At 47.5% G+C, this 70308-nt stretch overlaps 3 protein-coding genes across 4 annotated transcripts; all 3 read left to right on the top strand.

Moving 5' to 3' along the window:
* Positions 1-25964: 25964 nt before the first annotated feature.
* Positions 25965-27640, top strand: HMX3 (H6 family homeobox 3). The gene is made up of 2 exons (XM_064269101.1): positions 25965-26349; positions 26947-27640. The coding sequence occupies exons 1-2, from the start codon at positions 25965-25967 to the stop codon at positions 27612-27614; spliced, it is 1053 nt and encodes a 350-aa protein (XP_064125171.1). The 3' UTR covers positions 27615-27640.
* A 9915-nt stretch (positions 27641-37555) lies between these two features.
* Positions 37556-39260, top strand: HMX2 (H6 family homeobox 2). Its single transcript, XM_003419683.3, has 2 exons — positions 37556-37823; positions 38695-39260. The coding sequence occupies exons 1-2, from the start codon at positions 37556-37558 to the stop codon at positions 39246-39248; spliced, it is 822 nt and encodes a 273-aa protein (XP_003419731.1). The 3' UTR covers positions 39249-39260.
* A 4350-nt stretch (positions 39261-43610) lies between these two features.
* Positions 43611-63406, top strand: BUB3 (BUB3 mitotic checkpoint protein). 2 transcript variants are annotated; one of them, XM_064269217.1, is made up of 8 exons: positions 43612-43738; positions 44129-44323; positions 44875-44944; positions 46739-46890; positions 49475-49633; positions 51329-51506; positions 51758-51974; positions 54162-63406. In XM_064269217.1, exons 2-8 carry the CDS (start codon positions 44129-44131, stop codon positions 54169-54171), a joined length of 981 nt encoding a protein of 326 aa, XP_064125287.1. In that variant the 5' UTR covers positions 43612-43738; the 3' UTR covers positions 54172-63406. The 2 variants fall into 2 exon arrangements, with proteins under 2 accessions (XP_010597524.1, XP_064125287.1); XM_010599222.3 differs by lacking the exon at positions 54162-63406 and having other exon boundaries at positions 43611-43738; positions 51758-51978.
* The last annotated feature ends 6902 nt before the right edge of the window (positions 63407-70308 follow it).

Raw genomic sequence — 70308 nt, 5'->3', positions numbered from 1 at the left:
ATTGGATGTAGGTCATCCCTAAAGGAAACTCCCCTTACTTCAAATACGTGAGTAAGGGTGTGACTCAAGTAAGGGTATGACTTGAGTAAGGTAGTGATTTGATGTGGTGTAGTGGATTGCTTTTTTGTGGGCTTTCTAGCCATGGTCTTGTAACTCCCACCCAAGGGACTGGTCGGAATTGGGCAGATATGGTAATTGTGGCCCATCCTGCCAGGCTTGAAATGAGCCATCCCAGAGGCAGGAAAGAGAAGATTCCACCACGACCAAGAAAGAACACCCAGGAGCTATCACATCCTTTGGAATCTGGATCCTTGCGCTGAGAAGCCCCTGTATCCAGGACACTGATTGCTAGAGAGCGAGTGAGCTATAACCCTGAAGACAGCAAGAAGCAGTGGCAGGCAACAGAGACCTGGCAGCAGAGACCCAGCAGCAGCAGATGGTGTGGTGGGCTTCCCAGCCCACTGAAAGAGAAAGCTGAGTGCCTCTGGGCAGAGACCTAGGGACAGGGAGAGGTGTGCCTGCAAGCATGCCTGGGAAGAGGCTGTCCTGATGGAAGCCCGAATTGTAACTGTTACTTCCTGAATAAGTTCCATGATTGTGAGTATGGTCTGTGAGTTCTGAGTGGCCATTGCAATGAATTATCAAACCCAGCAGAGAAGTAGAGAGTGCCATGAGAGAGACAGTTGGTGTCAGAATTGGTAAAGATGGTGGAGAGAGGAAGCTTGTCTGGCCTCCACCTCATGGAAGTCAGCCTTGCACTGTTGATCTTGGTTCTCCTTTCCCCTTGTGGGGTTAGAGGAGGTCAGACACCGCTCTCATGCCATTTTCACACTTGAGTAAGGTGGTGACTTGAGTAAGGCTGTGACTTCACTCATGCCCTTTAGTAAAGGTGTGATTCAAGATACACTCCACACTAATCCTGCCTCATTAACATATAGGGGTTTAGGATTTGCAACACATAAAATGGAGGATAATTATGCAATACTACAAAATGTAGGACAATTACATCAGCTCTCAAAATGGAGGACAGATGCACAATACTGGGAATGGTGGCCTAGCCACGTTGACATATTAACATTAACCATTACAAGCTCCAAGTAAGGCTGAGCGTCAGGGTACTAGTCTACCCGGTCATCTACAGCAGCTTTCCCAAGCCTCCTCAAGCGTGCCTAGTCACCACCCCTCCTCCCTTGGGTTGCTTTGGGGCCACTACAGACTCTGGACAGTCAACCTTACATGCAGAGCCTTTGTGGACTCCGCCACCTCCAGCCAGACCAGAAGGTTTTTGTTTTTGTTTTTAATTTTTATTGTGCTTTACGTGAAAGTTTACAAATCAAGTCAATCTCTCATACAAAAATTTATATACACCTTGCTATATACTCCCACTTGCTCTCCCCCTAATGAGACAGCCCACTCCTCCCCTCCACTCTTTCTTTTTGTGTCCATTCCACCAGCTTCTAACCACCCCCCCGCCCTGTCATCTCCCCTCCAGATAGGAGATGCCAACGTAGTCTCAAGTGTCTACTTGATCCAAGAAGCTCATTCTTCACCAGCATCTTTTTTCTATCCCATTGTCCAGTCCAATCCATCTGAAGAGTTGGCTTTGGGAATGGTTCCTGTCTTGGGCTAACAGAAGGTCTAGGGACTATGACCACCAGTGTCCTTCTAGTCTCATTCAGACCATTAAGTCTGGTCTTTTTCCGAGAATTTGGGGTCTGCACCTCACTGCTCTCCTGCTCCCTCAGGGGTTCTCTGTTGTGTTCCCTGCTAGGGCAGTCGACATTTGTAGCCAGGCACCATCTAGTTCTTCTGGTCTCAGGCTGATGTAGTTTGGTTTGTGTGGCCCTTTCTGTCTCTTGGGCTTGTAATTACCTTGTGACCTTGGTGTTCTTCATTCTCCTTTGGTCCGGGTGGGTTGAGACCAATTGATGCATCTTAGATGGCCGCTTGCTAGCGTTTAAGACCCCAGACGCCTCTCTCCAAAGTGGGATGCAGAATGTTTTCTTAATAGATTTTATTATGCCAATTGTAGGCCGGAAGGTTTTTACCAGGCTGTTTTGAGCCAACAGGCATGACTGCTCCCAATCAGGCCTATCCTAGCTCTAGTGTCAGCCCCAGATGCTGTCCCCAACCTCCAGTGCCACAGAAAGCATATGGTTACAGTCTGGTGGAGATATCACACCCTAACCTCACCAGCAGGAAGCTCAGGCAGTGGGTTCTCCCACCTGGCAGCGCTCACTCTGCCAGCATCCTCCTGCTTGGTTAAAAATATGCAGCATTAATGGTTATGATTTATGAAATCTGGAGGGATAAAATCTTACTGTGCTTCCCTCCCTGCCCCCACCACCACCAAAATGGAGTATCTTATTTTGCTAACTGCTTAGACATAAAACTCCAACTGAAAAAAATTGTCCCCACGGCTCATATTTTTCATCATTTGGTCATTAAATAGTGATGGATATAAACCTATAAAGAACCTAAACTGAACCTTTTAACAATCCATGAGCAATACTATCATTTCTTTAATAGAACCTGCTGACCGTGTCTTGCACAGACATCATTTGTCATTTTCAGCACACGATAATCAATAAGTGGGCTTGAGAATAAATAACATAACAGTCACAATATATTATCTTTCAGACTGGCCTTATACTAACCATAAAATGGGACCAAAACAAGGCGGAAACTTTTACATAAATGCTAAAAAGTTAGGAAGATCACAGTTCAGCTTACATGTGAATTAGACATGTACCAATGTCTCCCTCCTAACTGGCTTAGAGTTCTGTTGATCTGGGCCTTCCCTGCTGCTCACTGCCTGCCCGTATGATGAGAACAGTGAAGACGGCAACAGGGTCATAATCAGCATGATATGGTGGGGCCAAATGTGAGAGAGTTCTGCCACCAGCGTCCTGAGGGCCATGCCAGTACCCTGGAACATAGCTTCAAACAGAAAAGACCTGAGCAGTCAGGTACCCGATGCCAGGATGGGAAAGCAGTTTGCTTATATCCAAGAGGAGGGTCACAGCCCAATTCAGCTTCAGGGATTCTGTGGAAGACAGATGCCACAAAGAGTCCAGGCCACCAGGTGGCATTGATGGAGAGTGGGTTCCGGGGTCAACAATGCAGAGGCCCCCAATCACAAGGAGCTTAGCAGCCCCTGCACAGCCCAGCCTTGGCTTTGTTGGCCATCTGGTGCTGCTCTTCTATAGTAATGGAGAACACATCAGCCCAGTTCACTTGTTCATTTATTCATTCAGCAAAAAGCTATTGAGAGCTTAAATATCAGGCATTATGCTAGGTCCCAGGGATACAGCAGGGAAACAAACAAAAGCCCCTCCCTTCATGGAGCTTCCATTCCAGTGGGGGCAATACGACAGGCATGCCATGTTAATATATGTCACAGGGTGGTGGCGATAGGGAGATCACAAAGCAGGGTGAGGGGACAAGTCCAAGTTATGTTCCCTTCAGACCAACTCCCTGCTGTTTGTCTGGAGTCCTGACTTCCTTCAGAGTGTCCCACCCAGCCTCAGACCTGCCATTGATTACTCAGCTTCCCTTCAAGCCAGTCTGCCTAGGGTTTCCCGGTGACACCCTACCCTGACCCAGAGCCTCTCACCAGACACCACTCTATGGGAGGAACCTATACCCCCCTATAAGGCTGGCAGCACAGTCCACATTCACAGCCCAGAGCCCAGAGCTGAGAGGTGACATAGCTCTAGTAAGTGGGCTAACCAGCTGTCTGGGGTTGCCTGGGCCTTTCAGTGCTAAAACTGGGATAATCCCAGGCAAACCAGGATGGCTGATCATCCTCTGACAAACAGCAGAACTGGCTTAAAACTCATTTGGGTCTACTGCTTTCCACTGCCCCCAAGGGCACCATCTTCCCACCAAGGCCCTTGTAGAAACTGGAGACAGAACTGTCACTCGAATTTGAAGTATGACTAGGCTGACAAAGATGGACTAAGTCACCTAGTGCTGCTATAACAGAAATACCACAAGTGGGTGGTTCAATAAAAAGACAACATTCTCTCACAGTCTAGTGGATTCAGAGTGTCAGCTCCAGGGGAAGATTTCTCTCTTGGCTCTGGAGGAAGGTCCTTGTCATCAATCTTTCCCTGGACTAGGAGCTGCTCCATGCAGGAACCCTGGCTCCAAAGCATACTCTGCTCCCAGCACTGCTTTCTTGGTGGTATGAGATCCCCCATGTCTCTCTGCTTGCTTCTCACTTTTATATCTCAAAAGAGATTGGCTTAAGACACTATCTTATCTTGTAGATCTCATCAATATAACTACTGCTAATCCATCTTATTAACATCATAGCCTAGGATTTACAACACAGGGGGAAATCACATCAGATGATAAAATGGTAGACCATCGTACAATGCTGGGAATCATGACTTAGCCAAGTTGACAGTTATTTTGGGGGACACAATTCAATCCATGACACAGACTTAAATGAATTTGGCTTACAGGCCCAGAATTTGGAGTCAAGCAGACCTAAGATCCAGTGCTGGCCTGTCACTCACTAGTTGGGTGACTTGAGTCAAGCTACTTAACCTCCCTAAGCCTCCATGTCCTCATCTGAAAATTGAGGTAAAGATGCCTATTTCTGCAGGGTCTTTATGAGAACACGGTATCGTGCTCACACTAGGTGTTCAGTAAGTGGTGGGTGTTATTAATATGTAGAGTATTTTATCCCAGTGACTGAGGGGAAGAAGTCCTTCTCCTCCTGGGGGGGGGGGGGGCCTGGTAGGAACCAGCGCTGCCACATTTATTATGAATCAGCTTGCTATGTGGAGCCAAAAATACTCTCGGTGGGTAGCGTTTGTGTGACTGATATTAAAAATGACTGATTTAAGAGAATGAGCTTCACCCCTGTCGCAAACTAAGAAGGTAGGTCTGGAGTATTCTCAGCCTTAAATGCTGCAGTATTTCATCTTTGGATAGTCATAAAGTTAAAGGTTAATAGGCTGTACAAATGACAGAGTTTAAAGGGAAAAATGAGGAAGGGATGAGGTGTTCTCGGGCAGCTGCAGGCATGCGGGAGACAGGTGGCGGCTCACCTGCCCAGAGGAAATACGGAGGTGAAACCAGGCGAGCGTTCCTAGGCCCCTCTCATTTCTGGTCCCACATGGAAATTCCTTATTCTGAAAGCTCTTTCCCGTAGAGGGACTTCTTTCCTTGTAGGGCCTGACGACACAGGGTTCTGGAGAGACTAGGTCTGGGCAGGGTTTTAAAAGTTGGTGCGGAATTGAGTCCTGTGAACCGGCTGGGGCAGGGGGAGGCGGAGGCTCATGTGGTCTAGGGAGAAGGCAGGAGGGTCCAACAGAGCTGCGGTGAGCCCCGTCTGTGTCCATGCAGCTGACCTGTGGTCAGAGCTGGGGTTCTCAAATGTCAGAGCACGTCAGAATCGCTGCTTGTTCCAATGCAGATTCCTCGACTCCCGCCCACCTCTAAAGGTGACTCTGAGATGGGTGGTCCAGGGCACACTTTGAGAAACCCTGAGGCAGTGATAAATTACAGTCAAGTTCTAGATTCTAGTGCCTGGATCTTCAGTGGTGGCAGGAACTTGGGGGGTTACAGAGCCACAGCCTGCCCCCAAATCAGTCAGGTACTTGTAGAAACTAAACCCTCAGTGGCTTTGTCTTCCAAACAGAATCTTGGTGATGCTGATAAACATCCAAGGGTGGGGATACTACCCCTCCCCCATTGTGTTACCAAAGAGGAGGCCCAGGCGCAGCCCAGGGAAGGCTTGCCCGAGGTCAACCACAGAACGGCAGAGCTGGCCTTGGGCCTCAGCACCCAGTGACCCCACAGGCCTCTTCTTCCCATAAACAGGGGCATGTGCTTGCCTCACTAACCACTGCCATGGAGTCTTGGTTTCTCCGGTTCCTTCTTTCTACGTGGATGGAGCCAGGCCTGTCTTGGCTCTACCTGGAAACCAACTGGGCAAAGGGTTGTGTGACGACGTCCCAGCTACAGGACATTTTCACACAAATTCACAGTTTACCCCTAATTGGAGAATTTAGACAATTCAGGAACTGAGCCACCTGTAACTACAAACAGGTTTTGAGAGGGGAAAATGTTAGATTCAATTAAACGGAATCCGTGGCATAATTCAGCTGTGCGTGTTTTTCCTGGAGAAGACTTTTTAATTCAGTTTGTTTAAATGTACCAAAAATATCTTGTCTCTCTGAGAAATTTAACAGATTTCAAAGCACATTTACTGCTGTATTTCCCTAACCTACCCCTAACCTGTTGCCGTCAAGTCCATTCTGACTCATAGTAACCCTATAGGACAGAGTAGAACTGCCCCATATGGTTTCCAGGGAGCAGCTGGTGGATTCAGACTGCTGACCCTTTGGTTAGCAGCCAAGTTCTTAATCATTGCATCGCCAGCTCCTCACAAAAACGGCATGGGGTAGGTAGTATTGTTCCACTTTAAGAATAAAGAAACTGAGGCCGACAAAGGCCAAGTGACTTGTCCAAGTTCACTGTGTGGGCAGAATAATGACCACCTGCAAAAATGTCCATGTTGTAATCCCCAATGCCTGTGAGTGTTACCTTACATGGCAAAAGGGACTTCGCAGATGTGATTAAGCCAACAATCTCGAGAAGAGAACATTATCCTGGATTATCCTCGTGATTACAAGGGGAAAGGAGCTCTGGTGGCACAGTGGTTAAACACTCAGCTGCTAACCCAAGGTTGGTGGTTCAAACCTACCAGCTGCTCCACGGGAGAAAGATGTGGCAGTTGGTTTCCATAAAGATTTACAGCCTAGGAAACCCTATGGGACAGTTCTACTCTGCCCTACAGGGTCACTATGAGTTGGAATCAACTCCATTGCAACGAGTTTGTTTGTTTTATAGGGGCAATAGATAAGCAGGAGCGTCAGAATGATTTCATATGAGAAGGACTCAACTCTCCAATCCTGGCTTTGCAGATGGAGGAAGGGGCCATGAGACAAGGAATGCGAGCAGTTTCTAGAAGCTAGAAAAGGCGTGGGGATGGATTCTCCCCTAGAGCCTCCGGAAGAAACACAGCCCTGAGACACTTGATTCTGGGAGACACTTGATTTTAGTCCAGTGAGACCCGTTTGGGACTTCCGACCTGCAGAGCTGTAAGATAAGAAAATTTGTGTGGACTAAAGCCACTAACTTTGTGGCAATTTGTTATGGCAGCATTAGGAAACTAATACAGTCTCATAGAAAGAAGCAGAAACGAACCCAAAGTTTCTGACTTGGTCCAGGACCCATTGGTGGCAGAGGCCAGTCAGGAGGCAGAGACACAGGTGAGGGGAAATATTTTGAGATTCCCAGCTGCTTTGCCCCTCTGGGCGAGGTGATAGGGATGTGGCATACCACTGACAGAGTGGTAAATTATTCAAAGTTCAGCTGATCCCTGGGCAGGACACGTTACATCCTCCTCCTTCCTCTTCTCTGCCTGGCCTGAGCACCTCGCTTCACAAGCCAACTGCCACCCAACTCCTGCCTAGGAGATGTGACCTGGGAGGCTCAGACTTGTCCCCCAACAGAGGCGCTGGTCCTCCCCTTTCCCAAGGTAGTCTTGATGGGGACTCTGCCAGGCAGTGCAGGAATCCAGGGGACAATCTTGCCCAGGTCCCTGTCTAGGGCAGTGGGTGTCCCCTCTCAGGCCCCTGCTGGGTCTGGGGCCCTGGCTGAGCCCCCAGCCTAGCCTCAGCCTCAGCCTCAGCCTCTCACCTCCGGGCTCCAGGGTTGTCGCAGAAAGGAGCTTCTCGTGATCAATCTTGCCGCCACCGTCTCCATGAATTTTAAGTACTCGAGGCTTTGCTCTTTCTGGCTCGCTCCCTGGCTGCGTCAGACTGCAGCTTTTACAAGATCATATTTCTTCACATTTTCATACAATTATTTTAAATGGACAAGATAATGTTGAAATTCTTATTTAAAATGTATGCAGGTAGAGAATGAACCGTCCTGCTTTTTATATTTAACACCAGACAGAGCAATAGAAGGGAATTTTAACAACAGAAGTGAAGTGAAGTGTCTTAGGCGCTCATGATGGACGGTGGTTTTAAGCAGCTGGTTTTCTTTGATGAATAAATAATTACACCCAAAATAGATAGTTTGGCCATTATAAATCTCATTTTAGACTGTGCAAGTTTTATTGATTCTTAAGTACAAGAATTTTGCAATTTTCACCAAAGGGTGACTTTCTTAATTAAAATGTAGGTTAAAGAAAAAAAGTTTCAGCCGCTTGGCCAGAAGCAGGGGGGCAAAGGGCCTGATTTCTTCCGTAACTAATTCCTTCCTGACTAATGACCCCCAGAGGCACTTCATGCAGCCAGCCTATCTCCAGAGCAACCAGGGAGCCTAGGAGGCCCAGCCAAAGTCAGGCAGTGAGACAGTGTGACCAAGTGTTGTGGAACTGAATTGTGTCCCCCCAAAATTTATGTTGAAGTCCTAGACCCTGGTACCTGTGAACGTGACCTTGTTTGAAAATAGGGTCTTTGAGATGTTATCTGTTAACATTAGGTTGCAGTCCCTGGGTGGTGCAAAGGTTAACACACTCGGCTGCTAACCGAAATGTTGGCAGTTCAAGTCCATCCAGAAGCACCTTGGAAGAAAGGCCTGGTGATCTATTTCTGAAAAATCAGCCACTGAAAACCTTATGAGCACAGTTCTACTCTGACACACATGAGGTCGCCATGAGCCAGAATTGATTCAATGGCAACCATTTTTTTGGTTTTAATATGAGGTCATACTAGAGTATGGTGGGTTGTAATCCTACAATTAATATTCTTATAAAAGAGAAGACACACAGAGAGAGACACAACAGAGGGAAGAGGTGAAGATGCTTCTACACACCAGGGAGTGCCTGGGGCTGCCAGAAGCTGAGACACAAAGATCTTAACCTAGAGTCTTTGGGACAACACAGCCCTGCTGACACCCTGAAGTCAGGCTTGTAGCTTCCAGAACTGTCAGACAATAAACGTCTGTTGTTTAAAGCCACCCAGTTTGTGGGATTTTGTACAGCAGCCCTAGGAGACGAAGGCTCCTAGGGAGCCTGGGTAACCCATTCTGCTCCAGCTTGGTCTCTTGTCTGTGCGACCTCAGTAAACAGGGACATTTGCCTTGCCCCTCCTCCAATGTCCCCACTAGATACTACGGGTATCTCTTGTACAAATGCGAGGCGGTTGTGTTTTACTTTGTAAATGTTTATTAGGGCTTTATAAATAGAAAAAAATGTTAGGGAGAATATTTGACAACCTTATTGCACAGGTAACTCGTATTGGCCTTTTTTAAATAAAAGAAGTAGGTATACTCAGAAAGTTCAACTAGAAGTGAAAAGTATACGTATACAGTCCTCACTATGGCTCTAAGTATACAAAAACTGTGTAGGGGCGACCTTGTTACTATCCCTATTTTCTGGATAAGGAAACTGAGGCACAGGACCATGAAAACATGGCCAAGGTCACCCAGACAAGAAGGGACAGTGTGAGGATTCAAATCCAGCAGCAGGCCTCTAGTGCCCATGTGTGTAATCACTACACTCTTCTGCCTCTTAAATGAAGAGGTATAAAAATTAAAGAGTATTTTAAAAAATAAATAAAAACCCCACACTCCCCTAGCCCCTCTTACAAAGGGAATCACTGTCAACAGTTCCCTGTAATTCCCTCCAGAAAATGATATTTACAATTTCATTGCACTCTGATTAGAAACGTCAGGACCAGGCAGCCACAGGCACATTGTATCATCAGCAAAATGGTGGGTTTGTTTGAAACCCCAGCCCCACCTCCAGCCTCACTTAGAGCAGCTCCACCTTTACCCAAAATGATGCTTCTGTGTATGTGCTTATAAAAAGGGAACTAACCACTAAGGGAAGCTGCATTTGGGACAATTTATGAGGGCCATTCTGGTGGCTTAGTGGTAAGTGCTATGGCTGCCAATCAAAAGGTCGGCAGTTCAAATCCACCAGGCATTCCTCGGAAAGTCTATGGGGCAGTTCTACTATGTCCTATAGGGTCACTTTTAGTCGGAATCAACTCCATGGCAATGGGTTTTTTTTTTTTTTTAATTCCTGCTCCAAAGCTCACTTTCTAAGAACTTACCGGTTCCTTTTGGGTTGCCTCTGACTCATGGCAACTCCATGTGTGTCAGAGTAGAACTGTGCTCCATAGTGTATTCAGTGGCTGGTTTTTTGAAAGTAGATCTCCAGGTCTTTCTTCCCAGGCACCTCTGGCTGGACTCGAACCTCCAGCCTTCCGGTTAGCAGCCAAGTGCGCTAACTATTTGCACCATCCAGGAACTTCTCTAGGAAGTTACACCAGCCAAATACAGAGAAAGCCACTAGCCTGCCCCTCCAGGAGACGCCAGGGGCTGTGGTCTAGGGAGAGGCTCCCGTGGAAGGTGGGATTTACGCTGGGAATTACTGGGGCAGGAGAACACTGCAGCCATTCCAAACAGAGGAGCAAAGGCACAAGTCGGGAACATGTGTGGTGTGAAGTGACAAAATCACCCCGGCAAGTTCTTTGAATCAGCCTCAAGCGCATTATCCCACATTTACCTGCCACCTGGGCAACTGACAGGTCACCTCCCAACAAGCCTGGCTCAAGTAGAGGAGCGCCCTCAAACAGTTGGCTGGCATTTAGGGGCCAAGTGGTATGAAGAACACAGACTTGAAATCCTGAAGTGGCACTCAGCTTTGGTGTGATTCTTGCACTCCAAGGGGTGCTTGGGAACAAGACTTTGGGGGGAAGAGCAGGGTCAGGCCTTCTATCCCACACTCACCCCAGGGCACATGCTCACAGGGTGGTGTCGCTTGGAGACAGAATCAATTACTCACTCTCTGCTTATTAGTGACCACGCTCACTTGAAAGTGAGCGTGAAGCAATTTCTCTGTGATGGAAAAGGACCACAGGTCAGCCAGGACACCAGCCAGGGCTCCTCAGTTCAACTTTTAGAAAATCTAATGGGTCACCAAGTCCGCCATGGGTAACAGTGACAGCTCTTTGGCTATCCTTACTAATGCAAATGTGTTTCATCTAATTCTTTTGCTATACTGAGAGCCAGTGAGAAAGTGGGGCACATATTCAGAGATCCGTTTGACATAGAAAGGGGGGTTGTCTTAGCTTTGTAGCCATTTCTAGCCACTGAGTGTGCTTTCTCCAATGTCTGAGATTCACAACAAGTTCTGATAAAAAATGCCAGTGGAATTGGGATGCTTACAGCTGTTTGTCTTTGATGGAGAATCAAACATGTGGCTTGAGTGAGTACTTGTCTTTTATTACCCATCCCTCTCTGTGAAATACCTGGTTTATGTGCCAAGAAAAGTATAAACATATGGCACAGTATTGGTTTTTCAGTAACTTGGTTTAAGCCAAAGGAGGGGGAAAAAATACCATCTTGACACTATTTATGAAACAATTAATGCTGTCAACCACTTCCCCGCCTGCTGAGTTACGTGAGCTGTCTAGACCAGGATGGCTCCAAAGAGTGTCAGCAATTCCAATATGAGCTGTTGAAGCAAATCCATTGGAAAGGACTTACTTCTGCAACTTATAAAACATGATGACAGATGGCTCCTCAACTGTAGGTAGGGTACAAAAGATGCCTTATTCTCCAGTAAAATGCTCCCTCATCGTAAAGCTAACATCAAGATAACAAGCAACTACGATATGCCAGGTGTTTCAACAAATAGTATCTCACCTAATCCTAACAACAACTGTGTGGGGGTAGATACTATTACTCTCTTCCTTGTTATAGTTGAAGAAGTTAATGCCCATTGAGATTAAGTAAGTTGTTCAAGGTAACCTAAGTATTTAGGTCTGAACAAGGATTTCAAGTCTAATCTTTGGAATCTAAAGGGAAAGCATGTCCCACTCTACCATAGCAGGTCACCACCAGGGGGGCCTAAAGGAAACCTCATAAATAAACCTCACCTAAAAAAACCTCACCTAACTAAATTTGATATTTCACAATTAATTTTTTTAATCAGGTATTTCAAAATCAATTTAAATTTAAACATAACCCTGTCCTGTGGCCCAGTAATTCCGCTCCAAGAAAAATGAAAACACATGCTTGCACAAAAATATTCGTAACAGCTGTCCTCCAAACCAAGCCCATCACTGTCGAGGCAATTCCGACCCACAGTGACCCTAGAGGACACCCTGTAGGGTTTCCAAGGAGTTGCTGGTGGATTCGAACTGCTGACCTTTTGGTTAACAGCCAAGCTCCTAACCACTGTGCCACCAGGGCTCTGTAACCATCCTAAGAGCCCTAAAATGGGAACAATGTACCTCAGTAGGTGAATAGAAAAACAGTAGTATTCCCGCGCAATGGTATACAAAGGAATGAATTATTGATACCCTCAACAATCTGGATCAATCCCAAAACCATTATGCTAAACTAAAGAAGCCAGACACACAAAAATATGTGCATGTGAGTTCATTTATATGAAACTCTAGAACAGACAGAACTAATCTACAGTGACAGGAAGCAGTCGCCTGGGGCTGGAGGAGGGAGGAGGATTGCAGAGGAGCAGGAGGGAACTTTCTGGGGAAATGGAAATGCTTTTTGTATTGATTGTGGTGATGGTCCACGGTTGTAGGCATTTGACAAAGCATATCTAACTGTACACTTAAAATTGGTACATTTTATTGTGTGTAAATTATACCTCAATACTGTTAATTTTTTAGAAAGCAAGATGGTATCATATGTTGAAGACAGCATGGTTCTTGAGAGGAGCTGGTCTCAGCCCAGCAATTCCATTCTCTCGCTTTGTGACGTTCAAACAAGTCGCTTAACCTCCCTGAGCCCCAGCTTCCCCATCTTTCAAAAACAGATGAAAATACTAAGGCTGTGCTAAACCCATTGCTGTGGAGTCAATTCCAACTGATGGAGACCCTATAACACAAAGTAGAACTGCCCATAGTGCTTCCAATGAGCAGCTGGTGAATTTGAACTGCCGACCTTTTGGTTAGCAGCCATAGCTCTTAACCACTGTGCCACCAGGGCTCCTAAAAAAAAAAAATTTAGGTAGGATTAACTTTGGTTGCTTATGACAGAAACCTTAAGCAGTTTCCCAGAGGTGTTTGCGACACCTGTGCTTATACCTAATTGGTTAAAATCCAATGGCATGGCCACACCCAGCTTCAATGGAGGCTGGGTTGTGTAGTCCTTTATTCTAGGCAGCTGTGTGCTCTCCTAAAACCAGAGGGGAGAGAATGCTGGGGGAAGCATCCAGCAACCATTGTTCCAAATACCTCTTCTTCATGACTGACCTGAAGATCCAGAACATCCATACCACCATACTGTGGAACACAATGCACCTGGTTACTGGTACTGGCCATTGATTAGGTCTTTATTGATTACTTCTTGTTGGTTATTCCTCCTGAATGGAATGTTTTCAAAGGCTGCCACGTCAGAACTCCACGACATAGCACACTCGACTACTGCCTTTGCACAAAACTTGCATCATGCTCTCAAGAGTCCAAATCTCTGGCAGGATCATCCAGTTGGCCAGGTCTAGGTCTCGTGTGTAATAATGATCGAAATAACAATAAATATTATGATAATGATAATAGCAAGCATTTATGGGCCCATATTGTATTCCAAGCTCTGTGCTAAGTGCTTTCTATGGATTTTCTCACTAAATTCTCTCTACAGTGGATTTGCTGTGGTTTGGCCACCTGATCTAGGAACGTCAGGCTGACCTGGGTTCAAATCCTAGATCTGTTATGAACTTACCGTATGACGTGGAGCAAGGTCTCTGGGCCTCAGTTTCCTTGTCTGTAAAGCAGGGTTGCTGTAAGGTATAGGGTTCATGCAGGTCAAGCTCAGCACAGATCCTGGACAGTTCCTGCTATGATTTCGGCATCCCAAGTTCTGTTTGCATCTTATTTTAAAGATCAGTGTCTTACTTTTTAATGCTGCAGTAACAGAAATACCACAAGTGGACGTCTTTAACAAACAGAAATTTATTTTCTCACAGTTCAGGAGGCTACAAGTCTGAATTCAGGGTACCATCTCTAGAGGAAGTCTCTCTCTTTCAGCTCTGGGGGAAAATCCTTGTCTCAGCTTCTCTAGCGTTCTTCTCAGCGTTCCTTGGAGATCTCCATGTGGCATCTCTTTCCTCCATTTGTGCTTGCTTCTATCTGTGTCTAATCTGTTATTTTTATATCTCAAAAGTCATTAGGTTTAAGACACATCCTACACTGATATGGCCTCATTAACACATAAAGAAAACCCTATTCCCCAATGGAATAAGCTCCACAGGTATAGGGGTTAGAATACCAACACATCTTTTGGAGAAAACAATCCATCACAATTAGGGAAATACATCCATTCACTCCTCCCGGTTCCTCTGCCCCGCACTTGTTATTCACCAGATAAGTAACTCAACAGAGAACTTGTGGGTACCATTTTTACTCCACACTACTTAAAGTACAGTTTTCTTGTACTCTTTAATTATGATATATTTTTGCTATTTTTAAATAATGGAAAATGTGTGAACCGTGCCTCCCTCCCTTAGCACCAAGTGCTCTATGACTGTAAATTGTAAAATAACATTTTAGTGAGTAATATTCCTTCTTCAGGTCGTCCATCAAATATATGTCATCTTCATTGTTTAATTGATGCTTTATTCCCCCCATTAAGGTACAAGCAGAAATAAATTTCACTTCTTTCCCTATAGATGCAATTTCATTTCGATCACATGTGTCAGTGGGAGCAATAAAACATCAATTAAGCAATGAATTCCTGACAAATACGTGGCATTTGATACATAATTACCCCCTCCAATCTCATTTTCCCCAAGGCCAAGGTTTCCTGGACCATTTATGTTCCAGGTTCACCCACTGACATAGGGCTGGAGCTGCAGGTCCTTTCCCCAGGGATGGGTATCTGGGACTAACCGAGGAACCGGGCTGGAAAAAAAGGGACCTGGAAATCCCAAATTAGATCAGGATTCAGGTCAGGAACCACAGCCCTGAGAGGCAAAGGTCTTGCACGAGGTCCCTGATCAAGGATCGGAGCAGAGCAGGGCTGAAACCCAAGCCAGCTCACTTTCCCCCATACCAGTCCATCCCAGGGAAGGCTGTGAATGCAGGGGCGGGGGTGAGACATCGTTCTGTGTGAAGAGGGGAAGGGAGGAAGGAAGGGGTGGCCTAGGGAAAGCATGGGGTGTTTGGGGGTGTACTTCAGAGGAGGGAGGCTCTCTGGGAGACCCAGGGGCGGTGGGAACCTAGCTGAGGATGTTGTGCCTAGAAGCCATTCTCTCTACCCCAAGCTCTTCCCCTGCGCCCTGCCTTGGCTGGTGATCTTCTGGTGCACTCTGCAAACACTCTTGAAGGTCTCCTATGTGCTGGGCTCCATGCAGATCCTGGGGAGACTGGACGACCCCAGGCAGTTCCTGCCCTCAAGAGGCTCCCAGTCTGTGGTGGAGGCAGCTTGGGGACAGTCAAGGGGCCATGTGTTGAGCTCCATAAGAGAAAATAAACCCAGGGAGGTAGGAGGAAGGGGTGAGAGGCTCCACTTTGCCTAGGATGGCGGGGGGACCTGCACAATAACACAAAATGTGTGCTCAATCGAAGAGTGCTGAGTGCAATAAAAAAAATGTGGAGCAATGACTGCCTCTGCCCAGAGGGGCCTGCCAAACGGTGTGGCTGGAGGCAGTACTGAAGCGAACTCGCTCCCCAAGCTCGTGGATGGCAGCACACACACCAAGAGTGTTAAACGTCTGGGGGCTCGTGCCACCTCAGGGAACCCATCAGAAGCTTCTTTTTAAGGAAAGACTGTCACAACTGGCCTCTGGGGTCTGTGCACGGAGCGATGTGGAGGCGGGTGAGATAGGTCACTCCTGAAGTGTCACCTGAGAGAATGTTTAACGTCCAGTCCCTGTATCTGAAGAGTAATTTTCTGCAGACACATGAGGAATAACAGGAGGAACTTGCTCATTTTGGCAAATTGCTCCAATTTTCTCACAATCTCAGCCCCCTGGATCACCTGCTCCCACCTGCCTATTTGGACCACTTACTGCCCCAGATCAGCCTGAATAGAGGCTGTTTGTTTGGCCCTGGCCCAAAGGCTAGACTTGTTTTCAGGACAGAAGCTAGAAGAAAAACCAATCTGGACATCTAAATCACAGCCAGGACTCATTACATAAATGATATATTTACACAATTGATCCCTTTTCTACCGGGTAATTAATTCGGCATCGGAACTCCTAACGATTTAATTGTCATATGTTCAGACTGAGATGGTTGCCACAAACTTCCAAAGACAAGAACGGATTGAGGAGGGGGACTCCTTTGTTTTAATATTGCCGCTGAAAGGGGGGAAAAGCCAGGCTGGTGACCCCCAAAGAGTGGCATGCCGATGTTGTGTCTGTTTTGGGACACTCCTGACTTGCTGGGTTAGGCCAGTTAAGGGTGAAGGGGCCTGAGGCAGTAGGCTGGGGTCCTGCTTCCACCACTGACAGGACAGCGATGGTGTTTCACCTAGATCCCCCGGGTCCTGCAAAAAGAAAAAAAAAAAACTCCCATTCCAGCTCCTACCCCGCCCTGAGCCAGCACTGCTTCAGGTGTGCCTGCTTCCACCTGCAAGCACCTGCGGCTCTTTCTGGAGGCCTGGCTGCCTTGGAGCTCCTGGAGCCACTTTACCAAATGAACAGAGAGCTAGGGGTGCCTGGGAGTGGATGTCCATTCATGTGGCCCTTGGCCAAAGACTACCCAAGATAGGAGCAGGAAACCTGCACCCTGGTCTCTGACAAGGACAACTCTGAAGCAGGACTTAGACTCTCAAGCTACTCTTGGGGTCAGGATGAGTCCACCTTTCCCTGAATTTGGCCGGAGATTATGCCCCAACTTGGCTTCCACCCTCCCTGTCCTGCTTCCCTTACCCCTTTCCAGTCTCCCCAGGAGCACATCCTTAATCATACACCATTCTTACCCCAGGGTCTGCTGTGGGGGAACTGATCTAGGATGACTGCTGTCCAGTTGAGTGGCTTTGGCAGGCCAATTCACTTCTCCGTGCCCAAAGCCAAACCAAAAACCAAACCCATTGCCGTCAATTCAATTCTGACTCACAGAGACTCATAGGACAGCGTAGAATTGCCCCATAGGGTTTCCAAGGGGAGGCTAGCGGATTCCAACTGCCAAACTTTTTGGTAAGGAGCCAAGCTCTTAACCACTGTGCCACCAGAGCCATCATCTTTTAGTAATGGTTATTGTCGTTAGCTTCCGTTGAGTGAACCCCCGATTCATGGCAACTCCACGTACAACAAACAAAACATCACCAAGTCCTGCACCATCTTCAAGATTGTTGGTATGCCTTGAGTGCATCGCTGTGGCCACTCTGTATTTTGAGTACCTTTCAACCTAGGGGGCTCATCTTCCAGTACTGTATCAGACAATATTCTGTTGTGATCCACAGGGTTTTCATTGGCTGATTTTCAGAAGCAGATTGTCTTAGTCTGGAAGCTCTGCTCAAACTTGTCCACTGTGGGTGACCCTACTGGTATTTGAAATACTGGTAGCATAGCTTCCAGCACGACAGCAATACACGTGCCACCACAATAAGACAAACTGGTAGACTGGTGGTGAGTTGCAATCTTAGGAACTCTCAGTTCCTCTCCCTAATTCCATGTCTGATGAGTTACCAAGTCCTGGGGCCCTGCCTTCTCAGTGTCTCTCAAATCCAGTCCCTCACTTCCATTCCCACAGACATGTCCCTGGTTCATACTCACATCTCAACTGTAGCCATAGCTTCCTCCCCAGGCTCCTGGCCACCAGGCTCTACCTGCTGCAATCCAGGCTCACTCGGACAGCAGATTTATCTTCCGAAGTACAGCTCTGATGCTGCAATGCCTTTATTCCAGTATCTTCTCTGGCCCCCCATCTCACCAGCCTGGCATTAGGATTCCTCATGACTTGGTCCTAACCTGCTTTTCAAGTTTATCTCTCCTGCCTCACACACTGTGCTCCAAGAACAGCAGCCTGTCAGCCCCATCCTGCATTTGCTATTCCCTCTACCTGGAGTGCCCTCTCTTCCCACTCCTATCTGTTTGTTGGAATCTTCATCTTGAAGGCCTGGTTTAAATGCCACACTCCCCAACCATGAGACTTTCCAAGACAGCTGTCCTCAACCCACTCTCCTTCAGAATTCACTTTTACCTCGTTTCATCACACTTGCCCTCTCTCTGTGCCTCTCTGATAGCACTTACCCAGTCTCCCCTTGACCTCGTAGTTATTTGTATCCCCTGGCTGTCTGTGCCAGACAAGAAGGTCCCACAGAGCAGAGACCACATCTTGATCATCTTTGTGCCCCTTTAGGATGCATCTGATGCCTGGTTCCTTATGTGTTTGCCAAACTGAATTGAATTTTTCAGCACTCTAATCACCCCATGTTCTGGAAAAACACCCCTACCCAAGCCAAGGACTGTCACATGCAAACCATACAGATTACAGTATCCTGCACACTTCGGGATCATTAATTTATTTAATCAATCATTATAATCCTTTCAGAGTTTTAGAAAATGCTTATGTCTTTTAGGGGGAAATCTGCGGGGGTGGAGTTGCTTTGGGCATTGGTGGTTCAGTAGTCCGCATCTTCATGGTCTACTACAATCAAGATAGTGGGCTAGTGGTATGGTCTCATGCTGAAGTTTCTCCAGAGGCTGAGAGGGAGCACAGCCAACAGGGCTCTAGCTACTGAAAAAAACTCTAAGGCAATTAGTGTTAAATTGCTGAATGGTCACTCACAGTTGGAGACGGAAACTGTGATGGCCAATAGAAACTGCTGATTGGATCCCTACCTTAAGCAGGGCTCTACCTGCCCCCTCCTCTGAATCGGCCCAGCCAACACACTGATTTGGACTTATAGCCTCCAGAACTGTGAGGCAATAAATTTCTGTTTTTATAACCTCCCCCCCATTTGTGTGTTTTGTTACAGCATTTCTAGGAAACTCATACACAGCCCTACATGGGTCATGGGGCCAGGCTTTGCTATCAAGGGACCCAGCTCAGATGCAGCTGGCATGAGCCCGCTGAGGGCTGGGAGACCAAGGCTGACCCCTGTGGTGTGGGGAGAGACTGTCATGAGCCACAGGATGACTCTGCAGGTAGCTGAGCAAACAGTCGTGTCCCTCACCTCCTGCCCAGGCACCAGCAGAAACAGGACCTGAGTGGTCTATCCATACAATGGAATATTACTCAGCCATAAAAAGAAATGAAGTCCTGGTACATGGGATGACATGGATGAACCTTGAAAGCATTATGCTGAATGAAATCAGTCAGACACAAAGGACAAATCTTATATGAGCCCACTTATATGAAATACATAGAAGAGGCAAATACACAAAGACCAAAGCTTAGTAGCAGTTATCGGAGTGGAGGGAGGAGGAAGGTGGAGTTCTAGCTTAGGGGGCACTGAGTTTCTATTAACAATGACGGAGTAGTTTGGGAAAGGATAGTGGTAGAGATTGTACAACATGGCAACCGTAATCGATGTCACTGAATTATACACGTAAAAATCATGGAATTGGGAAAGGTTTTGTTATATATATTTTACCACAATAAAAAAAATTTTTTTTTAAACCCTCTGTGTTGGTGCCCTATTTTGCTCAGGGTAAAGACAGAATTCCCACATTGGCCTACAGAGCCCACGTGGCCTGCCCCTCTTAGACCTCTTCTTCTATGTTCCCCTGGAGCAAACCCTTTCTCAAGCACTTCCTGGAACACACTTCCTAATACCCCACCTCCTTGGGGTCTTTGTTTAAATCTCACTTAGTTAATGCTATTGAGTCGAGTGGATTTTGACTCATAGCGACCCTGTATGACAGAGTAGAACTGCCCCATAGGGTGTTCAAGGTTGCAATCTTTACAAAAGCAGACTGTCACACAGGGGTATGACAGGCAAAGTAAGCACAGTGAATCAAAGATGTGGTGAAACCCATGTGAAATTGTTCACTACTAATTAGTAAGTAAGCACAAGTAAGCCCATGCTTACCTTGCATACTAGGTCATCCACCCATGTCAGGGATTATAACTTCAAAGAGGCTTTGATTCTATAGAAATTAGGAGGTGCTGCGGGATTTGGGGAAACCCTCGTGGCATAGTGGTTAAGTACTACAGCTGCTAACCACAGGGATGGCGGCTCAAGTCCACTGGCCCCTCCTTGGAAATCCTATGGGGCAGTTCTACTCTGTTCTATAGGCTCCCTATGAACCAAAATCGACTCAATAGCAACAGGTTTGGTTTTCTGGTGGGATTTGGAGAGAGACAGATACCAGCCATACCTAGAAGCAGAATCTTTGATGTGGTAAAAAATATATATATATATGTATATATATATGTATATATATATGTATATATATATATGTATATATATATGTATATATATGAAATTGTTCACCACAGATAAGGTAAGCACCGTGCTTACCTTGCCTATTGGATAATCTACCCCTGCTACAACATCCCTCTCCCGAGGACTGGCTGGTGGATTCAAACAACCAACCTTTTGATTAGCAGCCAAGGACTTAACCACTGTGCCACCAGGGCTCTTTGCTGGAGAATTAACACCCCTTAATAATTTTTTTTTTTTTTTTTTAATAATAGAGTGAGGCTTCCTTGAGGCAAGGGAGCAACCCCAGGGCTCCGTTACTTTCTCAGGGGAGCCCTGCAAGAACCAACTTCCCTTGGGCACTGGCCTGCGGGTTCTTCCTGCAATGTAGGCAGAATTAGGAATAACGGCATAATAATAGCCAGCACTTAGATGGTGCTTACTATATGCTCCCACTGCCCTTATAACACCCCTAGGAGGCCTAATGTGTTTTAGGGCTCTCTCTACCTCCTTCTGTCATACTTTCTGCCTCAGTTTCCTCCTGTGTCAAATAGGAATAATAACAGCACCTACCACATCGGGTTGTGGGTTGTGGTGGGGATTCAACAGGGTAGTTCGCGTAAAGTACTTAGCATGTTGTTAGGTGCTGTCGAGTCGATTTGATGCATAGCAACCCTATAGGACAGAGTAGAACTGCCCCATAGGGTTTTCTAGGCTGTATGTGTAATCTTTACAGGAGCAGGTTGCCAGGTCTTTTCTCCCAAACCAAAAAAAAAAGAAAAAACCCAAACCCAGTGCCATCAAGTCGATTGCGACTCATAGCAACCCTGTAGGACAGAGTAGAACTGCCGCATAGAGTTTCCAAGGAGCACCTGGTGGATTCAAACTGCTGACCCTTTGGTTAGCATCTGTAGCACTTAACCACTACGCCACCAGGGTTTCCTCTTTTCTCCCAGACCTGCATATAACGAGCGCTCCATGACTGTTAGCTGATATTAACCAGTTAAACCAGTTGCCATTGAATCCATTCTGACCTATAGTGACCTCACGTATGTCAGAGTAGAACTACGCTCTCTCAATGACCGATTTATCAGAAGTAGATCACCTTTCTTCCAAGAGGCCTCTGGGCAGACTCAAACAGCTGACCTTTCAGTTAGCAGCCGAGCGCAATAACTGTGTGCACCACTCAGGGACTCCTGGCTAACATTAACTCTACATAATTATCACTCTGAGGAAATGGTCAGCTGCTCTACCCACGCATATGGAACAGATAAGGGTGCATCTGTGACCAAGGACAGCAGGGCTATGACCCTTCTCATCTTGAGGACCAGGTATCACTTGGGCTCACAGTCATTAGCCGGAGGGAGGTGATTTCCGCAGCATTTCTGTTCCTGCATAGGAACAGATGGGAGAGAGACTCACAGGGTGAGAGGGCCCCAGCAAGGGTAGCCTGGGGCAGCGTTTCCCCAGAATCACAACCCCAGGCTTTTGTCCATTCTGCCTGCAAAAAGAAGGAACGCGTGGGTCAGGAGGGCCAAGCAGCAAGCTGGAGAGTTTGGCTCTAAAATGTGACCCTCAGTACCACTGAACTCTGGCCATGTAGTTGTGGAGAGATCAGGACGCTTAAAAGAAAACAGCCCCCCCCCCCGCCTCCCATCTCCACGGGTAAGCAGGTAGGCTGCCAGAGAAGCGACCCTGAGAAGAAGGACCCTGCTCTGGCTCTGGAGGGAAGCAGCCCTTACTTAGTCGAAGTCTGGGAATTATGAAAATGCATCTCATCTTGAAGAACCCCCTATGGACTCACCTGTATGTGTGCATGTAGGGAGCCCTGGTGGCACAAAGGTTAAGCACTTGGCTGCTAACAAAAAGGTTGGCTGTTCAAACCCACCCATTGGCTCCAAGTGGGAAAGACCTGGTGACCTGCCCCAGTTGAAACAGCATGTGTGCATATATGTATATGTGTGGGGGTGGGGGTGGGTGAGTAAGGGTGTCATCTAAGCACTCCTTTACTTGACTTCATTCTTTTGTATAAAAGTCGGGTGCTCATCACTAGCGCTCTCCAGTCCCTCTCTGCCCTTTCAGCCCCTTACTCCACTGGGGAGAGGGACAGACACCCTGCTCCACATGGCCATCTATCTTGGATCAGCCTGTGAGGGCCCCTCCAGGGAGATCTTGCCATGGTGATCCTTTAGGTTTTGTAAAATACCCCATCAAAATTCACCAGATTTCCATTAAACTTTTTTAAAACTGTTTTTGGGTATGATCAGGCTTTCTGAAGGATCCTAACCAACTGGGCCAATCCCCTGCAGTGGGGACTGTGCATTCATTCATTCACTCACTCACTCACTCCTGCATTTAACATGCGCTGTTACTCAGCGCTCACTCCCCAGCAGACTGTGTGCAGATGAAAGAGACAGCTCTCCCTCCCGGGAGCTCACATCTGGGCTGCAGGACCGGTACCTAGAGGCCAGGTTACAAGGGGAACATAGATGGGCTCTAAATCACGGGCAGGGGAAGAAGAGGCGTCAGAGGCAGAAAGGACTACTTCCTGGGGCGGCGAGATAAAGATCAGCAGAAACCTGCGACAGTTTCACCCTCTGCTTCTGCTGGAACCCAGGGACAAAACGTTTTTCCTCTCTAGTCGTGCCCGGGAAGAGGCAGACCCAGTTGGCTTTTTACATGGTTTGCGACAGAACTATGGTTCTCCGGCCCAGGCGGCGCGAGTGCTTAAGAGGATGTCCCATAGAGGGCGCTGTTTGCCTGGCTTTGAATGGAGCCCTGAGCGCAAGACAGCATGGGCGCGTGGCTTTGAATGGAGGCTCCTAGTCAGAAGGCGAGTGAGGGACTGTGTCCGCGCCCCGGGGCCGGGCACCTACGAACCCACGAGCTTGCTCTAAGGAGATGGAAAAGAATGATTTTTACTCTAAGCAGCATCCCTGAGATTCAGGGGATGAGTTGAAGGTGCTGAAACCGAGAAACCCCCGTTCTTGTCAAAAGGCGCATAGGCAGCAGTGCACCTGCGCGGCTCTTGGGAGGGGGAGACATCGGGAGAACTTGGGGCGACCAGGGGGAGTGAGGATCAGGTAGCTGCGCAGCAGGGTGCAGGGCCGTCCTGCCCTCCTCTCCCGCCAGCCCAGGTCAGGTCTCCGAGTTGCCTTAAGCCAAGAGCCCACCTCCCCAGCCAGAAGCCTCAGCCTTTTCGGTGACGTCCGTTGCGCCCGTCTTTTTCCGAGGAGACAAGAAGTCTTTCCTTACGTCTCGGTTTAAAGGCGGCTTCCGTGCGCCAGAACTTTGGCCAAGTTTGCACGCGTCCGCCAGGCACCGGAGAGTGCCCACAGCACGCGCGCACACGCGGGGGCCTCTCGGTCGCCTCTAGGTCCAGTCCTGGGCCACGTGGCCGGCGGGCGCAGGCAGTGCCACAACCCGCACAGACCTATTCACGCCGAGCTGTTTCTACTGGCTGGGGAGGAAATGACCTGTGGGTGTCCAGCACGGCTGGGTGACCTCGGCCTGGTTTCTTCCTCTCTGGGCGCCTGTTTCTATCTGTAAGATCCGAGAGCGAGACCGCCCTGTTTGAGTCTCAGGGCTATGATTAGTTCCAACTCAGGCTTTGTCAGGTGTCGCATTTTGCCATCTCGTAAAGCCCTGTACTAACTCAAGGAAATAACAGTTTATGGAAACGGCATCTACCACGCTTCCAGGTTCCCAGTGTAAAAATAGGGATCACTACAGTAAACGAATTTTTGCTGAAAGAAACATGAAATGCGCCCACCGAGATTTAGTGGGTAAGGTCTGAAGCCCTGGGACCAGAAAATAAAACTTATACCAACTTCTCAGCTGGGGACTCAAAGCCGTCTGGTCTGCCAAGGCCTTGAATTTTAGGTAAAGGCTCGACCTAACGAAAAAGAAGGCAGTGAGGCCACAAAAAGATCTCGAGTAAACAGGCTTTCACTAGGGTGGAGTGGGGGTGATGGCCACTTTGCCATCTGTCTCTTGGGAAGGGACCCCACCAGCAATTCTAATTTATTTGGTGCTTAAATTTAGAGTCTTCAATGCCTGCCCGCAGGAACTTCTCCGGAGACCAGGGAGCTGTTTTTAAAGCCGACGGAGTCGAGTGACCTTCTGCCCAGCTCTCCCCCAGAGGGCCAGCTGGATTCTCTGGAGACTTGGAGGCTGCCAAGACGTGCTGCGGGCGCCTGTGCCACTGCCTAGGCTGTGGAATGTATACCGCTGTGCCTTTTGGTTCGCATTGCTCCCATCTGAAGCGTTAGGGAGCTCCGATAGCCGGTCGGATAGTTTTCCCAGGAGAAAGTGCTGCCTTTGGGACCTCGGGCTCCGAGTTCTTTCCCGAGCCTTGGGCACCAGCGGCGAGAGGCCAGGAACGACCCTGGGAACGCAGCGGTAAGCACCGGAAAGTGGCTGCCCCAGCGGCTCCTTGGAGTGACGCACGGGCCTGGGCAGACTCTGCCCGCACACGCGGGTACGCGAAGAAGCACACCCTCTCCTGGGGGAAGGCTCACTCTTCGTTTTTCCCGGGCCAAAGCCAAGGCCACGCTGTTTCCTGAGCACAAGGACGCGGTGCAAGAACTTCCATCCCCATTCCCTTCCTGTCGGCTAGATTCCGGGTGGGGGCCCCAAATCTTCGTGGCGCGCACTTCTTAGCAGGCTTTGGGGAAAACGATAAGACCGCCCGACCCCAGAGGATAGGGAAGTGCCGAGTTCGCCGCGGGCCGGAGATCGCTCCCTGCAGCCTGGGCCCGCGCGGTGTGGCTCTCCAGCCGCTTGGGGGCGGCGGGCCCTGGCCAGGCCCCTGGGGGCGGGGGAGCGGCAGCTGCGAGCACTGATAACCCCGAGGTGACCCGGGAGGGCCTGGCCCGCCCCGCCCCCTCCAGCGGTCCTGGCGGCGGGAAGCGGGTCCCAAGCCGCAGGGGGGAGAGGGCGGCGCCGGTTCTGGGCGCCGCGGCTGTCAGTGCGTTCCGGCCTGGGGCGCCGCCGGCTCCGAGTCGCTCGCTCGCCTCCTGCGCTCTCCGGAGCGCTCCGAGTGCCTCTTTAGCGGGAGCCAATATCCTTTTGTGCTAATAGGCTTGTCCTCATTTGCTGCCTAATTGGACTATATAAAGCCAATAACAGGCGGGCTCTTATAGCCCGAAGCCAAAGCGCCAAAATCCGAGGGAAGGCGAAGAGGGGGCGGTGGCGGAGGCGGCTGCGGGGCTAGGGCTCGGCTGCGCCTTCGCCTGCCTAATCCCATTTGCCATTGTACGCGCCCAATCGCCGTATACTCCCCGCATTTAACTTGGATGACATTTTGATTTCATCATTAGCATCCGGCGCCGGATTGACGCAGCCCCAAGCAGGGGACTGCTCTTGCTGCCTCCTCCTCGGGAGCTGCAGCCGCCGAGCCGCCTTGCTCCCTCGGAGCAGCGGCCGGGCCGCTCCTCACCCGCCGCCCCCTCCCCCATGCGCACCAACCCCGGCTGGGGCCTCACCCCGCCCTTCCGCCGGTAGATTCGCGCCCGGGGCGGCCCCCTACTTTGCGCCCCGTAGTGGAGTTCTGTTGATGGTCTGATTTCCGACCTCCAGCCTGCTCGCCTGGCCGTCCGTCTGTCCCGCTCCCACCCTCCTGGGGACCCAGAGGAGTGGGGACCATGCCGGAGCCCGGGCCAGACGCCCCCGGCGCTGCCAGCGCACAGCCCCCGCCGCCGCCTCCCCCGCCGCCCGCGCCCAAGGAGTCCCCGTTCTCTATCAAGAACCTGCTTAATGGAGACCATCACCGACCGCCCCCCAAGCCGCAGCCGCCCCCACGGACGCTCTTCGTGCCGGCCTCGGCCGCTGCCGCCGCTGCCGCGGCCAAAGGGGCCCTGGAGGGCGCCGCGGGCTTCGCTCTTTCGCAGGTGGGCGACCTGGCTTTCCCTCGCTTTGAGATCCCGGCGCAGAGGTTTGCCTTGCCCGCGCACTACCTGGAACGTTCCCCGGCCTGGTGGTACCCCTACACCCTGACCCCCGCCGGCGGCCACCTCCCACGACCCGAAGGTATCGACCTCTCTTTGAACTTTGGTTGCCTCCTTCGCGCCTGTCCCACCCCCGCCCCGCGTTGCCGCTCCCCACAGCCCTGGGGTTCCTGCACCCTCAAATCCGCTGTTGACCCCTGGCTGCACCTATTGTCCGCGCGTTCGGGTACGCTGCCAGGGCACCTAATCCCACTTGGGGAGAAAAAAAGTGGAGTTGGAGAGCAGGACGCGGCGCTACCCGGGAAAAGTGGTCTCGTGCTGAATGGGGAGGCGGAAGGCGGCCAGAGCTGAGGACATTGCCTGGAACCAGGGGGCCACCCGGACGGCCCCAGCGTGGAGGCGAATCTCTCCACCGGCCCCTGGCGGAGGAGCTAAGGGCAGGGAAACAAGTGGCAGCACTGTCCCCAGCCCAGTCCCTCCCTCTAGTCCTCGGGAGGAGGAGGGTCCCAGGACGCGCCCCCAGTCTGGCCTGCCAGGAAAGGAGGCCGGAGGGAGCGAGGAGGCCTTGGGGCCCGGACCCTGGAGGCTGGCGCAGGGGGGGATGCCCCTCCAGGCCCCGGGCCTTGCTGAAGGCAGTGTCGATGTGCTTGTGTTTGTATTTGTGTTTGTCTCTCTGCAGCCTCGGAGAAAACCCTCCTGCGAGACTCCTCCCCCGCCTCGGGCACCGACCGCGACTCCCCCGAGCCGCTGCTCAAGACCGACCCCGACCACAAGGAGCTGGACTCCAAGAGCCCGGACGAGATCATTCTGGAGGAGAGCGACTCGGAGGAAGGCAAGAAGGAGTCGGAGGCGGCGCCCGGCGCGGCAGGGGCGAGCATGGGCGGCGCGGCGGCTGCGCCGGGCACGGAGGACTGGAAGAAGGGCGCCGAGAGCCCGGAGAAGAAGCCTGCGTGCCGCAAGAAGAAGACGCGCACGGTCTTCTCGCGCAGCCAGGTCTTCCAGCTCGAGTCCACCTTCGACATGAAGCGCTACCTGAGCAGTTCGGAGCGTGCCGGCCTGGCCGCGTCGCTGCACCTCACTGAGACGCAGGTGAAGATCTGGTTCCAGAACCGCCGCAACAAGTGGAAGCGGCAGCTGGCGGCCGAGCTGGAGGCGGCCAACCTGAGCCACGCCGCGGCGCAGCGCATCGTGCGGGTACCCATCCTCTACCACGAGAACTCGGCGGCCGAGGGCGCGGCGGCTGCGGGCGCCCCGGTGCCAGTCAGCCAGCCGCTGCTCACCTTCCCGCATCCGGTCTACTACTCGCACCCAGTGGTCTCGTCCGTGCCGCTGCTGCGGCCCGTCTGAGCGCCGAGAGGAGAGCAGCGCCTGGCCCCCGGAGAAGACTGGGCCGGGCAGCCGGCCAGGTCGAGGGCGCCGGGCTGTCCAGCGGCCTTCGGAACCCGGGGCTTCGGATGCGCGCGCTGGGCCTCCTCTCCCCCAGTCGGTAGCGTTTTGTAAGTATTGGCAATGCATTTTCGTGCAATCCACCCCTACTGGATTTGAGGCGCTTCCCCTCTTACTTTTGGTTTTGGTTTATATGAAGAGAAAGGAGGAAGAAAACAAAGTTTCCAGGTCAAATGTTTGGGCTGAAAACTTTTGTAAAATGTCCAGTCCTCCCCCCAAAGAATATTTGCACTGCACTGTGGCTTTTTGGTTTTATTTTTGTAGAAGGAAAATAAGCGCAAATACGAATCCCTGTATTCGTTTTCTATAGAACTATTTTCAGAAATCCAGAGAGAGAATTCAGATTGTACTACATTTATTTCTGGATTTCTGGGTGTGGTCCCCCCCCATCAATTATCCTCTCCAATTTTCAGAATCTGAACAGGCCTCTCACGAGAAGCCCTACTCAGTCAACTTTTCTCACTGGGAGGGGTCTTTCGCAATTCCTCCCCCCCCCTCGCATCTCTCCCCCTTGTGACAAAGGAATTCTCTAAGTGTTTAAAGGAGGGGGAGGAAGCCCGAAATCAGAATTCTATGTACTGAAACAGCTCCACATCTGGCCCTTTATTTATAAGTAGCATTTTATTTTGGGATTTCACTTCTCGGTAAATTATTAACGTCCCTATTGTTATTTTGTGCCCTGTTTGGAGAGAGTAATTTCGATATTAAAAGGGGAAAAAGAAACTATCTTTTCCTTCTCCCCCAGTTCCCCTCCCCCCAGTAACTGTTGTACTTTTGACCTGTGCAATATTGTACAAAATGTCCTGCCAGCCCTATTTCTTCCTCGCTGAGGGAAGCAAGCGTTTTAACTGTATGATCGTGGTCATTTGTGTAGGAAGAGAAAATTAAACAGGGGGAAGGAAAGAAACAAGGAAAAGTAGCAAACTCTAAAGAGGAAGTTAGGCATACTGGAGCGCTTTAAGTGAAGGACAATCAATTTAGGAGAATTTTAACTTATTTGATAAATGTACAGATTTCTTGTAAAGTTCACCCTCAATTTTGCAGGGCTTTTGGGTTCTGCCACCCAGTCCGTTTTCTTTCTGTCGGCTACACCCATTATTCTGCTTTGTTTTCCCTTCATCTCCTCACGTCTGCCTGGGGTCAGTCCCAGTCCCTTTTTAAGAAAAAAAAAAAAAAAGACCCACAAAATATTGTTACATTGAACGTTGTGGTGAAATTGAATTAAAAAAAGAAAAGCGAAGCCTTTGGTGTGGCCAGAGTGTGTAACCTGGACGATTTTTCCCAGAGCAGGTGTCTCGGAAACTCTTCTCTGTCTCGCTCTCTGCTGCCTCTGGCTCCCTGGTGGAGTCTGCCCTGAATGCACGTCCTATAATCCAGGAGGCAGCGGGGACAGAGGCGGCTTTGTTCCTGACCAGCGGCGCTTTCTCAGTAGTATCCCCTCGGGCTTGAAACGCTCTGAAAACAGGGAGCAATGCGGGAGGAAGGAGTGAGGACCTAGGCTTGTCTAATTTTTGAAATTGAGGGAAGCAACAGCCGAGAGGACAGAGACGCCGCCGGCCAATATTTCAGAGCGCAGGGCTGTAACCTTGCCTTCGCTTCCAGGCCGCGGGGACTTCCAGGGCCGAGGGCTCCTGCCGGGGTACCCGTGGGCACTGGTCAGTGGGCTGGGAGCATGATGAGCTCAGGTGGCCTCAGGGGTGGGAACGGGAAGTGAAGTCTGGCTGTGAGAAGACAGCTCTGAGAAGGCATACCAGCTTTGGGGACCTTCCCCAGGCCTTAGGGAACTGCGACTCCAAGGGCGGCAGGCTCAGGGGCGCGGTCCTGGAGTGGCAAGTGCCAGGGCACACGTAGGACCTTGTCCTCGCCCAGCCAGGCTCTTCTCTGCTCAGCAGCGCACAACCCCTCAAGAGCGGCCTTTCTGGGCCCCCAGCCCCAGTCCGGCAGCACGCTCCAGGAGGCCCGGAAGCGCGCGACTGGCCGGCCCGGCGGAAGTGGGTGCTTAGGCGCTCATCGCAAACCCGCCGCGGCCGCCTGCCTCCGAGCTGAGCGTCCTGTCAGGGCAGGTTGGAAACTGGGGAGCCAGAAGAGAACGGGAGGGCCCGGCGAGCGGCGGCGAAGATCCCGGAGAGGACCGCGAGGGCGCGTCCGCTGGGGAGCGCCTGCACGCGCTCTTGTCCCTCTCCCAGGCGCTTTGCTGGGTTCCTCGAACTCAATCGACCCAATTCATTCTACTCTGGCTGAAACGTCAAGTATGATTTTCTGTTGATGGAAAACGGCCCCAAATAAACCGGCATGCGTATTTATGACCAAATTTTAGCTGGCCTCCAGTGAAGATAGAGCTCCCTTTATTTCCCTCTGGTTTGGAATAAAAACGCTAGCATGTGTCGTAAATGAAAAATAAACAGAAATTCGGGGTCAAAATATGTTGTGCCTTGTGTTACCTGCAAACAGAGTGATGCCTTTTACTGTTGGCAATACTAACTGCGGGAGAGGCCAATAACAGCTCATTAAAAATAATGTTGCAATAGCAAACATGTTCTTAGATTTTTACAGCCAGAACACGATGTTATCAAACTTCAAGAAAATACTTTATTTGTGTTTGCATTCTGGAAAACGGTTCTTGAATGACCTGGTCTTTACAAAGTCGAGAAATTACCGGTTCTCCACAAGCACCTTTATCCTTTGTCGCGCTCCCGCAGCCACCTTCCCCCTCTTATTGGTGAGCCCTGCTGCCCAGGGTTAGCGTCCCTCACCGAGAGTGGGGGTGCCAGATGGCCGTCGCGACCTGGGGATCGCGTGTGAGTCTAGAAGCCGGCCTAGGCGGGAAACTTCTGTTTCCCTCCGATCAGGTGGGAGTCGTGATACTTCTCCCAGTGCAAGAGGAGTTGAGCCGGATGCGAGGACACCGGGGCCAGAAGCCGCTCTGCGCTCACAGCATAGTGGAGAGGACCAGTATTTCTGAGGCCTTTGGGGCCGGACAGGCCAAGAGAGCGCTTGGTGGGAGAGCTGGCTGGCTCATCTTCGCTCACCCTAAATGCCTCACCTCCCAGCTGCCTCCGCAGGGGTTGCCTGGAGCTGCGGGAACCGCTCACCAGAAGGGGACCATTAGGAGAATGAGGGTGTTTTCTCGAACTTCCTCCGGAAACCCTCTCACCGGCTCCATTGTGGCACATCTGGCAGCTCCTATTCCCTATCTTAAGATGATGCATTGACACCCCATGCTACCCTCTCACTCCCTTTAGGTAGTGGAACCCAGACTGTCTCCGCTGGCCTCAACTTCAGTTTTCCCGATCTGCATCTTAATGAATCTTGGAGCCACAGCAAATAGGATTGGTTTTTCAGCTATGGCCTTTCTGCACCACCCAAAGAGATACTGTACTCTTGCTTGAGTTAAACACTCACCACACAGGTACACACAATTAAAGTTAGATGTCCTAACAGACATCCATGTCCACAGGCTCCCAGGTCACCCACCCATATGTATGTTTAGCATCACAGCTATGCTAAGGCACAATCGCACGCACCTTGATCGAGGTGACCCTGGGCAGCTGGTTTTCTCCACTGGCCCCAGGCTAAGGCACTAGGGAAGAATCCTCAGGAAAGAGTTGGACAGGGAGCAGGTGGCTTCCCACCTCTGCTGCATGGGTCCTGAACATCCTCGGCAGCGATGCCTCCCCCTGTCTCCTGACAAGCCACCTGGGACGAACTAGCCCGAGCCGCCACCGGCCTACCGTGTACCCCCACAGTCCGACAGGCCGGGGCCTCACTCAGAGCCAGAGTCCGCACAGTGCCGGCTTCTGTGGCTCTGAGTGTCTCTGGGAGACAGTAGAGCTAACGCGCAAGCTGTTTCTGTTGGCAACACAGATGTATTTCTTTTATTTGGTAGTAAATAGAGCGGGTATGTGTATAGCAAACAGCAAGACAGATATAAACTGCCCCTGCCACTGGGCGCGGCAGGCTACAGGGTCCAGGGCCGAAGGTCGCGCCACACAACCCCTCTCCTTCCCTGGGATACTGGAGTTAAAGCGGGGAGAGGAAGGAGGCGAGAAGGTTGGTGGGATTTGCTTTCTCTTCTGCGGGCGCACGCCGGGCCGGCCAGGGCCTGAGCTGTGGGACTAGCGGGTGGAGCAGCGGGGCTGGGAGGGCTACTCCGCCTGGTCCTTAGGTGCTCCCATTAGGTTTCTCGCTGCTGGGCCTCCTGGGTGTGGGTCTAGCGCTCCTGCTGCCACCTCTCCGCGCGGGCACCTGAGCTCCCTCGAGACGTCCTGCGGACCTGAGGCTGTACTGAGCGCCGCCCTGCCAGCCTCGGAGACTCTCGTTTGCCCCTCCTCCCCCGGCCGTCCATGCTCCGCAGCCCTACGACCCCGCGAGGGGGCTCTCCGCTTTAGCTGTCCGCGCTTAGGCTCCGCAAAGCAGCTGGGAAAAGACCCACAACTAGGCGGGGGGTCAGGGTGCAAGAACCGTGAGTCCCATCGAAATCCCAGTTTGGTATCCAACCCTCAGCCGTGCAGCCCCCGGGGACCGGGCCAGCGCCTGCACGTCCACGTGGCTCCCAGGGGCGCTCCGCGCAGCTCCTCCTCCTGGTTTCCGCCCACTCTCCGCTTGGTGCCCCCCCCCCCTTCCAGCCAGCAGGCCCTTCCAGGCGTTCGGGTGCCAACGATCCCGTGCGTCTGGGCGTAGGCGTTTGGAAGCGTGCAGGTCTAGGGCGTGCAGGGCGGACGGTGTTGATCTTTTGACCTGCAAACAGTTGGGGAGGTGGCCAAAGAGACGCGAGGGCCGCGAAGATAACTAAGCAGACTGTACTTCTGAGCTCTGCTGGGTGCCTTGGACCGGGATCTCGGGTTGAAATTTGGGGTGCAGTTGCACCCCCCGCTCGCTACTTCTGTGGAAGTGCCCTGGAGTCTCACCGGGTGGGAGGCTGCGGCTGCAGGGCAGTTGAGCCCTGGAGAAGAGCGCAGTCACTACACTGGCTCTCACTGGGGCCCATTTGTCATTTGGAACTCTTCCCAACCCCTCAGCCTCCAGGACCCCGTAGAATAGCATTTGAGCATCGGGGCAGTTTTGGAACCACAAGACAAGGGACCACTGAAGGCTGCTGCCTGTCTCGTCAGAGAATTTGGGGCCGTGCACACTGGTTGTACTGGTCCAAATCCCTTCCTTGGCTGCTGCTCCATGCAGATGCGTCTCCAGGTCGACTGAGTCGAAATGGACCAAAGTCTGGGTCTCTGGGGTTCCAAAGGGCTCCCTTCGGTTTGCGGTGGATGGAGAAGAAAAGGAGCTGGGGGAGGGATGGAGAGATCCAAAGCCAGAGCGCAGAGGAGATCACGGTGCGTCCAACACTTGGCTGGCCTAAGCGGCCAGATGGAGTCACCTGGTGTGCCTCACCCCAGAGCTAATGTCTTAAAGAAATATAAAGAATCCCCTTCTCTCTCTTGAGCTCCTTTGCAGCCCTCACCCCCCTTGGTGATGGAGTGCCTGCATCAGATTTTCATCAAAGTTCTATTAAGTGAAACATAGGTTGCAGGGCACCCTTTGATTGAAACAGTTTAAATTTTAATTGTGTTTTTAATTTGACATATAGTTGCAGAAAGGAATGACACTGCGTCGCCAAGGGGCGGTCGATTTTCTTAATTTCTCCCAGAGGAATTGATGAGTCTATCAGGGCCACTAGATTGGAAACCCATTAAAGCTCTCTGCTTAGGCTGTTAATTGGAACTTGATGGATGTGGGGGGGGGGGTGTCGGGACTTGGCTATGCTGATCCAATCTTCATGACTTTCTGTTTTCCAATAAATTACACAATTCATTTTCCAGCCGCAGATTACATAAATTGTACACCTCTGGGGCTCTCTTTTTCAAACAGGGAGCCCTTTTCCCCAAAAGCCTATTGCGAGATGTCATTTGCACCAAAGAAGGAACAGCAGAGGCCCTTGAATGAAAATCGAAACATAATCAACGTTTATACTTAGAAAATTTATTGAGATCATTTTCTCTGGTATTTCCTTATTTTAAAGTTTGGACCCGCCATATATCATAATCCACTCACTCAAAAGGGGGGGGGGAAGACTGTGTTTAATATTTATCGAAGCTTGATTCCAAGATCAAACTTGTTTATGACTTCATCTGTCATTTCGGAGGGAGCCTTCTTCCACTATTACCCCGCTCAGCCAGCCTATTTCCCGACTGCTGCGGAGCAGAGAGGATCAATTTTTATTAGGCTGCTCGGCAAGTTTGCTCTGGGACGCTTTTCTATTGAGCAGCAGCATAATCTTGGGGCCTAAACTTTAAGCGTCCTTTCAGTCTCAGAAAGTTTATTACTCTTTGGGACCTGGTTGTGCCTAATTCCGGGGGGGGGCGATCCCGGGGGGGCGATCCCAAAGCTGCGGAGGGCAGTGCCCCTGGGTAAGGGCTCTTAAGTTGAATAGGGTAGTGAAGGGGGTGTATGCGGAGCTATCTGGAGATTGGGGGAACAGATACTGAGTTGAAGAGTTGTCCTACTTGGGGACAAGGAGACCAGGTTGGGGGGGGGAGTCCTGGAGCTGAAGGTTTCTGGAAGTGTATTTTTCAGCTGCGCTGGGCTCAGAACAGGGGTCTGGGCCTTAGCTCTTTGTGAAGTCGCCGGGATCCCCGGATGCCCGAAAGGGGTGGTGGGGAAGGTCGGGTCCCGGCCTTCTCAGCCCCTGCGGTGTGACTGCTGTCGGTGTCAGAGGGGCGGCAGACCAGGGGGTGTGCGTCGGGCTTCGAGCCAGAAGTCAGCCTGGACTCTGCTGCAGGCCTCCCTGCCTCCGCCCTGCGCTTATCCCTATCACTTCCCTGGCTGAGCGTGGGAGTGTGTGAGTAAAAGAGAGAGAGAGGCAGGGGAAAGGAGGCTGAGCAGGATTCGGCAGCAGAGCACCTCTGCCTGGACCAGCTGGTCAGTGCCAGCGCGGGGCGTGGCAGGCGAGGGCGAGGCCCAATGGCTCCTTTTGGTTTCCCAAACTAGGCCTGGAAGGGATGGGGGAGGAGGTGGAGGGAGGCAGAAGTGAGGTTGCGAGGACGCATCGTTTCCGGTTTAGGGTCCTCAAACTAGGCCCCATGGACAGATCCCCAAGCCCTCATCGCTCGTCCCCAGCCTGGGCTTCTCCGAGAGCTACCTTAGAGGCCTGCTACTGCCTCGATGGTGTCTACCCTGGCAGAGGCCAACTCCGTGGGCCCTTGATGCCATCCATACACCCGTCCCTGCCCTTCCGAGGTAGCTGTGTCCTTTCGGCGCTCCCCGCAGCCATTTCCCAAGCTCAACGCCAATGCCTGCCCGGCCCTTACCGCCTCGCCCCCAGCCCCCGACGTGGTATTAGCACCCGAACAACTTGGAGCATCAATCTTGGCTTCTACTGCCTGGGCTAGTCACTCATTTTTCTGAGCCTCAGTTTCCCCACCTATACATTGGGGGGAATGATCTACCTCACAGGTAGTGTGAGGAAAGAGAAGAAAGATTGAATGCTCCCAGCACATTCTCGGCACCAATTATTTACTCGCTCAGTATAGTTTAACCATCACCCCCCTCCGCACCCCCCAGGGGGTAGCAGGCTCTGGCAGCTGGGCTGGCCAATCTCCTGCGGGGATCGCCTTGGCCTAGGCCCCGGGGTAGCATCCACCTCGGCCGGGAGGCCGTGAACCGGTGAGAATGCGGGACATTTCTTTTCTGGAACCTCCGGTCACCCCCTAACTGCGCGGGCGCGCGCGGGACCAGCGGCTACCTGGCCCGGGAGCCCATACCGCGGCCGCGCGGAGGAGAACGCGCAAATTGTATTTCAGCGCCGGGTCCTTCCGGGTTAATGAGCTGACACCATGATTAAAGCTGACCATTTGTAATGTGTCTCGACCCCGCCGCCGAGCCCTGAAGAGGTTAATGCGGTGAGGGAGGCCGGCACCTGCCCCTCGCCGGCCTCCCGGCCCCGGGCCGCCGCCCCGCACCCGTCTTGCCCGGGCTGCGCCGCGGACTCCTAATCAATTAGGCCATTAACTAGCCCTTGGAGGAGTTAAGTAGGGACAGGCTCACCGCGGGGAGGGCCGCGGTCGGGAACTCACCGCTGCTAATGATATTATAAGCGCTTTACTCCATAACCCGGGCGCGGCGCGGGCGAGCAAGGAACTGCACTGTCATGGTGCAGCTTCTGACATTCGTGGGGTCTGGTTCGGGCGTTTCTCCCCACTCCTGGCAGCATTTGGGGATCAACCTGGGGGCAGGGCTTCCCGGATCTTTTTGCCCAGAGGTCCTGAGGCCTCAGACCTAGGGGTGAGGGTGTCTGGGAGCCTAGGGGCCTTGCTTCCTCGCCCTGCCCATGAAGACTGTGGCCCCGAACCGTTTTGCTGGCGCCGGACTGATTCTAGACCCGGTAACAGCTGATTTGTGAACTAAAGGGGCGAAACCCCAGGGCTCAGAGGGGAACATAAGGATGAGGAAGGGAGCCACGTGCATCGAGCTTCTACAGCATATCCTGTTCTGTACTGGGCAAATTAAGCAGAAGAGCCTCTGCGAGGGAGTCATTGCTCCCCTCAATTTTAGGAACGGGGAAACTGAGGCTCAGGAGGTTCAACAACTTGTCCAAGGTTACCTAACCAGGATTTGAATCGACTCTGTCCAATTTTAAAACCTTGTTCCCTTCCTCCTCTCCTCCTTCCCTTCTCTTTTCCGGGAGCAAAGCGCTTTTCGTTTTGCAGCAATTCTGAAACCTTCAATATTTGCCCCCAAACGAGATTCACTTACAGGAGGGCGGGCGGGCCTTGGGCGATTCAACAAAGATCTAGGAAGCCCCTTCTGCGTGTTCCTAATGCTTCTGGGCCTTTGGGTGCTTTTCCACCCTAACATCATCTTCAGAGCAGGAGAAGGGGGAGATACTAGTGACAAGTTCACTTAAAATATGGGGACAGTGAAACTCTGATTGGGACCAGGCTTGTCCAAGTTCACACAGCTTGTAAAGGGTGGTGGTGTGACTCGAACCCGATCTTCTGACTCCACATTCAGGGCTTTCCCCCTGCCTCAGAGACTGCAGAGCCCCGTAGGGCCTGTGACAGAGGTGTAGGGCGGCGAACGGCAGAAGTTCGTGGGCTCCGGGCCCGCGGCTGCGCTCCGGGAAAGCGCGTCAGGACCAAGGCGCATGCTCCTCACTCCTGCTCGGGGCGTCGGGGTCCGAGTGGCAGCTCTGCCGCTGGCTGTTACGAGGGGATCCTGGGGGGGGGCGGGGCGCGGCGCTGGAGCCGTAGGGTCGGGCACCTTGGAGGGCGCGGCAGCCCGTGGCCCGCGGACGGTGTCGGGCCGCTCCAGCTCCGGGCCCGTGGCTGCCTCTACCCCACCAGAGGGCCGGAGTCCGAGGGATCGGAGTCCCCACCGGGGCCAGGAGTCGGGGCAGCAACCATGCTACCTGCAGCCCCCAGCGAGGACGCAGCAGACTCCCGCGGGTCGAGCGCACTCCGGACGCCCGGCACCGCGTGCAGGCCGCGGCCTTTTTGAAATTTCCGGGGCCGCTCGGCGGCGCTGCGATTGGTCGCAGCCGGTAACCTCTATGCAAATGAGGCCACGCTGCCCCCGCCGCCCGAGCTCTGCGAGCCAGCCTGCCAGGCGGGCATTAGCGCCGGGGCTGGGCGGGCGCACCCGGAGCAGCGCGGGAAGGGACCCCGCACAGCCGTCCCGCGCCCGCGTGTCCCCCGCGCGGAGGGGACGCTGCGCCAGCCTCGCTGCCCCCTCCCCTGATTTCCTCTCCCCGCCCCTCCCCCTGCCCGCCTGCCTGCCTGCCTGCGCCACCTTCCACCCAGATAGTCTCTAAAGGGAGTTCTTGGTTTCCTCCAATTTCTTATGAACCCAGGATGGGCAGCAAGGAAGATGTGGGCAAGGGGTGTCCGGCGGCCGGCGGCGTCTCCAGCTTCACCATTCAGTCCATCCTGGGCGGGGGCCCCTCGGAGGCGCCGCGGGAGCCCAGCGGCTGGCCGGCCAGGAAGCGCAGCCTGTCGATGTCCTCGGAGGAGGAGGAGCCGGACGATGGCTGGAAAGCACCTGCCTGCCACTGCCCGGACCCACAAGGCCCCAAGGAGCCGGGCCCCAAGCACCACGCCCCCATCCCCTTTCCTTGCCTGGGTAAGAGCGCTCGCCTCCGGGTGGGAGAGAGCGACAGCTAGGGGAGGGAGGTTGCGCCCTGCCAGGGCTGCGGGGCCGAGGGGATGGGACCGGTCGCCCTGCCTCCTGGGCCGTTCCTACCGCGGCGGCTCGGGAGCAGAAGGGGGACACACAGCCCGCGTGGCCGGGGCGTCTTGGAGGGACTCAAGGTTGGACTGGAGGGAAAGAGGACCATAGCGGACTGGCACGGGGAGGCCGCACACTCGGCTCTGCCCTCAATAGCCCTTTGCACGTCGGTTCCTTTCTTTCCGGACACTAGGTCTGGAAGGCGAGTCTAAGCGGTGTTCTTTCTTACCTGAAGCTCTACCGAAATCTCCTTTGAGTCTTTTTGTCCCCTCCCTCCCCCCAATGATTAGCTCTCCAAGGTGACTGACGATAGTGCGTTTCAGAAATGGTTCCTCTTTACAACATCTGACGAAGGAGAGCCCCGCGTTAGTCCTTAGCGAGATTTTTGAACAGCCTGTGAAATGATGCCGGCCTATAAAGCTCGGGGAACTCTTCCAGCTCAGTTCTTACAAGGCAAAAATCACCTCTAAAAATGGTGTTAATGTCCCCCTTCAGACCTCTTTCCCCTGCTGCCACCTACCTTTTCAGGAAGGTGGGAGGACAGAGATTCCAGACCCAGACTCGAGACCCAGGGCACTGGGTCCCTCCTTTGTTGCTTTTTAAAGGCCGGGGTTCTAGGCTCTGGGTGCCAGCGAGAAGAAGAGTAAGGAGTTGATAAGACGGGACCAAGGTTGCAGGTGCCTGCCAGTGCCCTGGCCCAGCGAGAGCTGGGGGTCTCCGAGGCTCCCGCACCGCTATGGCCTTCCTGTCTCTTCTCGCTCCCCAGGTCCTCCCAAGGGCAGCGGCGCCGCGGGGCCGGTGGGCTCGGAGCGCACGCCTTTCCTCTCCCCTGCGCACCAGGACTTTAAGGAAGAGAAAGAGAGGCTATTGCCCGCGGGCTCACCGTCGCCGGGGCCCGAGCGGCCGCGGGACGGCGGCGCCGAAAGGCAAGCGGGCACCACCAAGAAGAAGACGCGCACGGTCTTCTCGCGCAGCCAGGTGTACCAGCTCGAGTCCACCTTCGACATGAAGCGCTACCTGAGCAGCTCGGAGCGCGCCTGCCTCGCCTCCAGCCTGCAGCTCACTGAGACGCAGGTCAAGACTTGGTTCCAGAACCGCCGCAACAAGTGGAAGCGGCAGCTGTCGGCAGAGCTGGAGGCGGCCAACATGGCGCACGCGTCGGCTCAGACTCTGGTGGGCATGCCGCTCGTGTTCCGGGACAGCTCTCTGCTGCGCGTGCCGGTGCCGCGCTCGCTCGCCTTCCCCGCGCCGCTCTACTACCCCGGCAGCAACCTCTCGGCCTTACCGCTCTACAACCTTTACAACAAGCTCGACTTCTGAGTGACCACCGGTTCCGCGCCCCGCTCCGCCCCGGCCGCCTCCCGCGGCCACGCAGAGCCTGTGCCCTTCACAGGGCTCCGGAGCCACGCGGCTTGTCTCCTGCAATATATACACCATGTGTATTCATGATCTCTTATTTATGGCCTCAGCCTTACTTTTTCTTTTGATTATTTCGGGTATTTATCAGCATTTCTCAATCCAGATCACCTGCTTTCTACACGAACCAACCAATACGCTTTGGAAACCATTTTGGAGGGGGTGTTCTCGGGTGGTGGCAAGAGGAGGAAGTTTTGGCCACATCAGCTTTGGTTGGTAGACAAAAATCAGGAAAACAAAACAAAACAGGCCCACCTCTCCACCGCGCCCCATATAAACAAACACCTGTGTATATGTACATGCGCACATGCTTGGCCAAGCCAGGCCCTCGGGAGCTTTGAACAATGATCTAATCTCCTTTTTCCGTTTCCCTTTTTCCCAGGATGGGTAGGAAAGAAAGTGGGGATTTTAGATCTGTAAATATTTTTAAACAGGAGAAAAAAAAAATAAAACGTTGTAAACATCGTTCTAACTTCGGTGGGATTGATTGTGTGGTGTGCTAACGCGCAAACGTTTTTTCCGCTTTTCGGTGGAAGGGTTTCCAGGCCTCTGCGTCGGGGGAAGGTTGGGATAGCCCCAGTGGAGGGTGGGGCCGGGGCCAGGGGTTAAAGGTTGGGACCTTGGCGCCGCCTGAGGTGGCAAGTGGCTGGAGCCGCACCCCCATCTCCACCCCCACCCCTGTATCCCAGCATCCTGGACCGGGCTGTGGCGCACTAGGGCCCCGGGACGGACAAATGCGGGGAGGCGGGCCTCGCTGCTGGGAACTGCTGCCTCCCCGAACTAGCCAGGCCTGGCCTGGGCAGCACCTTCCCAGCCCTGGGATTGACGTGGGCTTTTGCCGCGGCAGGGCGCGCTGCGACATGGCCAACACGTGCCCCTGTTCCAGGGCGCCGGGCAGGCGGAGCGGCACCGCCCGAGCGGGGTAAAGTGTTTTGCTCTCTCGGAACCAGGCGCGATTCGCTCTTTGGGGCCGCGCCCAGCTCTTGGGCCGTCGCACAGTTTCATGCCCCTCGCGACGCGGGAACTTGAGTGGAAAGTCCGCGCTTCGGCGGAGGAGGGATCCGAGGCCTCAGACTAGGCAAAAGAAGAGCGGAAGGCAAAGGAGGCGTGTGGTTAAATGTTTGCAACGTGCGCAGCTAAATGGTCGTATCACCGGCAAACGTGCCGTCTCTCGCGCTGAAAGGAACCGTGAAGCTAGGCTAGGGCTCCCAAGGATCCCGCGCCCGGACACCTGCCGCTGCCCCTGGCCTGGGAGCGCGCGGCACCCAGGGAGCAGACGCGCGAGTGTCTTGCAAATCTCAGGCTCCCGCGCCAGTTAGATCGCGGCCACCTGTTCCTTTGTAAAACATGGGAAAAGGAAACAAGAGCTATGAGGAGATCGATGGTTGGACGCCGAGAGAGGTCAGCTCCCCGGTACTGCTGCCCGGACCCCGGGCCCGTGCCCTATGATTCGGTACAAGGGTTTGGGAGTCCGCCACGCCTAGGCCAGATCTCAGCCACTAGAAGGGGTGCGTAACCAAAACCGGTTGCCGTGGACCCGATTCCGACCCATAGCGACCCTGTAGGACAGAGTAGAACTGCCCCATACGGTTTCCAAGGAGCGCCTGGTGGATTCGAACCGCTGACCTTTTGGTTAGCAGCCTTAGCTCTTAACCACCATGCTACCAGGGTTTCCGAAGGGGGCGTACGTACGTGATAAACTAGTCTCTTTGAACCAAGAGGCATCGAAATTATCTGCATTTTGTAAAAACGTGCAATATCTGTAAACTGTATGAGAACTGCAGTGTTTCATCTAAAATGCCTGGTTAAAAAGATTCAATCCGATTTTGTTAATCTCGGGATAATGCATATATTTTTCTTCTCACACTGGATTTCATAAAAATCACCATCTATTCCAAGATGTCGTCAGAACACATCTGCCAATATTAAGCTAGTTCAACTGCATTTATTTCATCTCAACTTAGTTCAACGCAATAAATATTTACCGGTCCCTAGTACATGCTGAGTACTATGCTAAATATTGAATAGTCAGCGCGAGTAAACAAAAGCGACCTGCGTTCCGTTTCTTCTGATTTATAGTGCACACATATTTGATTTCAACGAAGCTCTCTCGTTCCAGACGATCCCTTTATAAATCCCACTCCCAGGAAATCCATGCAGAAATAGCCAAATTGTATCTGCAGAGCTGCTGGTACAGGACTATTGACCTATGCTATTTCTGTTTTCTTAGAGATGGTGGTTTTCACAGTACTTCATGCCTTATATCCATCCACCTACCTTTACTTTTCTTACAGGAAATAGTTTTCTCTAGCCACTGTCAGTCAAGCCACTTAAGGGCAAAGTGATTTTGCCCTTAAGATTTTACAGAATGACTTTTTCCCAGTTCGTCATAAAGTGTAACCAATCCAGAAATTATCAAAGGTGATCCAACAATGTAAATAGTCCTAGGAATTCCTCTTTTACAGGCAACTCGATATTAGCACAACAACAACACAAAATAGACTTTGCATTTGAATTTAAAATGTTCAAGACTCCATTGTTGCCAGATTTCCTATCTCAAGATTATCACTTCATTTGAATAATCAGCAAAATCATCAGCCTTCTTTCAGGCTCTAAACTGGATTTAAAAGATTGACGTTTCTTAAAACTCAGATAGAGTCTGGCTGCAACTGCATGCCCAGAGGGACCTGAATCATACACACACTGGGTAATGAAATACACTTAGATTTTATTAGCCGGTAATTCATGCTTAGAATCTTGAAACACTAATCGAATTAAATAAACAATGGGGAGAGGGAACCAAGTAAGTCAGGAGGTAAAAATTATTTAGCCAAACTTAAAATGGAGGCAAAGCATTGCATTTTTTTCTCTTTAAATTCTGAATTTAGCCATTAACTAAAGAGAAGAGCTAGAGAACCAAGTATGAGAACCGGTGGGGATAGAGGACAAGAATCTGTCTTTTTCAGCAGTCATATCATCAGTGCAATGGGTAGAAGGGACGTTATTGCTGAGTGTGTTTATTGTGGCAGGAGTCATAAAAAGAAGTGTACCTAATTCGGGGTGTGTGAATACATAAAGATCAACAAGACTTTTTCTTGGTGTATTTTTTTTTTTACTTTAAAAGTTGAGCACTTTAACCCCAACAATTTCCTCCCATTTCATACAAAATCAAATAATAAAATAAGAATTTTTATCTTCACAAAAGGCAGTGAAAAGGGGGTTATGGCATAGATTGAACCAAAAAAATTCAGTGAGCCTTTTACATTCAAAAGTCACTGAGTCACTGCATTCAAGTGATAAATTAAATATTGTTTTCCTTTCATGAATGATCAGATCACTTCTCTGACAGAAGCAACTTTCTTGATCCTTGTATTTCCAGAGAATTCAAGAAACAGAAAATGAAGCAGCCTGCAACTGTGGAGAATAGTGGGGTGGGGTGGTCTTGTAGCTGTTGTTTTAGGACCCTACCTAAACAGATCTCTAAAAGGTGCTTGAGACTTTCCACATTGTAGAGTAGTTGTTGGCTTCCCAGTCTGCCCAGTCTCCTGGAGGAGAGCTGCTCCAGGGCAAGGAGTAGCCTGTTGAATGTGTCTCCCCAGAGCATCTCATCAGGCCTGGCACACAGTGGGCACTTAGGAAGTGTTTCTAAGAAGATGGAATGGAGAGATAAAACGATGTAAATGAGGATGCGTTTCTGTGAGATCAGTCAAATTTAAGACAATGGAAAATGTAATACCCTGGTTCATAGGGGGAAATTCCAGGAAACTGGAGAAAAAAAATTAGGACAAAATAATTTAGTTGATTGGACTAATATTTCCTTCTCCACTCCAATTTTGGCTAACTTCAACGGTTTATGAACGTCCTGGGAAAGAGAGGATTTAGCTCTGTAGGGAGTGTTGACCAAAATGGGATTCTTGTGCCTGACAGATCGAGACTGGGAGAGCGCCAACAGAAGAGCTAGAAAGAGCATCCTCGCCGCTTTCTGTTCCGAGAACAGGGAGGGCGTAGGCCTGGGGAGACTACAACTCCCAGCGTGCCTCACGCCGGCGGGAGGGGCGTAAGCGCAGCCGTGGAGCGATGATCGCTAGGAGTTGTAGTTTCCATTCGTCCAGTCCGCGCGTTTGTTCCTTAGCCTGGGAGTAAAGCGAGACCACGTGATCGGAAAAGCCGCGGTTTCCCTTTGAGCCGGAACAGGATGACTGGATTGACGGACGGCGGCCTCTGAGCGGACCAATCGGCTACCTAGAGTGAGACGTTGGCGTTTGAAATCAGCCAATGACAGGTATCCGCCAGAGCTTCCTCTCCGCCTACTTCGCCCCCCCCCCGCCGCGAATGCTCGGAGAGTGGCCAGGCGGTGGGAGCGGTGGCGGCGTTGTTTCTGAGAGGAGCTCAAGGTAGGGGGTGAGGCGGCGGGGCGCAGGAGCAGCCTCCCCAGGGAGCTCCGGGGCTGGGAGCCCGCGGAGCCGTCCGCAGGGGTGCCAGTTGCGCTTCCACCGCCTTCCCCGTATTCTTTTGGCGGCGTCTGGGCGGCGGGCCTCGCGGCAGGGCTGGGGTGCGGCGGCGGGCGGGGGGCTGGAGGAGCGGTGCGACGGCGCGGGCCGAGCTAGCCGGGTGGGCGGGGGAGGGGCAGCGGGGGCGAGGCCGACTGTGGCGGCGCGCAGGCTTTGCGCAGGCGCGGAGAACGGTCGCCCTCGTTCTCTGTCCCTCCCCGAGTCCCGCCACCGGCCGGCCCAGCCCCCCGACGCCGGGACCCTTGGGGACCTGAGTGGGCGCCTTTTCCGTAGATGACCGGCTCTAACGAGTTCAAGCTGAACCAGCCGCCGGAGGATGGCATCTCCTCGGTGAAGTTCAGCCCCAACACTTCCCAGTTCCTGCTGGTGTCCTCCTGGGACACGTCCGTGCGCCTCTACGATGTGCCGGCCAACTCCATGCGGCTCAAGTACCAGCACACGGGCGCCGTCCTGGACTGCGCCTTCTACGTAGGTGTCCGGCCCGCTCCTGCCCTGGCTGTGTTGACGGCAGCTCGGCTTAGTCGGGTCCCTGGGCCGCTACTGGGTAAAGGCTGGTGCCCGTGAAGTTAGTGGGGCGGCTCTGTAGCGTTCTCGGAACACCTGTCTTGAGCCAGGTACCGTCTGATGTTGGGGAAAGGCAAACGTCGGAGACTCGGCTTTCAAGTTGAGTCTGTAGAGCAGTCCTGCGAACTTTCTGGACGTTTGACACTTGGATCAGAAATCTGACAAGGGCTTGGCAGCCCTGTTAAGAGGAAGGTTTAGAAAGAAAGCCCTTTTAAGCTCAGTCAGTGTGTTGAGCTTGGTAAACCAGCCGGCCCTTAATTAGCTGACATGGTAGTTTTTGTCATTTCTTGCTTTTCGTGCTGTTCTGTTCGTTTGCAATGGATAGCTGAGCCCAATGCTCATCATTCTGAGCATAAACCCAAATAGTTGGCTGTACAGAGAGGGGTTTCAGGCCTTTTTTTTTGCTTTTTTAAACTTTTGAAGTTTTGAATGATCTGAAACTTCATTTTTTCTAGGATCCAACTCACGCCTGGAGCGGGGGGTTAGATCATCAACTGAAAATGCATGATTTGAATACCGATCAAGGTAATATGATCACGATTTTGCCAGTTTATTTTTGTGTTAGATTGTGTAGTTTCTAGGGTATAAGTATTTACTTAGGAATAGTCATTTGTAAATTGCTTAGCCACAGATAGAAGTGGCTTGAATTTAGGGCTTTTTGATTCAAGCAATGACCATTAAGTTACCTATCACAAAGCATATATATGTGTGTATATGTGCATGTATATTGCAGTAAAGTATGTTGTCATCTCTGTCCCAGGGGGATACATGAAGTGGCACTCAACTATTTGACTTTTACTTTGTCCTTATAAGTGGACTTGGATCCTGTGTGGCTTGTGTTCCATTTGGACTTCCCAGCACTGTGCTGATGCTTCAGAGTTCTAGTTTCTGAAGCTAATTTAGTTCAGATGAAGAAGGACAGGTTCTTTTTTTGTTTTTTAAAGTTTCTTTAACATTATAAAATAGCTAGTTTTGTCTAGGCACTGTATTAATTCTCTGTGTGTAATTATTCGGCAGTAAAATGTGCTTCACTTGGATTTATTGAATAAAGAGCAAGATGACATATTTTCGTTGACTTAAGTAATTTCCTAGAAGTCCAGATACGAGATGACTTGCTTACTTTTTTATGGTGACTTTGGGGCACAGATTGGAATGGAACCCAGATGCACAGATCTCTCTAGCTGAGCCTTTGTTTTGTTATACGTATATGTTAGACATGGAAGTACCTGAAGGAGGTGGTAGAACGGAGATATGACTAGATAGAGGGTGAGTTGGACAATGAGAGGATAGATGGAAGCATGGATACAACATTTTGCCAAAAAAATAAAAGAGGCTTGTGTACGAAGTTACTTCGTATTGTAATTTGTAACTGCGGTGTTTGATTTTGTTGGCCAGCAGCTTACCCTACATAATAAGAAGTTTACATGTTTAGGTCGTATTTCTTTGAAAACTTGGGGGAAGGCAGGAAACAATGGAAAGCAAACAAAGATTTTGGGTATTATGGGCCATAATTTAGGGATTTGGCTGCTTATTTTCAGAAGATCATTGCCAAATTTCACAACTTTTCATTGTGTAAATGATGTATTATTAAGCAAGTAGCTTTCCTGCCTGAGGTTCAAGACCCCATGTTGTTTGTTGTTGTATCCCTAGTGTGTAGCACAGATTGTGGCACCTTGTAGACACTTAGTCATGTTAGTTGAATGAATGAGTGAGATGGTGTGGAGAGTTGACATTGAAAGAAGATAAATTTTTGTATTGGGAGTTTGACCCATCATGAAAACAAAGTGAAATAAGACTCCCCACTTTCCTCATCCCAGGGTCTCAGATGATCCTATAACCATGTAAGTCAGTATCTTATAAGCATTGGCTTTACTACTCAAGGTAAGTCTTTGTCAAGATCTAGAAGAGCAAAGTTCTTCACTCATTTGTTTATTCAACAGGTATTTCTTGAGCACCTACTATGTACTAGACCTTGTTCTAGTTATATCAGGTACAGAGTTAAAATTTCAGATTTTATGGAATCTAGAATCAAGAGGGGAAAGTAACAGATGGGCCACCATTTTAATGTAGTCCGTGATTCAGGGCAGCCCTTGAGGGTGCCATGCTAGTGGATTGAACTATGTACTGTAAGGTGAAGAGAGAAGAATGGGTGACGTTTTGCAGTCATGGAAAGATTTCCACACACAGACACGTTTCTCTGGAATTGGTTGTAGCTGATTCGTTACAGTCCAATGAATGTTTCTTTATTTGTTTATTCGAGGAATCTTGTTTAGTAGAGATGTAAAACTTTGGTGTTAAGTATTTTTTTCCATCTTATAGATAATCTTGTTGGGACGCATGATGCCCCTATCAGATGTGTTGAATACTGCCCAGAAGTGAATGTGATGGTTACTGGAAGTTGGGATCAGACAGTTAAATTGTGGGATCCTAGAACTCCTTGTAATGCCGGAACTTTCTCTCAGCCTGAAAAGGTAGGCACTTTATATTAACAGGAATTATGGTCGTTGGGGTGATTTGACTTGATGCATGTTTGATGACTGTAGTGTTGAATTTAGAGGGTAAGAGTCAATGAAGAGCCTATTTCATAACTACAATAAAATTAGACTATAAAGGGAAATTAACTTGGGGATTTTGCTGTTGAATGTTGTCATTGAATCCGCTCTGCTTCATGGTGACCTTATGGATAACTTTTGTTGTTGTTGTTGTTGTACTGGAGAGCATTAGACTTAAATAAACCCACTTCATGTGTTGTTAATGCTTTAAATTTTAGGACTAAGAAGTAACCCACAGCCTCCTAAGAGATGTCATTTAGCAAAGATTGTTCACTGTCTTAAATTGGATTTGATCTGCCCAAATCAGAAAATGAGATGGCTCATCACTCATTCATTTATGACCTGAGGTTTCATTTGAGTTGATGGTTAAGGGAATGAAATGGCTTATGATTTCAAGTTTAGTCGGAAAGGTGTCCTGTGTCCCTTGGCTTTGCCTGTTAATTTTGTTAAATGGTGACATGTAATTTTTTTAGTGATTTTTTTTTTTTTTTTCAGTGAGTGAAGCTTCTTAAAGCTGAAACTTTGTGTATTATTCTAACCTTTTGGTCTGTGTGTTGAAAGTGTAATTGAACACTCTTGCTGTATCCTAATCAGACTTGATCAGGTGGTGGTTAATTTGAAAGATTGATTGTTTTAGCCGTTTAAAGGTATCTTTCACTTGAGTCTATTCCTCATTGTAAATATACTGTTGAGTTCCTGTTAGCCATCATTATATACTGTAGTGCATCCACAGAGCCATTATTTTTGTCACATCACAGTTGAATCTACTCCTGGCAAGACCTTTGTTCAGAATAAAATAATTGCATTGTTTCTAGTTTTGATTTATGGTCGTATGTAACATGTTAAGAGCTGTGATAAATAGCTGACAGAATGTCATATAATGGACAGCCACACTGAATCAAGCTGCTTATTGGTTCAGCAAGGTTCATTATGTCACTTTTTTTTAATACTTCCTTTGATAAATGTATATACCTAGTCAGTAGCATGACAGTAGTTTCACTTGATTTACGATCAGTGGGGCTAGAAAGCACTGCTTGAATCTCGTGTGTCACCTGTGTAGTAAAGATTTAAGATAAAATTCCTGATACAATTGTACCTTTATACATCAACCTCTTTCTGATTCTCTTATTTTTTAAGTTTGGTACTTCACACATCTTAAATTTTCATTTTACTGTAGATACTTTGTTTCCTGAATGAACGATGGCAGATGTTATATTTCTTGTAATGAAATCCACTTATGTTAAATTTATTATTTTGAATTTCTTAATTTCTTTTTCAAGGGCAAAATCAGTTGTTGAATTTTAAGGCTAGATTGTAGGTACTATTGGGTCCTTGCTTTGTTAAGCCCAACTTGGCTATTTCAACTCTTGGTCTGTAGTTAACGTCCTAGTGATTATTTACCGTGTGGTTTAATTAGTGAACGTTAAAGAGATGTCTTACTTTGTCATGGGGCCCCTTTGCAGCTTTTATAATGATTCTTCAGGTTTCAGAATATTAAATCAGATTAAATTAGTTGTTTTTAATTGAAAGTGTTGTGCAGAGTATAGTTATGTGTCTGAAGTCTGGGTTTAAAAATGATGTAATAGCAGGAAATTTTTTTTTGACACCATTTTTATGACTTTGCTGACTATTCGGACCCCAATAATGTTATATTTGAAAAGAAACCACTTTAAATGTTGATTTCAGGAAATGACAGGATTTATTAGAAAGGAGTTCTTGTGAAAGCAGTTTTAATATTGAAGAAAAAGGTGTTATAAGGGGAACGTAAGACATGTTTAGGGGGAAAAATGCTGTAAAATTTTTTCCTTAACGATGAGTTTCTGTCTTGAGTGTTTATATGACATCAGGGCAGAAAAATTTGCCTTGTCATATGCCAGACCACTCTCCCTGTCTTTTAATTTCGTGTTCCTGTGCCACCAAAAGCACCTAAGTAGCTAATTAATGATGGCTCCCTCACTCTTCTAGAAAGGTCTATTTATTCAGTGTGACAGCCGGAGAAGGTCACAGTTTTTTAAAGAGTTGCAAAATGAAATCTCCTTCCAGAGGTGCTCATAGAAAAATAACTTCCAAAATGATTTCTTTACGAAAAGCCTGAAGCCCATTGGAAGGTATCCTGAGTTATTTTATGGCTCTTACCTCCCTTACGACTATTTTTGTTATACTTGTAGTTTTTCTGAATAAATCAAGAAAGCTGGAAAAATTAGTTTAATAACGTGATTTGTTTTAGTAATGAAGAAAATAAAGTCTTCAGTAGCGCCTTTATAGAACGAATTCTGTACATTGTATAATACTTGGTGAAGTGTTAGGAACATCCCGAGTTTGCTGTTTGTGTGAATTACTTGGTTTGAATTACTGCAGTATTTAAAATTGATACCTGCATTTGGGAATTTGATCAGCTAACATTTTTTGAATGGTTTTATGGTTAGATGCACTTTACTTTGGGGCAGAATGCCATTTTCAGGCAAGTAAATGGTTTTCAGCAAGTTTTGATCTCGCTCTGAAGGTGTACACCCTCTCAGTGTCTGGAGACCGGCTGATCGTGGGGACGGCGGGCCGCCGAGTGTTGGTGTGGGACTTACGGAACATGGGCTACGTGCAGCAGCGCCGGGAGTCCAGCCTGAAGTACCAGACCCGCTGCATACGCGCCTTTCCCAACAAGCAGGTACTGGCCGGTTTCTTTTTCCCCTTTTCTGGAATTTGAAAATAGTAATGATTTGCTCAGTTTTTGTTCGTTTTGAGTGGTAATTTAGAATTTACAAAGTTCTTTCAGATAATTCTCATTTAATGTTTTTCACAGCCGTTTGTTAAAAGGCAGTGTGTTAACTGCATCTTAGAAATGACTTGCTGTTCAGAGAGGTTAAGTAATTTGCCCGGGATTGCCCAGTGGTTTGAATGGAGGCCTTATTCTTGCTGATTCCTAGTTGATTCCTGGGCCAGAATGCTTGACTGGTACGTGATAATTGAAGAGAGTTTACAGATATTTCCATTTACAAACCAGTGAATTCAAATTTAAATATGAAAATTTGGACTATGGATTTTGCTGTTGTCTTTTTTTGCCTCTTTGTAACCCTAATAATCATAGAATTCATTCACCAATCTGACAGCAGAACTTTGATAACAACTTTTTTTTTTTTTAAAGAACACCGTTGAGGCTAGGAGGCATCCCTGTCCATGATTATTACTGTATGAGATTTGCCTATTTGTTGGTGAGCCATCACCACCCCCCCGCCCCACCCCGAATCCTTAAGGTTCTAAGGGAAGTCGGTGATGTGGTCAGCTGTAGTGGGAATTTCGTAAGAGGAAAAGTCACTATAGACACCAGATAGCTTGGGAGCCTTGTGGCTGCCCTTTAGTGGTTGTAGAACTTGAAACAGTGAGGTGATTGGAGATAATTTATGTCAGTTATTCTTCTATCTCAAAAGGCCAGTACCTCAAATGACGATCACAATTCTTTATTTTAGGAAGTTGTAAATTGCCCTTTAAGTTAAAGGATTGCAGTTACGTGAGATTTTTGAGGTTTACATACGTGATTAAAATAAGCTTGCGTTCAGAAATATTTTAATGTGTCTTTGTGCCTAAAATTTTCTGTAGCACTGTATCTCCAGTTTAGAATGAATAAATAATCAAAAGTAGGGTCTTACTGAGTTTTTTTTTTTTGCTCCATAAGCACTTTTCCAGGGATATATCTTTTTCATACCTTGAAGGATTAAGAAACACGTATAAACGAATAGATTTCACATTCAGCTTCTATTGTACTTTCTTTGGTATGTTTGTTATTTCAAGAAAAAGCGAGAAAAGGTTTGAAATTGTAAACCACATTCGAATGTTCTTAAAGCTCTGACTCACTATAGTTAAATGCAGGGGGCAGAATGAATGAGATGGAAGGCTGCTTTTTCAGTTTATTTGGATTAATGATGCTCCCTCCCCCAGTGAAGGAACAGTTCTTGCAGCTGTTAGCGGTGTAGAACAAAAAGAACAGATTTGAAGTGACAGAACGGAGTTTGAGTCCCCTTTTGGATAAAACAACAAATAAATAGTACTAAAACACTTTACAGTCCTTGTTTTTTTGACAGAGTAAATAGAAATTATTGATTACAACATGCAAGGTACGGGTATCAGGAAGAAAGCAAGTGATGGTAGCCTCATTTATTTTTTTAAACAGGTATTATTAGTATTAAAGTCTAGGAATGGTCATAACTATGCTAGTACAGCTTCATGCCTTGTTAAAACCTGGTCAAATATTCTTTTCGTTTTTGAGATGATCGTCTTTCTGTAGTATGGGTTGAATTTGGGAATTAGTGCCTTGTTTTTAGAAGCTGGATTCACCGTTTTTTCCTTCTCTGGTTCCTTCTGGTAGGGTTATGTATTAAGCTCTATTGAAGGTCGGGTGGCCGTTGAGTACTTGGACCCCAGCCCTGAGGTGCAGAAGAAGAAGTATGCCTTCAAATGTCACCGACTAAAAGAAAATAATATTGAGCAGATTTACCCAGTCAATGCCATTTCCTTTCACAACATCCACAATACGTTTGCCACAGGTAAAGTGTGGTCTGTTAGCCTGTAGCTGATGACTAAGGTAGTTTCATTTTGCTATTAATAAAACACTAAACATTAGAACTTAGGCAGAATTAAAACAAAATGTGCTTGCTCTTTATAGTATTTTGGAAAAAACGTACAGTAGTCTTTGGGGGAAAATGTAACTTTTATGACCTTAAACAGTTTGTTAAGATAACGATTATTTCCATATCTGGTATTAAGAACCATTTAAACTGTTTGAAACTACTTGCAGGTGGTTCTGACGGATTCGTAAATATTTGGGACCCATTTAACAAAAAGCGACTGTGCCAGTTCCACCGCTATCCCACCAGCATTGCCTCCCTCGCCTTCAGTAATGACGGGACCACACTTGCAATAGCATCATCATATATGTATGAAATGGATGACACGGAACATCCCGAAGATGGTATCTTCATTCGCCAAGTGACAGATGCAGAAACAAAACCCAAGTGAGTGTGCTTCACCTGTATTGGAGCCTTTTCTTGCATTCAACCCAGGATTTATTAATTTTTCTAAATTCATGAATAGCTGTGTTGATGCCTGCTTGATATTACAGCTGACTGTAGGTTTGGAGTTGATTTTATCTTGTTCTCCCAAGCTTTCAATATCCGTACGTTGATAGACGTCTGATGGATAAAATTGTGCCTAGTTGTTTTGCAGAGAAGAATGTCAAACTCTTATTCTTCTTGAATAGTCACTATTATTTGAATCTCTGGAGTTATTACCAGCTCATTGCTTCAAAATTAAGTTGAGGAATTCAGGAATAATTTATTTTAGCAAATTCTATTTAAGATATTTAAGAATTTGAACTGCCAAAAATCTTTCCTCTCCACAGAGGTTATTTTTCTAATATTTACACAGTGTGAATGACCTTCAGGTCATATTGGAAACTCAGAGTAATACGGCCTTGCCTGGAATAGCAAACCTCCTTACTTTTGAAATTTTCGTAGATATCTCTGGCTCGTGGTTGTAGCTGTCGACTGAGTGGAACCATTTAAATTTTTCGGTACAACAGGGCAGTGGTTTCACTTAACCTCCACCAGGCTTGGGAGAAAACCGATACTTGGGCATGTGTTAACTCATAGAATACCTATCTCAAATGTCTGTCCTAGTCTCTGTTCCTCTTGTCGCTATGCCCTTGGGGGATGTCCTCAATAAATATTTATGGAATAACTGAATATTTTCAGGATTCTATGTTTATCTGCGTTAAAATTGGTGTGACACCCTTGCTAGGCCGGTTGACCACCGGAGAGGTGGCAGAGTCTTAAATATTCATGTGCTTCCACAGATGTGGCTTCAGACTTAGCCTGTGAAGCCTGTTGGGTAAAGGCTGTGTTTGCATTTAATCAGTCACTTTTGTATCTCATGTCCTGGCCGGCTGTTTCGATCTCATGCAGTTCTTTTTTCTTTTGAACTTGTAAGTTACCATGTGCTTGACAAGATTTGATTTACTTAAGTGCCATGTTGATGATAATAAAACAATTTGTACTCACCAGTGGTAGATTTATTACTTTTAACAAAGAAACCAGGGAAAAATACTAATTTCAATATTATAAGAACCTGAAAATAATGGAAAAGAGGTTTTTATTTATTTATTTTTAGACACAGTTTTAATACATGAGATGGTTTGCTATGTTAAAGGTATTTGGGCAAACAGAATTGAAGGGCAGTGACTGCATTTTTGAGAATCGGTTTGACCTCAGTGATTTGTGTTTCCATTGTGGAGATAAGTGTTTGTAAATAAATATAGGTAATAGAAATCTCTTTACATTCCTCTTGGACCTCAAATGGTAGAGGAAAAGGCTCTTGAGCCGTTTGTTTCTTTTGCTGGTTATAGTTGCTAATTCTGAAGCTGCTTCAGACTGCCTCATGAGGAGGTTAATCTACAATTAAACAATATTTCCTCTTGGCCGTCCATTATTTTCTGAAGCAGATGGTTCATCATTTCCTGGGCTGTTAAACAAAGCGAGGTTAAGGTTAGACTCCTGGGAATCAGCTAGTTTTCAATCTTATTAGGGTGCAGAAGGAAAACTAATAAGAAAACCTCCTAACATCATTTTGTGACTGTAAACAATTATTTATTAGCAAACAATTGATCCCAGAAGGGCAAATTGTTTGAGTCAGTAATGAACTGAGAAAAGACAGAGCATATCTGTGTATTTGGAAAATAATTGTAACGTAATTGCAGTACATTTAGACAGGCATCTATTTGGACCTGTTTCTATCTCTAAATGAATTTTTGGAAACATTAATGAGGTTTACATATTTCTCTGACATTTATATAGTTCTCATGTCCATTTCAGTTGACCAGCCGTTGGTGATTAAGGTTAAAAAGAAAAGAATTATAGTGAGAATGAGATTCATTTCAATGTAATGCTCTAAAGCAGAACACGAACTTAGCTTGGCCTATTCTAGGTAGTTCCAAATAGTATTTTTATGGTTAAGCATTTTCTTTTTGTTATTTGCAAATACGTATCTCTGAATAGGACTTGGTCCTTAATGAAATTTATCCATGATGTAGTTTTTAAAAAATTCTTTTGATACAGAGAAGTGTCTTATTTTTATTTCTTAAGCATTTCAGTGAAAACTTAATGTAGTCTGAGCCTGTCTTTTGAAATGTGTTTTCTTCATTGCAGGTCTACCTAATCATCCCGTGAGAGTGGCTTCCCTGTGGAAGCTTTGTTTCCTTCCTGCGAATACGTGGTCTCCCGAAGGGGTGTGTTCTAATCATTGTGGACACGTCATTTACTTGGTGGATCTCTCTGCTTTCTGTCTTGAAGGAAATTTGTCTGTGTACCATTTAATACTCTGTGTAGGACTGGGAGTCTGTGTGTTCTTGTGCAGCAGTCTGAAGAGTCGTCTTCTCCCCCAGCAAGCCCGGCGCTGTTTCTGAGCAGCACGAGCTCGTTTTGTAACACAGTCTCCCCTGTTATTTCTGTGCTGTCTAATAAATCAGAGATTCAGAACCCTTACATGTTGGATGTTTTTAAACGTTGGTGATTAGTGTAATTTACTGCTTAAAAAGGCTCCGTAAGGCAAAACCCCCTTTATCAAGAGCATGGTGGGGATGACAGTTTACCTTTAGATCCACGCTGCCTCTCTTAATTAGGGCTGCTCTGATGTACACTGGGGGCTCAGCTCTGGATAAAGTGATCTCCTGGAGTCCTGCCATTTCCCTCGTGCCCCTTCCCTGGATCAGCAGGGCCTTTGAGCCAGCTGTGCAGCTTCACTCTGGATGGGCACAGACTGTGTGGCAGCCGGTGGGTGCCCTTTGGCACGACACCCTCCTGGTAGTGCCAGCGCAGTAGGATGCGTGTAGCGTGTACCTCCCTGTGCGCGTAGCCAAACGACAGACCCTTTTCTGTTTATCCGTCAAATGCTAAATCAAAGCGGAACCCTGGGGAAGGGAAATAATGTAATACCAAGAAACCGATTATATGGGTTCTTTAGTATGATTGTTTTTTAAATCCCTAACGACTTGGTTGAGGACAAAGCATAACTTGCAAACATTGTGTAAACCAAAAGGGAATTAATACAGTATTATAAAAGGTGACCAAGCTAAAGCCATGCTGTGGACCTTTACTTGAGCTCATAGTGTCGGGGAGCTTTTTTTGTATTTCCACTTGGATGTCTTAACCTAAACTCGCTCTCCTTGCCTCCCCTGTGTACCGCTTAACCAGCTCTTCACAGTTTGCCTGTTGATGATTTTAGCCACCTTTTCCCGAAATTACCCAGGTGTACTTACCTTGGTGTTTTCATTGGTCTCCCTTATCCACATATTCTTCTTTATTTCTTAGTTTCTGTTTATTCTTTTCTTCATATCCCTACTATCCCACAGCCTTAGAGGGTCACCTCGGCCCCCGTCGGTGATGCAGCAGCCCCCAGGCTCTGCTCCAAGTCCTCCATCTTGTAACGTGGTGACTTTCAAACCTTTTGGCCATAAAAAAAAAAACTGTGGTGAAGATAGACGCGCCAAAACATTCGTCAACACAACTTCTGCATTTATAGTTCAGTGATATTGATTGTATTTTTCGTGTAGTATCACCATCATTACTATCCTTTTCCAAAATATTCCGTCACCTTTAACGTAAAACTCACTGCCCCCCAAACTAAAACTTCCTCTTTGCCCCTCTTCTACCTTTGTTAACCATTAATAATCTTGGATTTCTGTATATTTGCTTGTTTCATTTCAGTGAGATCATACAGTATTTGTCTATGACTTTGACTTCACTAGCATGCTGTTTTCAAGGTTCACCCATGTCGTGGTATGGAGCAGAGCTTCATTTCTCTTTATGGCTGGTAATAACATCCACTGTGTGCATGGACCACGTTTTGTTTATCCATTCATCTGTGGATGGACATACTGGTTTCCACCTTTTGGCTCTTGTGAAAAGTGCTGCAGTGAACGTTGGTGGACAGTTTCTGTTTGCGGTCCTGTCTTCCCTTCTATGTATATACCGAGGATTGGGATTGCTGGGTCATGTGGTAATGATAATTCTGTGTTCATTTTTTTTTTTTTTTGGCACAGTTACAAATTTATTGGTCTGGAAATACAGATACGTACCATGGCTTGGGTCAGGCGCACCATAGTCTTCAAGGTGACATCCTTGCTTTTTACCTGTGTTCAGTTTTTTTGAGGAACTGCCAAACTTTTTCACAGTGACTTGCACCAGCAATGGATGAGGGTTTGTTTCTCCACAGTAAATACTGTCTGAACCACAGCCTGGAACCCACAGAGGCCAGTACAGTATGTATAAGGACACGTTTTGTAAAGTAATACTTTGCCTTTCCTATTTGCGATGCAATGATATTTTTTTGTTTTTGAATAAAGAACTACTGGTTATGGCTCCCTGAACTGAGTTTACAAAAATGCATTGCCACCTGTAATTTGAAAAACCTGCTCTGTACCATAGAAGACTTGTTAAAAATCTTAAATCTGTTTATGATGCCATGGGCTCTTCCGGTGTTTCCTGCTGCTCTTAGCAGCCCTTCCGAGCTTCGTAAGAAGGTACGCCTCTTCCACAGCCTTCAGGTCACTGGGAAGGGGCTGTTCTCAGAAGTGTGGGGGTTGGACTTTCCTTCGCTGGGAATTCTGACAAGTGGATGGCATGGGCCCGTTCTGGCAGCAGCAATATCTGGCCCTAAAACTTAAAGGGCTATTAGCGTGTCCTCCTTAGCTCTGGGGGGGAATCCAGGCCCTGTTAACAAGGACTGAGGCCAGACTGTCCAGTTTTGCTTGACATTCAAACCCTCCGATCTTTTGCCTTCGTTATCTGTGTTTTCTATGCATTGATTTTTCAGTGAAGAAAGGATACTGTGGTCAAATAAAACTAGATTCCCTCTCCCTCTGGGGGGGACTCTGCATATTGGCCTACTAAGAGCTTAGAGAAGGCTGGCAGTAAAGAAAGCTTGAGACTTTGTTTAGCTCCATTTTCCTCAGATTTCTTTGGTCCTGAGCTTCTGCTCTCTCTGCGTCTCCTCCTCCCGCAACATTTTACCTGTTATTGTTCCCCAGAAAATCTGGAGTTCTGTTTTCTCTGAGAGCCTGGCTATTTGCTCCCCTGTTGCTGACACACGGTGATTCCTGGCTCAGTCTGCTCAGGCTTGTCCTCTTTCTGAGGTGCTATTTCAAGTTTTAATGTGAGTTCTTCTGCAAGGGTTCTGCTCAAGTTCTTTTCCATGATGGCCTCCTTCTTGTTCCAGCTCACAAATGAGTGGCCTTTTCTCAGAAGTTGTTGAAAGAACCCTGCTTATATGCCTTAGGGAGTCACTCATGCTATGGGGCATTTTAACATTTTAATGTGTGCACATCTTGGTTCAGTACTGCGTTACATCAAGAGCTGGGACCACATCTTTCTTACACTTGGAGCATGCGCGTTGGGTCACTTTGATGTTGCTGAAGTACAAAAGTATATAGATGGTCTCTTTTTGAAAATAATAAGCACTATAATTTTGGAATATTGTCACTCAGTGGCCAGTGCACTAGACGTGACCTTTGGCTTTGTTCATTCATTCAGTAAGCATTTTAGAACTTTATTATACAAGTAACATATGTTCATTGTAGAGAAGTTTAGGTAACACAGCATGCAAAAATATCACATAATCCCATAATTTCAACATTTTGATGTGTATCCATCCTTCAGGATTTTCAGTGCCTATTTCTCCATAAATCAAAGTTTTACCTAACTACATCATGTGAAAATGCTTGGGTAGATGGATCTGGAAATTTTATTTGGAACACTGGGACTAAGATAGTGGCTATGTGGCCTGCATGACATTGGCTTTGGGGGTGTGCCCTAGGTGTACTTCAATGGACAGCTGGTCACTCCCTGGAGTGTCTGAAGCCTGTATGCAGGAGATCCTGTGACTGGCTAAGAGGAGTCTGGTCCTGGCCATGGGAATTCGACAATGTGACAGAAACGATGCTTTCACATTTGTACCCCAAGTGTCACATGGCAGGTGACCTTGGCTGGTGACAGTTTGTAATTGAGCAGCTTGGCGTGTGGTTCTCTGTGGGCTGTTGCCGAGTAATAGGCAGCAGGTGTGAACTTATTTACCTGTGACTTAAGATGCCCCGAGCACCGCTGGGGAGGCTGGTTAGTACAAAGAATTTTATAACAGTTGGATCATGCTATGGAAAACAACAAAAAAAACCCAAACCTGTTGTCTTTGAGTTGATCCCGACTCACAGTGATCCTATAGGTCAGAGTAGAACTGCCCCATAGGGTTTCCAAGGAGCGGCTGGTGGATTCAAACAGCCAACCTTTTGGTTAGCAGGTGAGTGCTTAACTACCAGAGCTCCGTGCCATGGGAGTATCTTACTTTATACACGTAATTTATCTTTTGTATTATTTTTAATGGCCGCCTAGTATTTGATTATTTGAACAAATAGTTAGTGCCTATTGTATGCCAGGCACTATATTAGGTGCTGGGGCTCTGGCAGTAAGGATAGATAGGGTCCCTGCCCTCACTGGTTGTCATAGTTATCTGGGGCTGCTATAACAGATACCACAAATGGGTGGCTTTAACAAATTTATTTTCTCACTGTTTAGGAGGCTAGAAGTCTGCATTCAGACCTCTGACTCTAGGGGAAGGCTTTCTTTCTGTCAGCTCTGGGGGAAGATACTCGTCTCTTTTCAGCTTCTATTCCTCGGTTCCTTGGTGATCTCCATGCGGCTTGATATCTAAACTAAAAAACTTGTTCCCGTCAATTCCAGCTCATGGCGACCCTATAGGACAGAATAGAACTGTGCCATAGGGTTTCCAAGGAGCGGCTGGTGGATTCAAACTGCTGACCTTTTGGTTAGCAGGGAGCTCTACTTTTAACCACTGTGCCACCAGGGCCCCACCCTCTTCCCCCACCTCTGCTTCCTTGCTGAATCTACTCTTTTATATCTCAAGAGACTGATTTAAGACGCATCCTACACTAATACTGTCACATTAACATAAAACCCATTCCCAAATAAGATTATAACCACAGGTATGGGGGTTAGTTAACAGTGCAAAATTTGGGGGAACACAATTCATAACACTGGGTTTCCATTCTGGGGCAAGGGGAGGTAGCTGGTAGTAGACAAGTGTACAGGCAATAGGACACTGTGACGAATGCTATGATACCATAGCATGACCAGATTTTGATTTTAAGCACTTGGCCAACCTTTGGTCCTCACGGAGCAGGTAAGTGTGGTGATTGCCCTGAAGTGTAAGGTCACCTAACTGGGTAATGCAGGAGCTGTGACAGCCTGGGCACCAGGAAAAGCAGTGAGGACAGAAAGTTGTTGGAGAACCTTCTGGTTGGTACTTTGGAGAGGAAAGATTCTAGCACCTATCAAATCTTTGAGCCCTCCATCCATGTGGAAAGTCTGTCCTGGAGTTGGATCTACTGTGTTCAGAACATATCAGCATGGACTTGGGAGTCCAGCCTTTGGCTTTGGATCTTGACTTTGTGCTTTATTATGTCATTGGCCAAGTGACTTTATTCCTGAGCCTCAATTTCCTCATCTGTAAAATGAAGATGACACCTAGTCATGGAGTTATACAATCAGTGAGACAGTGTATGGAAAATGCTTATCAGAGTGTGCCTGACACAGTCAATGAATAGCAACTTGCTGTTCCCTTTAGATGAAAAATATTTAATCCATTGTAATTATTAGGTAGCTGACTTTTAGAGTTTTTCATAGTGTAGTCCTTGACTATCTATGGAATTTCTAAACTTGCTGGTTTATTTTTATTTTTGTTTTTAATTGGTGAACTATTTCAAACTTTCAGAAAAAATTAGGAGATTCGTATCCATAAACCCACCATTTAGATTTTAAAATGTTCCTATTTTTGCCATATTTATCTTATCTCTTTTTAAAACAAAACTTTGCGCAAACAGTTGAAGCCTCATTTGTACCCCTTCCTGGTCCCATTCCCATTAAATATGCCAAACCCCTTGCCATCAAGTCAGTTCCCACTCATAGTGACCCTACAGGACAGAGTAGAACTGCCGCATAGGATTTCCTAGGAGCAGATCTCCAGGTCTCCTGTGGAGCTGCTGGTGGGTTCGAACCCCTGACCTTTTGGTTAATGGTCGAGCACTTAGCCCCTTCGCCATGAGGGCCCCTCCCGTTAAGTTTAGTGCCCATTTATGCTTTCATGCTAATGTACTCCCGTTAAACATCAGGTGTGTTAATAAGGTATGCTGGAAGGAAAGGGACAAAACTACAAACTACCATTTGTAGGGAACAAAACTAAGCAGCAGCAAAGTTATGAGCTGAGCTACTGGTTTCCTCACATGTGATCAGCCACCGTTACAAAAGGAATGGCCACCGTCTCTGACTTGCGAGGTCTTTCATGGGTGAAAACTGCATAATCTAACAGAAGTTCGTTCCCCTAAGAAACTATGTGAGTGTTAAAAAAAGAACATTTGTGTTGTCATCCAGGAAGCAAACTGCAGTTCTAGTCTCATGGTTCTTCACTCCCTTGGCTTTCCTACCTCAGTCTTTGAAATGTCTCTGGGTAGCCCATCTCTCACTTGGGGAAGTACTGATTTAAGTCATTAGGACTAGTTATAGCAGTTTCCTTTAAAAATGGCACCGGGCTACGTGGCTTTGGAACTGATGCTAAGAGAAATGAAAGCTGCCAAGCCCAGTGGCCACAAAATACCAGTTGGACCAGTGAGTACAAAGGCACCTTTCCCTTGATCAGTGGCGTGTGGTAACAATGCTTTTTCATCTTCAGAGGATAACTCCAGGACTTGTCCTGGGGTCATCGTAGGGCACTGGTTTCTTAGCTGAGAAGCATTTTGTGTCCTGTTGGAGAAAACTCTGAAGGTAAAACCAGACAGTTCTGTGATTTACAGAGAGCTGTAATTGGGGGAACATGGCATGAGTTGGGCTGCCTAGTTAGCGTAACTCACAATTTGGTAGCCACCTCTTAGAACTTACTTTATATGAAAAGCAATTGGTATAGTTTGTTGTTTTGCTTTTCTGGAATATAGCATTGGTGGGATGACTTTCCAAATCACCTGACTTGAATAGAGAAATGGAAAGAAAAGCAAAAAACAAAGCTTTGGAAAATAGATACCATCCCCCTAACTTTACGGAGCTTTAATGTATCATAGAGTCAGATTTAAGTAATTGGAAATTCATTTCCAGTGGTTTTATTTCATTCATTGATTTCCCAAGAAATATTCTTTCGCCTCTGGCCAGACTAGCCAACCTGGTACAGTTAACACAACCTGAAGAAGCCGTATGAATTATACCTACTGGTCCAGAAGCACCTGAGTTTGCTTTTCCAATGTTGTAACGAAGTACCTTTCATCCCTTTATAGGACTCTGTTATAGGTTATTGCAGTAATTTAAAACGCAAGCACCCAGACTCCTGACCTTGTTATAATATCACTTTATAATTCTCAAAATGCTTGGCTCTTGAAGATTGTCTTAGTACCAGCCGTGTATTCTTAAAGAGCCCAGACAATTTGTCTTTGATGTTTTATTACCCGTATCTTCTCAGCCAGTAAGACCCTAACATTCTTACTGAATTGCCTGACAAAAATCCTTCAGTCCTGCCAATATTTCACATCTTAAACAGGGCATTCAGTTATTAGCATTCTCCACTTAAAGGAATGCCCTTGCTTGGAGCAACGGCCATGTACGTCTCCATCGAGCTTTGGTCATGGGAGCGGCTGTCTTATTGGGTTCATTGTTAGACCTTCAAGATTGCCAGTGTTATGCACAAGAGGGATGGTTTTCCATATGTGACTGTCGGGCACAAAGGTGATAATGGAAATGGAGGACAAGTATATTAACAATTAGCCTCTCAACATGTTGCCCTTTTTTGCTGTTATTCATCAGATGAACATCTGTCTTCTCAGTTACTAGCAGAAGTCTAGAATGGGCACCGTTTGTTGAGATCTTAGTACTCGACTTGGCTTTCTGCTTTATGCTAATAGAATGTGAACCTGTTACATGTTGGACTTTTTAGCTTTTCAGTAAGATGGATTATTTCAGTATATCTGTTTATGCTGCCAGTCATGACCCAGGACTTTGCTGTTGACTCAGATCTGAAGCTACCTAAGGGTAAGAGAAATCTCATGTATTTGGATTCCGTTAACACAGAACTTGTGATAAATTGACTTTGGAGAAGAAGCACATATTGAACTAACCCCCCAAAGTGAATTCTTTGTGGATATTAGCATATTTTTTGTTCATAGGAGTAATAATGATCTGATCTGTGCATTGCCCAGGACTTGTGCCTGGAAAGCTTGCTGAGCCGTCCATGTTACTAAGGTTGGGCATGTCCAGTATTTCTACAGAAAAGCTCTTTGGGCTGAAAACGATGACTCAGTTGGGTTACCCAAGACCTCTGAGCTGGTGATTTAGGACAAACCTGAGGAAACATGAGGAGACATTAATCACTTTGGATTAATTGGGAAGCAATAGGACTAATCTGAAATTTCAATTTTTATTTAAATTGGCTTCTCAGGGCAAAATTTTAATTTGGCCACCAGTCAAAATTTCAGAAAAGTTCTTACTGATTCCAAAGTAAGTAGAATCCAGAGGAGAATATTATCCCTGTTTCCTCTTTTGGATAGTTTTGACCTTTTTACCAACATTCCCTCTTGGTTTCATCGTTTTAATCTAAACTGGTTTCTCCCTGATTAGATCTTCGTAGTGGGTGGAGGAGAGGAAAAACTAAGATGAGGGGAAGTTACCTGTAGTACTTGTTGCCTTAAGCACCTTATTGTAGATTCGGAATGAAAGGGGCACATAGGCCTGTAAAAGGTTTTGCTTTCTGGCAACTCAGGAGAAGAACCTGGCGAGGGAGGAAGTGGACTTGTTGGCTGGCTGGCAGCTGTGTCAGAATCTAAGCCTATACCTGTGAGTGGAATTGTCATTACTTTTATGAGAAGGAGATTAATCTTTGTTTTGATTAGCTCTCTAGAAACACAGATAAAGTCCCGAAATTGGAAATTGGAGAAATAAGTTTGAAATAAACCTCTTCTGGCCTATGTTGGAACCTGCCGAATGAAGGGTATCCCAGCTCCTTGGACATCAGAAGCACTGGGGTCTAAAAAGTTTCTTAAGGTCTACCTTCTTATTGAATGTTGAGGGCCTTACAGAAAATCCTTGGAGTCCTGGCCGCCCTTCAGTGGAATTATCTGTCACTGCTTGCTGGAAAAAATACCAGGTGTCTCTCACAAGAGCCTCATGACTCTCAGGAATTAGAAGCCTATGCCAGGCTGACAGCTGTGATGACACACCATTAAAGGGCCCCTTTCTTGGTTAAAAAAAAAAGACCCTGGTGGCACAGTGGTTAAATGTTGGGCTGCTAACCGAAAGATCGGCAGTTTGAATCTACCAGCCGCTCCTTGGAAACCCCATGGGGCAGTTCTAGTCTCTCCTATAGAATTGCTATGAGTCAGAATCGACTCAACGACTACGGGTTTGGTTTGTTTTTTTCTTGGTCATGGCTTAGAGCTAATCGCAAAGGTTTGTAATCATGGGAATATAGTCTTTCCATCTTACCTTTCTTCTTAACCTGCTGCATCGTTTTGTCTCTCTGTATTATAGTTGATGCTGATGTGCGATTTTCCAGCCCATCAACTCATTCATTCTTTATGTAAATATTTATCGACCCATACTAAGTTTCAGACTCTGTGCTAGGTAATGAGTGGATTCAGGGCAAAGAAGGTCTTAATTTCATTTTATCCCCCCAGGGCCCGGCCCAGAATATACGCTCAGTAAATACATGTTCATACGTGCACGCCCTGTGGGGCAGTTCTACTCTGACCTGTAGGGTGGCTATGACTCCGAGTCCACTCGGCAGCAATGGGTTTGGGTTTTCAGAAACCCTGGTGGCGTGGTGGTTAAGGGCTACAGCTGCTAACCAAAAGGTCTGCAGTTCGAATCCACCAGGGGCTCCTTGGAAATGGTATGGGGCAATTCTACTCTGTCCTATAGGGTCACTATGACTTGGGATCGACTCTATGGCAATGGATCTTTTTTTTAACACGTGAATGACTACACAGAAGGGTGGATGTGGTTCATGGTACAACGTTTTGCGGGATGCATCTGAAAGTTTCCAGTTATCTCTACAGGGTGCAAGTTCTTTAAATTCAGGATCTAAAACTTGATAGGAGTGTTTATTACTGTGTTTGAAGATTCAGTGATGGGATTCACAGGCATTCACTTTTCTGGAGGTTGAAGGACAGGCATGGGGGACATTTCAGTTGATCCATTGATAAGTCATGCCCCAACTTACCCCCAAGTTCCCCAATTTATCTTCAACTGCACTCTTCCCCTTCCCACTGTCTTACACACACACACACGTCCTCCTTTTGAAGTCTTAGTCAGCCTTCAAGTCTCCTGTAAGAAGCTGGCCCAGATTTCCCACATGAGATTAATCTCACCTCCTCCCATATTCCCCAATTATGTTTCTTTGTACTTAAGTTATAGAAGTTATCCAAGTCCAGTTTATTTGTATTTTGGAGTAAATTATGTGCACTAGCAGTTGCTTGTACTGGTTTATGAGCCCCTAGAGGTCAAGGGGAGGCCTTGGGTGGCACGAACAGTTTAGTACTTGACTACTACCCAAAAGGTTGGCGGTTCAAACCCACCTAGAGGTCCCTGGGAAGACAGGCCTGGTGATCTACTTCTGAAAGGTCACAGCTTTGAAAACCCAATGGAGCAGTTCTACTCTAAACATGTAGGGTCTCCATGAGTCAGAATTGACTCAACAGCAGCTAACAGTAACAACAACAATCAAGGACCCTTCCGGTGCGCAGTTCTCCAGCACCGAGCATAGTGTTTTGTATGAAGTAAAAAAAAAAAAGAAAATTAGAAGTAGGAAGCGGTAAATATGGAATTAGGTTGAAATTTGTCAAGGAATAGTTCCCAAGTGCCCACTGTCCTTGTACTATGTGCTGTGTGGGTCTTTACAAGTCCCTAACCTCAAGAGACTTGACAAAAGGAAGAGGAACTTCATAAAATGAATGAGTACTGGCCTTGACAATGGCCTGAGAAGAATGGGTATTGATTTATATTTTACAAACTGACTAAGACAGTTCTCGCCTCTTGTCGTAACATGACCTGGATGCATGCTTTAGGTATGTTTCACCCCACATTTTAAAGCCATATAGATTTTTTTCTTTCTTTTTAGGGAAATACCTGAGTTGTGACATGTTGCTTGGGAGATCATATCTGAAGACTTTGAGTTACATTCTGACCATATTTCAGTCATGGCCTTAATCACATCCTCAGCCACTTGAATTATTTAGCATCTTTTTGAGGTTACATTTTTTATTCCTAATTATATGACAAAGATATATACCATGAAATATTTATCATGTAATTATGATTAAAATGTACAGTCTCCCCAAAGATGTGAATAATAACTTTAAATATTCTGTATTTAATTAAAGGAGTCTGGTGCACAGTGCTGGGTTGGCTTGGTTAAGCTGAGAACTACGTTTCCCAGCATCCCCCTTCCGTGTATGGTTTCCTGTTAGTGTTAGCCCAGAGAGGCAGATGGTCAGACTGGGAAGACTGAGGAGAGCAGCAGCCATTACTTTCTGAGCTTTTTTCTCTGCTAGCTGGGGTGATGGAGAGTTGCAGAGGTGCCTGAGGGGTTCTTGCGTGCCCAATTTTCTTCTGCTCTGCCCCCAGCTCTTCTTTCTGACTCCTGGCCCTGCTGACCTATGGGAGATTCAGGCCTGTCACCAGACACTTAGCTGCAGACCCACAGGGCAGAGGCAGCTGCTCCCCCAGGCCTCCCCAGCTGCCCTTTGCAGTCCCTGTGGTGGCTGGATACACCCAGCCTCTCAGATGGACTGGTACTGCCTTCTCTGATCTTCCAGCTCACCTTCTGGACCTTCACCTCCCAGGTCCCCTGCAACTGTGTAAGATTGGATCCCTATAATAAAGCTCGTATTTCATAATATCATGGTGTCTCAGGTCCCCTGAGCGAACCCTGACTGACACAAGGAGTAAGAGAATTAGAAGGAAGTGTGAAGTCCTTTTCAAAAGGACTTTCATCCTTTCAAAGCCTTTTGCTTTTAAAGTTGTTGTTAAGGGCAAGTGTCTAGAGGTGGATGAAGGTGCTAAAACCTTTCTGGCTTCTGTGGTCTCTAGGACATGAGGAGGTGCCTTTTTCATGTGAAGATGACTGTTCTGACCCACCACCGTTTGTGAGAGCGGGTTTGTACAGATCCAGGCAAATTCAGATTCATGAAAGTTCCTCAGACAGAAGCAGCAGTCCCCATGTGTGAATCTGTGTCGTTTATCCCTTCCTCCCTCACTCCCTCTCACGTGACCCGGATGCTTCTGTCACCAGTGGTGGCGACTTTTTGTTAGGAGTTGCAGTTTTAGCTGGACCAGAGAGACGTCAAATCCATGCCCTTAACCTCACCTAGGAGCAGACCTTCATGCTGAGCTCAGAGTACTGCCTTTGAGGGTCACTTTTGTTTTCCTAACAGATTTTATCCTTCTTTTCTGTAGATTTGAAAATGTATGTAAAGTGCCTAGCCCAGTCCTGGGCATATAATAAAAACTTAGTACATGCTAGTTAGAAAAAACCCAACCCACCGCCATCGAGTCGATTCCGACTCATAGCAGCCCTACAGGACAGAGTAGAACTGCACCGTAGAGTTTCCAAGGAGCGCCTGGCAGATTCAAACTGCCAACCTCTTGGTTAGCAGCCGTAGCACCTGACCACTGCACCACCAGGGTTTCCTACATGCTAGTTAGCTATTATTATATATCACATTTGCTTTTGAAGGTGATCTTTGACCAACAAAGCCAAAAATAAACACAGATTCTTATTTATTCCCCTCTTGTCCCCTTTTTTGTTTTTGTATATAGGAGTGTCATTCTGTAACGTTAGACTCTCAGGGGACTCATTAAACCTCATATTCTCTTCCTAATCTGAAAGGACTTTTATTTCCAGCAGTGCACTGTATAACTACATCCTCCAGGCCCCCCTCCAGTCCCTGGTCTCTTTTCACAAGAATTGAGTTCTAAACTCTTACCTGCTGATGTGGAAACAGAAACCCTCCTCTGAGGATGCCTGCAGTGCTATCTAGTGTCCCTGAAGTCACTCTAGGGTGTGCGTTAGTCCTGAGGCAGTGGCTTTATGTCTGGGCTTTTGCTGATTTCACATCCACCTGAACTCATGAAGCCCTTAGCTGCTAACCGAAAGGTCTTCAGTTCGTACCCACCAGCTGCTGCGCAGGAGAGAAGACCTGGTGATCGGCTCCTGTAAAGATTACAGCCTAGAATACCCTATGGGGGCACTTCTGCTCTGTCATCTAGGGTCACTGTGAGTCGTAATCAACTCGACAGCACAGGGTCATAACAACATGCACTTCCTGCCTTATGCTGAAGTTCCCTGTGTCCGTGCTGTTACTGTGTGTTCTGTAATTTTCTTTTCTTGTATGGACCTTGTTCAGTTTTATTATCAAGTTTATGTTTCACTTTGTGAAACAGATTGCTAGGTTTCCCTTTTTTTTTTTCTCTGTCCTCTGAAATGATTTAAAACAGGGATTACCTATTGCTTGAAAGTTTGGTAAAAGCTGTATAGAAAATCATCTGGACTTTGTAAGTTTTAAGTGTTAGGGACGGGGTGGGGGAACGGAGATTTAATTAGAGATTCAATTTGGTTTATTGAGTTTTTCTATATTTCTTCTTGAGTCAATTTTGGTAATTTAGATATACATATTTTAGAAACCATTCCTATAAATTTTCAAATATTCAAGTATTCTCTTAAGATTTAAGAAATCTTTACGGTATCGGTGTATTTCCTTTATGGTTCCAAATATTGTTTGCCTGTGGATTTTCTTTTTCAATCTTGCTAGAGGATTGTCTGTTTTATTAATTCTCTCCCATCAGGGAACACGTTTTTGGTTTTGTCAGTCCTGTCTGCTGCTCCTTTTCTATTTCATTCATTTCTTCTTTTTCCTCCATCTTCTTTCGGTTTACTCTTTCTTGCTTCTTGAGTTGAACACAAAACCTACTAATTCTCAGTCTTTCTCACTTTAAAATGAACCTATAAAACTATGTATTTGCTTGTAAGTACGTTCTTTGCTATACCCCACAAGTTTTGATAAGAGGCGCTTTAATCATTGTTTGGTTCCATATGCTTTAGAATTTCCACTGAGATTCCTTCCTTTACCCAGGATTTGTTGAGATGTGCATCTCTAAGTTTCCAAACATATGAACTATCTTTTTACTGTTGTTTTTATAACTTAATGGTAGTGTAGTCAGAGAGAGAGAGTGGTCTGAATGATGAATGAATTTTTATTTGTTAGGTTTTTCTTTGTGACATGATTTGTTTTTATAAATGACTCGCACATCAGCAAAGAATTTTCTCTCTTTGTTAGGTGCAGGGTTCAATTTTTGGATTTATTAGATTAATTTTCTTGTTCAACTCTTCTACAGCTTTATTAAATTTTGATCTACATTATATATCAATTTTTTGATGTGTTAAGATCTCCCTCTTTATTGATTTGTCAGTTTCTGTTTGTAATTCTCTTTTTGTTTTATGTGTTTTGCTTTATGTATTTTTATATAATTTATGAATTATATTATTTCGAGGCTATGTTTTTGGGTACATACAAGTTTATGATTACGATATCGTCTAGGTTGATTTTTCCCTTTAATTATTACGAAGTATGCCTCATCATTCCTGTTAATAAGATTTGCTTTAAATATTAAAAAAAAAATTAGCTGATGTAATATTACTCTGTGACCTTTATTTGGTTAAAAACCTGTTGCCGTTGAGTTGATTCCAACTCAGAGTGACCCTACGGGACAGAGTAGAACTGCCCCACAGAGTTTCTAAGGAGCACCTGGTGGATTCGAACTGCAGACCTTTTGGTCAGCAGCTGTAGCACTTAACCACTATGCCACCAGGGTTTCCTTTATTTGGTTAGCTACATTATTTTCAGCCTTTCTTGTAGGTTTTAGGTCTGTCTAAAAAAATGCAAACATAATATAATAATTTCAGTTTTCTAATAGGTGGGTTTAATCTTTGTCCATTGTTTTGTGATTACTGATATATTTATTTCTATAGTTCTATCATCTTATTTATTTGATTGTTTTTATTTACAGTGTTTTGTTTTCATTTTCCTCCTTTGCTTTCTGTTGCATTGATAACATTTTCTATATTCCTTTCCCTCCCCCAACTCACGCCTGGTTTGGAAGCTACAGATTGATAACTACCCTTAAAATTTTAACACTCATAATTAACTGTAAAATCTTCTACCAAGCTTTATAGTCAGTCAGTATTTCTAGCTTCTTTCCAACAACAAGAATGGTGTCTCACATGTTACCTACTCACTGAATACTCCCTCCTACCATCTTATAAATGGTTCTTACAGTTTTTGTTTTATCTAGTTTTTAAATATCAGGGTTAGCTACTTTCTTTTTAAAGTTCAGCAGTATCATGTATCAATGTATTTTTATTAATCTCTGCCCATAGTTGTTGTTTTTCTTTGGGTTCATTTGTCTCCTTGCTGAAAGATATCCTTTAGTAGGTTTAAAAAATTTTTTTTTTCTCGAGAACCTAAGTATTGTATTTCAGACAATGTCTCTATTGCGGCCTCACTTAAAAAATATATATATATAATTTATTTTATTTTTATTGTTGTTAAAAATATACACAACAGAACATACGTTCAACAATTTCTACATGTATAATTCAGAGACATTGATTACCTTCTTCCAGTTGTGCAGTCATTCTCATCCTTCTTTTCTGATGGCCTTACTCTTGAAAGATAGTTTAGCTGGATATAAAATTTTAAGTTCACTGTTAATTTTTCCTCAGCATATGTATATAATATATTTTTTAGTGTCTGTACTTCCTTGAAAGAAGTGCGCTGTGGGTCTAATTGTGGTCCTTTCACAGATGATCTATCTTTTTTCCTTTTGGAAGCTATTAATTTTGTCTTTATGCTTTATATTCAGTAGTTTGCCTATAATGTGCCTAGATGTGGATTTATTTTTACGTAGCCTTGCTTGCAAATAAAAATGCAGCACAATTCTTCAATTCCTGAAGATTTTCAGCAATTATATTTCTGAATATTGCTTCCCCACCAGTCCCTCCATTCCCTTCACCTGGCACTCCTGCTTGAAGAGTCTTACAATTCTTCCTCTATGTCTCTTAATTGCTCTTTCATATTATTATGTTGGTTTCTTGCCATGCTGTGTTCTGGGTGAGTTTCTTCACACTCCCTTCCAATTTACTAATTCTCTCTTTATGTCCAGTCCAAATTTATTCAATCTAGTAAGTTTTTTTAACAAT

This window comes from Loxodonta africana, chromosome 16, assembly GCF_030014295.1.
Source record: "Loxodonta africana isolate mLoxAfr1 chromosome 16, mLoxAfr1.hap2, whole genome shotgun sequence".
Lineage (NCBI taxonomy): Eukaryota > Metazoa > Chordata > Mammalia > Proboscidea > Elephantidae > Loxodonta > Loxodonta africana.
This window is presented reverse-complemented; position numbering and strand designations above follow the sequence as displayed.

Bases quoted from the DNA above. Each gene is read 5' to 3' on its own strand.
- HMX3 (XM_064269101.1), top strand. From the start codon at position 25,965: ATGCCGGAGCCCGGGCCAGACGCCCCCGGCGCTGCCAGCGCACAGCCC. The intron at 26,350-26,946 runs GTATCGACCTCT...GTCTCTCTGCAG, and splicing joins CCACCTCCCACGACCCGAAG to CCTCGGAGAAAACCCTCCTG.
- HMX2 (XM_003419683.3), top strand. From the start codon at position 37,556: ATGGGCAGCAAGGAAGATGTGGGCAAGGGGTGTCCGGCGGCCGGCGGC. The intron at 37,824-38,694 runs GTAAGAGCGCTC...CTCGCTCCCCAG, and splicing joins CATCCCCTTTCCTTGCCTGG to GTCCTCCCAAGGGCAGCGGC.
- BUB3 (XM_064269217.1), top strand. From the start codon at position 44,129: ATGACCGGCTCTAACGAGTTCAAGCTGAACCAGCCGCCGGAGGATGGC. The intron at 49,634-51,328 runs GTACTGGCCGGT...TCCTTCTGGTAG, and splicing joins GCGCCTTTCCCAACAAGCAG to GGTTATGTATTAAGCTCTAT. The intron at 51,507-51,757 runs GTAAAGTGTGGT...AACTACTTGCAG, and splicing joins CCACAATACGTTTGCCACAG to GTGGTTCTGACGGATTCGTA.